General features: G+C 55.7%; 3 protein-coding genes across 3 annotated transcripts in view; all 3 read left to right on the top strand.

Moving 5' to 3' along the window:
• USP11 (ubiquitin specific peptidase 11) overlaps positions 1-11,907 on the top strand; it is a 20,749-nt gene extending 8,842 nt beyond the window's left edge. Inside the window, 21 exon segments of the mRNA XM_038747715.1 lie at positions 3,297-3,406; positions 4,369-4,499; positions 6,449-6,566; positions 6,889-7,034; positions 7,196-7,257; positions 7,489-7,588; positions 7,702-7,875; positions 8,044-8,151; positions 8,153-8,203; positions 8,315-8,539; positions 8,748-8,831; positions 8,923-9,017; positions 9,113-9,313; positions 9,560-9,669; positions 9,899-10,273; positions 10,602-10,672; positions 10,786-10,898; positions 11,011-11,160; positions 11,255-11,370; positions 11,502-11,590; positions 11,746-11,907. Coding sequence (XP_038603643.1) covers positions 3,297-3,406; positions 4,369-4,499; positions 6,449-6,566; positions 6,889-7,034; positions 7,196-7,257; positions 7,489-7,588; positions 7,702-7,875; positions 8,044-8,151; positions 8,153-8,203; positions 8,315-8,539; positions 8,748-8,831; positions 8,923-9,017; positions 9,113-9,313; positions 9,560-9,669; positions 9,899-10,273; positions 10,602-10,672; positions 10,786-10,898; positions 11,011-11,160; positions 11,255-11,370; positions 11,502-11,590; positions 11,746-11,895 — 2,779 coding nt within the window. The 3' untranslated portion in view covers positions 11,896-11,907.
• Positions 11,908-21,540: 9,633 nt separating this feature from the next.
• On the top strand, positions 21,541-29,570 carry UXT (ubiquitously expressed prefoldin like chaperone). Its single transcript, XM_038748217.1, has 7 exons — positions 21,541-21,751; positions 24,539-24,630; positions 26,802-26,883; positions 27,282-27,349; positions 27,941-28,048; positions 29,092-29,155; positions 29,362-29,570. Exons 1-7 carry the CDS (start codon positions 21,638-21,640, stop codon positions 29,425-29,427), a joined length of 594 nt encoding a protein of 197 aa, XP_038604145.1. The 5' UTR covers positions 21,541-21,637; the 3' UTR covers positions 29,428-29,570.
• A 1,289-nt stretch (positions 29,571-30,859) lies between these two features.
• ELK1 (ETS transcription factor ELK1) lies at positions 30,860-39,433 on the top strand. The gene is given in 7 exon segments (XM_038748378.1): positions 30,860-30,935; positions 31,955-32,163; positions 33,437-33,612; positions 33,614-33,803; positions 34,274-34,801; positions 36,271-36,372; positions 36,742-39,433. Coding segments are annotated over 7 exon segments (1,359 nt in total). The 5' UTR covers positions 30,860-30,880; the 3' UTR covers positions 36,841-39,433.
• The last annotated feature ends 11,961 nt before the right edge of the window (positions 39,434-51,394 follow it).

Genomic DNA, 51,394 nt, shown 5'->3' with positions numbered 1-51,394 from the left:
AAAGTTTTAATCCCCATTTTACAGATGGTCTGGGCCTCAGTTCCCTCATCTGGAAAGTGGGGATAATAATAATGATGACGTTGGTGTTTGTTAAGCGCTTACTAGGTGCCCAGCACTGTTCTAGTAAAGTAATCAGGTTGGCCCACGGTGGGGGCTCACACAGTTTTAATCCCCATTTTACAGATGATCTGGGCCTCAGTTCCCTCATCTGGAAAATGAGGATAATAATGATGATGATGTTGGTATTTGTTAATCAGTCAATCGATCAATCATATTTATTGAGCGCACTTGGGAAGTACAAGCTGGCAACATATAGAGACGGTCCCTACCCAACAGTGGGCTCACAGTGTTAAGCACTTACTAGGTGCCCAGCACTGTTCTAAGCGCTTGGGAGGCTACAAGCTTGGCCCACGACGGGGGGGGCTCACACAGTTTTAATCGCCATTTTACAGATGATCTGGGCCTCGGTTCCCTCATCTGGAAAATGGGGATAATAAAAATAATGATGTTGGAATTTGTTAAGGGCTTACTAGGTGACCAGCACTGGTCTAAGCACTGGGGAGGTTACAAGGTGATCAGGTTGGCCCACGGCGGGGGGCTCACACAGTTTTAATCCCCATTTTCCAGATGAGGTCACTGAGAAGTTGTCACTTACCTGAAGGTACCCAGCTGACAGTTGGCAGAGCAGGGATGAAGACTGGGAGCCCCCCGCAATGGGGCAACCTGATCACCTTGTAACGTCCCCGGCGTTTAGAACAGTGCTTTGCACATAGTAAGCGCTTAATAAATGCCATCATTATTATTAGAAGCAGGAAAAGTCCCGGGCTGGGGAGGCAGAAGTCATGGGTTCTAATCCCGGCTCCACCATTTATCAGCTGGGTGATTTTGGGCATGTCTCTTCACTTCTCTGGGCCTCAGTTCCCTCATCTGGAAAATGGGGGTAATAATAATAATGTTGATATTTGTTAAGTGCTTACTATGTGCCCAGCACTGTTGTAAGCGCTGGGGAGGTTACAAGGTGATTAGGTTGTCTAACGAGCGGACTCACGCAGTTTTAATCCCCATTTTACAGATGAGGTAACTGAGGCCCAGAGAAGTTAAGTGACTTGCCCAAAGTCACCCAGCTGACAGTTGGCGGAGCAGGGATGAAGACTGTGAGCTCCCTCTGGGGCAACCTGATCACCCTGTAACCTCCCCGGCGTTGTTTAGAACAGTGCTTTGCACATAGTAAGCGCTTAATAAATGCCATCATTATTATTAGAAGCAGGAAAGAGCCCGGGCTGGGGAGGCAGAAGTCGTGGGTTCTAATCCCGGCTCCACCACTTATCAGCTGGGTGACTTTGGGCAAGTCTCTTCACTTCTCTGGGCCTCAGTTCCCTCATCTGGAAAATGGGGATAATAATAATAATGTTGATATTTGTTAAGTGCTTACTATGTGCCCAGCACTGTTGTAAGCGCTGGGGAGGTTACAAGGTGATTAGGTTGTCTAACGAGCGGACTCACGCAGTTTTAATCCCCATTTTACAGATGAGGTAACTGAGGCCCAGAGAAGTTAAGTGACTTGCCCAAAGTCACCCAGCTGACAGTTGGCGGAGCAGGGATGAAGACTGGGAGCCCCCTCTGGGGCAACCTGATCACCCTGTAACCTCCCCGGCGTTGTTTAGAACAGTGCTTTGCACATAGTAAGCGCTTAATAAATGCCATCATTATTATTAGAAGCAGGAAAGAGCCCAGGCTGGGGAGGCAGAAGTCGTGGGTTCTAATCCCGGCTCCACCACTTATCAGCTGGGTGACTTTGGGCAAGTCACTTCACTTCTCTGGGCCTCAGTTCCCTCATCTGGAAAATGGGGATGAAGACTGTGAGCCCCCCGTGGGACAACCTGATCACCTTGTTAACCTCCCCAGCGCTTAGAACAGTGCTTTGCACATAGTAAGCGCTTAATAAATGTTTTTATTATTATTATTCCCACCTCTGGAAAATGGGGATGAAGACTGGGAGCCCCCCATGGGACAACCTGATCACCTTGGAACCTCCCCAGCGCTTAGAACAATGCTTTGCACATAGTAAGCGCTTAATAAATACCATCATTATTAATATTCTAATCCCGGCTCTGCCACTTAGTTATGTGACTTTGGGCAAGTCACTTAATTTTTCTGGGCCTCAGTTCCCTCGTCTGCACAATGGGGATGAAGACTTTGAGTGCCCCGTGGGACCACCTGATTGCCTTGTATCTCCCCCTGCACTTAGAACAGTGCTTTGTACATAGTAAGCACTTAATAAATGCCATTATTACCCCACCCGAGCTCAGCTTGGCCTCATCCGGACCCAGGAACCCGCCTGCCCATCAAAACCCCTGCATCCCGGTGCTGCCTCCCGTCCATCCTCACACTGTCCCCACTTTCACTTTCGGTCGTTTCGTCCTCGGGACCAGCCCCGAACGACCCCCACCATTCATTTAGTCATTCATTCCGTCCTATTTACTGAGCGCTGACTGTGTGCAGAGCACTGGACTAAGCGCTTGGGAAGTACAGGTTGGCAGCAGATAGAAACGGCCCCTACCCAACAATGGGCTCACAGTCTAGAAGGAGGACACGGATAACAGAACGATCGTATTTATTGAGCGCTGACTGTGTACAGAGCACTGGACTAAGCGCTTGGGAAGCAGAAGTCGGCAACAGATAGAGACGGTCCCTACCCAACAATGGATACCACGAAATCGGGAATTGGGTCGGGGACTGGGAAGTGGACTGCTTTCGGTCAGGGTCCTTAATAATAGTAATAACAGTGATGACAGCATTTAAGCGCTTACTATGTGCAAAGCACTGTTCTAAGCGCTGGGGTGATACAAGGCGATCAGGTTGTCCCATGTGGGGCTCAGTCTTCGTCCCCATTTGACAGATGAGGGAACTGAGGCCCGGAGAAGGTGCCGAAAGTCACACAGGTGACAAGTGGCAGAGCTGGAAGTAGAACCCATGACCTCCGACTCCCAAGCCCGGGCTCTTGCCACTGAGCCACGCTGCCTCTCCTTGGCCCTGCTCTGAGACCCTTCTCCCCGAACCTCAGGTAGCCGGCCAGCTGGAAGGGAGAAAACCCGTATCCCCAGATGGGAAAGCCGATAGGCACTACTCCCCCAGCCAGGGGCCGTCGAGGTCTCCATCCAGAATGGAAAGCCAGGCTTGGTGAGCCGGCACCCCCAGGAACGGCCCGAGCCGGGGAAAGAAGGGAGTCTGACCGGGAATTCTATTTCCTCATCTTCTTCTTCCCCTCCCCTTCCTCCTTTCCCACCTCCCCCCAGGTTTCTCCTGGAGCAGCACTGGTATCAGCAATGGGAGGCTTATGTGCAGTCCGGAGACCAGGAATCCAGCACCTTCCCCGGGAGAATCAGTAACGCTGAGCTCTTTGAAGGTACTGCACCCCACTCCGTCCTACCGTCCGACTACCGACCGGATACACAGTTGGGAAGCCCCCGAGGACTCAGATTCCCTAGTGGTTCGGGTCAGGGTTATTCCAGTTTGGGACAACCCACCAGCTGGTCCTGAGGATCTGCGTCGGCTTTAAACAGACCTCTGGAGTCCTTGGGAGTGAGACTTTTCCGGGGTTTTCTTGGATCCCCCGGGGAGAGGTGGGGTTGGAACGGTCTTGATCCAAAACCGGGGAGTTTGGCTGGCTTCAGCTGTGTAATAATAATAATTACTGTTGTTAGGGGATTTTGCACTTGGATTTGCACGCTTTAGCCGCCCCTGCCTCAGTCCCACATCGCTTATGTACGTATCCGTAATTTATTTGTTTCTACTTATGTCTGTCTGTCTGTCTCTAGACTGGAAGCTCCTCGCGGGCAGGGAATCTGCCTACCACCTCTGTTGTCCTCCCCCAAGCATTTAGTACGGTGCTGTGCACACAGTGAGACTTCACCGATTAGGGTTGAGTGTATCTAAGTGCTCACCATCTGCCAAAGTGGGGTAGATACAAGGTAACCGGGTCAGCCCCAGACCCTGTCCCACATGGGGCTCGCAGTCTCACCAAGTAGGAGGGAGAACCGGCATATGATCCCCATTTTACAGAGGAGGAAAGTGAGGCCCAGAGAAGTGAAGTAAGTTGCCCAAGGTCACCCAGCAGGCGAGTGGCCGAGGTGGAATTAGAATCCAGGTCCTCCGGCTCCCGCGCCCAGGCTCCTTCCATGAGGCCACACTGCTTCTCAGCTCTGATCAGCAGCCTGGGTTTCACAGTTCTGATCTGCTTTTTCCTCTGACAGTGGTGGGGGTCTTTCCTCTATCTTGGGGTCCCAAATTCCCCCCCGGCCCCCACACAGGATTCCTTGTCCTCAGAGGCTCCCCAGCCCCTGGCCCCTTCACCTGTCCCCCCCCCAGATCAGGAGTCGTGGCGGCTGAAGGAGCGTCTAGTGGAGGGTGAGGACTACATCTTGGTTCCTGCGGAAGTTTGGTGCAAGCTGGTGAGCTGGTACGGACTGGAGCACGGACAGCCGCCCATCGAACGCAAGGTGAGGGGATCGGAAAAGTGGGGGGTGGGAAGGGGGTGCTTGGTCGCTCTTTTGAGTCAGAGACCAGGGACTTACGGAGGGGGGTCCTGGGAAACGGAGCTGACCTCCCCGCCTCCCGCCTCTCCCCTTTCCAGTCCGTATTTCGTTCCGCTTCTCGGATCGTTTTCCCCCAGACACCCGTTCGGCCCCTGCCTTCCTCACTCCTCACATTCCTCCAAACACCGCCCGTCCACCGTCCCGTCAGGCGGAAATTTCTCACTGTCGACGTGATTGTGGTATTTGGTCAGCGCTTGCTACACGCCAGGCCGCGTCCTGAGCACCGGGGTGGAGACGAGGCAGTCGGATCGGACCCAGTCCGTGTCCCACGTGGAGCTCACGGTCTTAATCTGCGCTCTGCAGCTGAGGTGACGGAGGCGGAGAGAAGCGAAGTGACTTGTCCGAGGTCACACAACCAACAAGTGGCAGAGCTGGGATTCAGAACCCAGATTCTTTTGACTCCCAAGTCAGTGCTCTATCCTCTGAGCCACATTGCTTCTCTGATGATTTAAGGCAGTCGATCAGCTTCCTCCCTCCTACTTTAACTGGCTGATCTCCTACTAAGGCCCCACACTCCGCTCCCCTGAAACCAACCCATTCACCGCACTTCCATCTCATCTCTCTCACTGCCGACCCCTCGCCCCTATTCGGGCCTGGGGACTGCCTCCCTCTTCGTATCTAAAAATAACAATAGTGACATTTGTTAAGCGTTGACTATGGGCCGGGCGCTGTTCTGAGCACCAGGGTAGATACAAGGTAATCAGGTTGTCCCTTTTGGGGCTCGCAGTCTTCATCCCCATTTTCCAGATGATGTAACCGAGGCACAGAGAGGTGAAGTGACTTGCCCAGAGTCACACAGCTGACAAGTGGCAGAGCTGGGATTAGAACTCACGCCCTCTGACTCCCAAGTCTGTGCTCTTTCATTCATTCACTCAGTCGTATTTATTGAGCGCTTATTGTGTGCAGAGCACTGTACTAAGCACTTGGAAAGTACAATTTAGCAACAAATAGAGACAATCCCTAACCAACAAGGGCTCACAGTCTAGAAGGGGGGAGACAGACATCAAAACAAATTAGGCAACAATAGCATCAATATAAATGAATAGAGTTATAGGTAGATACACATCACTAATAAAATAAATAGAATAATTAATATGTACATATATACAAAAGTGCTGTGGGGCGGGGAGATGGGGAGGGGAGGAGGTTTCCATTAAGCTATGCTGCTTCTCCTAACTCCACCAGTCTGACTCTTCCCCATTTCTCAAAACCCTCCCAAAATCCCATCTCCTCCTGGAGGCCTTCCCAGACTAAGCCCTTTATCCTTCCTCCCTTCTGGGTCAACTCCACCCTTGGCTGTGTGGAGAAGCAGCGTGGCTCAATGGAAGGAGCCCGGGCTTGGGAGCCAGAGATCGTGGGTTCAAATCCTGGCTCTGCCCCTTATCAGCTCTGTGACTTGGGGCAAGTTTACTTCACTTCTCTGTGCCTCAGGGACCTCATCTGGAAAATGGGGATGAAGACTGTGAGCCCCACGTGGGACAGCCTGATCACCTTGTATCCTCCCCAGCGCTTAGAAGAGTGCTTTGCACAAAGGAAGTGCTTAACAAATGCCATCATCATTACCCCTTAAGCGTTTTGATACACACCCCCGCGCCACTCTACTCGCATGAATGTTCTCATACTCCACTAATTCCCCCATCTTCCTAATTTGATGCCTCATCTTCCCCGTAGACCATCAATTCTCTGTGAGCAGGGATCGCGTCTACCAGCCCTGTTGAATAAGTGCTGGGTGCTGGGCACCCAGGGAGCGCTCAGTAAATACCATGGATTGATTGAGGCCATCCAGGCGAGGGCCGCCCGCCCGCCCCCGTTTCTCCCCTGCAGCTGACCCTCCAAACTGCCTCCGTCCCCAGGTGGTGGAGCTGCCCAGCACTCACAAGGTGGAGGTGTATCCCGTGGAGCTGCTCCTTTGCCAGCATAGTGACATGGACAGCCTCAACCCGACGCAGTTCAGCCGCGCAGACTCCATCGGTAACGCTGCCGGGGGCACGGGGAGGCCGCGGGTAGGAGGGAGGCCCCGGCGCTGCTTCCCTCTCTCTTAGTGCCCTGCTCTCGATTATGCCCAGCGGGCACCCGGTACCATTATTACCACCACTCCTCCTCCTCCTCTGAGAATTGAGTCCCACCACCCCCCGTGTAAGATCGGAGGGAGCACCCGGCCGGTTGAGTCACGGTGCCCCTGCCGAGTCTTGGTCCCGGGCCCCTTCCTCTGGTCGGGGATCGGCGGCGGATGACGTCTCGCCCGAGAGCCGCCGTGCCCCCGCCCTGACCCGGGCCTGGCCGATCCCTCCAGAGCTGGTGCTGCGGGTGGCCCGGCAGCAGTTCCAGGTGGGGCCCGAAGAGGAGACGCGACTGTGGGTGAAGAACTCGGACGGGTCCTGCGAACGGCTGCGCAACCCCCACGTGTCGGTCCTGGACGCCTGCCTGAGCCCCGGACAGGTCAGGGGTGCCGCGGGGAGCCGGACCGGGGACGAGGCTGCCGCTCGCCCCGCCGTCGGGTCTGCGGGCCTCCCGCGCCAGAGCGCTGGCCTCGGGAACCTCCCGCCCGGAGCCAACCCCCCTGGGAGCTTAGGCCGGCTTTCCTCTTTTCTCCACTGCAGATCGTTGTCATGGAGACACGCAACAAGGACGGCACCTGGCCCAGCTCCCGGCCCCATATCATGTAAGTGTGGGCAGGCGGGCACGCGTGATGCCAGGGTCCCGTCTCGGGTCAGTCTTCTCCCCTCCGCCCCCGTAGGCCTGGCACCTCTCTCCCTACCATCCTCCTGCCTCCTTGGGGTCGCTCCTTTTTCCCTGTCTCCCCCCCCCCCCCCCGCCTGGTAGATTAGCTGTTAGGGGCCATCATTGGAAGTAATTCCGGGGGAGGGGGTGCTGATGTGTGCCTGGCCCCCAGGAAGAACATGGTGGATGAGGAGGAGGGGTACCGCGGCCAGCCCGGGGTCTGCGGCCTCACGAATCTCGGCAACACTTGCTTCATGAACTCCGCCCTGCAGGTACTGCGCTGGCTTAAGCGGGACGGGGGTTGGGAGGTCCAGGCCAAACCTGGGGGATGCTCCCTCCGCGCGCCCCCTGCAATTCACGCCGGGCCTCCCGCCTTCCCTCGTAGTGTCTCAGCAACGTGCCTCCTTTGACCGAGTATTTCCTGCACAACCGCTATCTGGAGGAACTGAATTTCTGCAACCCGCTAGGCATGAAGGGAGAGATCGCCGAGGCCTACGCCGACCTGGTCAAACAGGCCTGGTCCGGGCACCACCGCTCCGTCGTGCCCCGCATGTTCAAGGTCACCAGCTCTTCTCGCCCCGGGTTGGAATCTGGCCCTGCGGGATTCTGTCTGGTCGTGGTCGGGGGGCGGCAGGGGGAGGAGGGAGGGCCGGCGGGGAGAGTCCGCGGCAGTCGGGGGCCCCCGATCCTCTCTTCCTGATCTCCCTGTTCCCCGTGGATCCTCCAGACCAAGGTGGGCCACTTTGCTTCTCAGTTCCTGGGCTACCAGCAGCATGACTCCCAGGAGCTCCTCTCCTTCCTGCTGGACGGGCTGCACGAGGACCTCAACCGTGTCAAAAAAAAAGGAGTACGTGGAGCTGCGGGACGCCGCCGGCCGGCCGGACCAGGTGGGGCCCGGCGGGGCAGCTGGGAAGGAGGTCGGCCGCTCCCGGGTGGGGCCCGGGGCCCCGGGGCCGCCCGTCCCCCAGCCGACCCCCGGCTCTGTCCCCTCCGGCCAGGAAGTGGCGGAGGAGGCCTGGCGCAACCACAAGCGGCGGAACGACTCCGTCATCGTGGACACCTTCCACGGGCTCTTCAAGTCCACGCTGGTCTGTCCCGAGTGTGGCAAGGTGTCGGTGACGTTTGACCCCTTCTGCTACTTGAGCGTGCCTCTGCCCGTCAGCAAGGAGCGCAGCATGGAGGTCTTCTTCGTCTCCATGGATCCCCGCAAGAAGCCGGAACAGGTGCCGGGGGGGCCCGAGGCCGCGAAGGAAGGGCCGGGGGAGACGGGGCCCTCTCGCCTGAGCCGGCGACGGGAACCCGGCCGGCCGTCCCCCGTCGTCCATCTGGCATCGGGGCCCCGGGGGGTGGGGGTTAAGCGCCCGCCGGGGCCCGAGGCGGGGAGAGGCGGAGAAGGGGGTCGTAGGCCTCACCGACCGTCTCCCCCCTCAGCACCGGTTAGTGGTCCCCAAAGCCGGGAAGGTGTTGGATCTCTGCATCGCGTTGGCCAAACACACGGGCGTCTCTCCTGATCGGGTGAGCGTTGGAGGGGAGCCGGGGCGGCCCCGGGGAGGGAGGGAGCGAGCGAGCGCCGCGGACGGCCCTGACCCGCCTCCCCTCCCCGCAGATGATGGTGGCCGACGTGTTCAGTCACCGGTTCTACAAGATCTACCAGCTGGAGGAGGCCCTGAGCTGCATCCTGGACCGAGATGACATCTTCATGTGAGGACCGGTAGGGAGGGCGAGGGGCGAGGCGCTGGGGGCGGAGGCCGGGTCCCGTCCGGGCCCGCCCCAGCCCGGCCTCCTCTGCCCAACAGCTACGAGGTGTCCGGAGGGTCAGGCGAGGGGCCGGGCGAGGACGTGGTGCTTCCCGTCTACCTGCGGGAGCGGGCGCCCGCCCGGGACTACAGCGACTCCTACTACGGGCTCATGCTGTTCGGCCACCCGCTGCTGGTGTCCGTGCCTCGGGATCGCCTCTCCTGGGATGCCCTCTACCACATCCTGCTGCATCGCCTCTCGTGAGTGCCCCCCCGGACCCCGACTGCGGGCCGACCCCTCGCCCGCTCCGCCCCGGGCGGCTCCCCCCCCAGCCACCCCCCCCCCCGTCCCTTCCGTCCCTTCTTTTAGACTGTGAGCCCACTGTTGGGTAGGGACTGTCTCTATGTGTTGCCAATTTGTACTTCCCAAGCGCTTAGTACAGTGCTCTGCACATAGTAAGCGCTCAATAAATACGATTGATTGATTGATTGATTCCCTCCCTCCAGCCGCTACGTGACTCGGCCGGGCTCGGACGACGAGGAGGAGGAGGAAGAGGAGGAAGAGAATAGCGAAGAGGAGAATCTGTACAACAAGCGGCCTAATGGACTGAGTGAGGGTGAGGGGGCCGAGGTTGGTCGGGGGACGGCCCTCTAGACCGTAAGCTCGTTGTGGGCGGGACTTGGGTCGGTTTGTTGTCATAGTGTGCCCTTCCGAGCGCCTAGTACGGTGCTGTGCACCCAGTAAGCGCTCAGTAACTGCCTGACAGCTGTAGGGAGACCTGGGACCTCAGGGACCCAAAAGGATCCAGCGGCACTAATCCTCCCTCATTCCCGCCCTGGCCCTAGGAGAAGAGGAGGAAGAGGAGGAGGAGGAGGAGGAAGAAGAAGAGGAAGAGGAGGAAGGGGAGGGAAGCTCCCCGGAAGGCTCCGCCCACCCGGTCTCCACTCCGGTGGGTGGAGAGGAGAACCGGGCCGAGGCGGTTGGCAGCGGAGAGGGGGAGACGGAGGGGCGGCCCGGCGGCGGCGGCCCCCCCAGCCCCGGCCCCGCCAACCAGCCCAAGCGGCCCTGCCGACCCCTTCCCCGGCCCCCGCGCCGCCGGCGGCGGAGGCGCCGGCGCCGGCGCCGGCGGAAGCTGCTCTTCAGCCTGCAGACGGTCAACTCCAACGGCACCAGTGACCGAGCCAGCTTCAGCGAAGACGCCAACGGGGTCTCCTTCAACTGTGAGCTGGGGCACGCGGGGGCGAGGCGGGAGGCGGGCGGACGTTTCCCGCGCACCCCTTCCCGGGGAAGCGGCGTGGCCCGATGGAGGGAGCGCGGCCCTGGGCGTCCTAAACCCGGCTCTGCCACTCGCCCGCCGTGGGCAAGTCACCTCACTTCTCTGGGCCTCAGGTTCTTCATCTGGGAAATGGGGATTAAGACCGCGAGGGACCGTGTCCAGTCCGCTTACCTTGTATCTACCCCAGCACCTAGCGAAGTGCCTGGCACGGGGGAAGGGCTTAACGGATACCACAGCCGTTACTGATATTGTGAGTGTTGTTAATCCGTCAGCCCAGCCTTACATTGCCATCGATTGGGATCCGGAGATGAAGAAGCGTTACTACAACGAGGTGGAGGCTGAGGTGAAGTGGGCCGGGGCGGGTGTGGGGGCATCCCGGGGGTGGACCTTGGGGTGGAAGCGTTGGGGCCGAGAGAGCCCTGCCCCCAGCCCCGCCATCCGCCTTCCCCCCCGCAGGGCTACGTGAAGCACGACTGTATGGGTTACTTGCTGAAGAAGACCCCAGTGCGGCTTCAGGAGTGCGTCGACCTCTTCACCACAGTGGAGACGCTGGAGGAGGAGAACCCCTGGTAGGGTGGGGGGGACCTGAGGATGGGGCCGGGGGCCCGGGGGCCCGGGAGAAGGGGCTCCTCACCTCACCTGCTTCCCCTCTTCCCCCTCCTCCGCGCCCCTCCCCGGCAGGTACTGCCCGACCTGCAAGCGGCACCAGCTGGCCACCAAGAAGTTAGACCTGTGGGCGCTGCCCGAGGCTCTCATCATCCACCTCAAGCGCTTTTCCTACACCAAGTTTTCTCGCGAGAAGCTGGACACCCTCGTCGAGTTCCCCATCCGGTCAGAGGGGTCCCGGAGCCGGGCTGGGTGGGGGGAGCGGGCCCCGGGTCCCCTCCCTGTGCCGACCCCCCCGTCCCGCCGCCTCTCCGCACAGGGACCTGGACTTCTCCGAGTTCATCATCAAGCCACGGACAGAGACCGAGGCCCCCCCCTGCAAATACGACCTCATCGCCGTCTCCAACCACTACGGGGGCCTGCGGGACGGCCACTGTACGGAGAAGGCGAAACCGGGGCGTTGGGGTGGGGTGGGGTGCGTGTTCGGGGGTGGGGGTGGGGGGGGGCGACCCGGCAGCGGTTGGTCCCCGCTTCGGTGTGGACCGCTGTGGCCTCTGCCGTGACAGACACGACGTTTGCCCGGAACAAGGACAGCGGGCAGTGGCACTATTTTGACGACAGCAGTGTCTCCCCGGTGTCGGAAAGCCAGATCGAGGTAGGGCGTCCTGAGCTGGAGGAGGCAGGGGCATCTGAGCGGTGGGCCGGGGCGGGGGCGGAGAGACGGGGCCACCGCCACCCGACGTCGCCCTCGATCTCAGCGTGTCCCCCGTCTGTCTGTCCGTCCGTCCGTCCGTCGTTCCCTCCCTCCAGTCCAAGGCGGCCTACGTTCTCTTCTACCAGCGGCAGGACAAGGTGCGGCGGCCCCCGGCCCGGCCCGGCCCCCCCAGCTCCCTGGCCGCCCCTCTGGCCCAGCTCTCCGACGGCCCCGCGCCCCGCGCCGAGTCAATGGATGTGGACTGAAAGCGCTGCGGCGGGGGGGCACGGAGGGAGGGAGGGAGGGAGGGAGGGGTCTGTGGGCCCTCCCCCCTCGAATCTGCGCCCTCCTCCCACCCCGCCCCGCTGACACCAGCACCCCCTCCCTGGGCCTTCTCAGGTACCGCTCCCGGGGGCTCCCCGGGGCTCCCCCTGCTCAGGACTCCGACCCCTGGCCGCCTCCCCATCCCACCCCCTGGGGACCCACAGCCATAGACTCTGCCGCCGCCACCGCCGCCTCTTCCCTGTTGGAGGGAGGGAGGGAGGGGCCCAGCATGGCAAGACGCTGCCCACCCCTCCCTCCCCACAGCTCCTCTCTCCCTGGGAGAAGCACAATCTCACCCCCGTCCCGTCTGTCCGCCCGCCCGCCCGTGGCAGCGAGCCAAGTGCCTGCCCTTCCCCCCCGATCGAAGCAATAAGGTTACCCCTCCTTCCGGATCGTCCTCCCGGCCCCCTTTCACCTGAGCCTGTTTCTTTTTTTTTTAACTTATGTATTTTCTCCTCTGTTCCTTGGGGTGGCTGAAGTGCGGCGGCAGGGCTGCGCCGTGAGCACAGATTGTATTTTCTTACTGACACCCGCCCGGACCCGTGTACATAAAGCCCTGACCGGTCCTGGCGCCCGCCTGGCCTCCTCCTTCCCCGCCACCTGACGCGCGCACGTGTCCCGTCCTAGCCGAGCGGCTTAGGGGACAGAGCACGGGCCCGGCTCCTGATCCCGGCCTTGCCACGTGTCCGTCGCGTCCCCTTGGGCAGGTGGCTTCCCTTGAGAAGCAGCGCGGCTCGGTGGCAAGAGCCCGGGCTTCCGAGTCGGAGGTCATGGGTTCTAATCCCGCTCCGCCACTTGTCGGCTGGGTGACTTTGGGCAGGTCACTTCTCTGGGCCTCAGTTCCCTCATCTGGAAAACGGGGATGAAGACTGGGAGCCCCACGGGGGACAACTTGATCACTTTCTATCCCCCCCAGCGCTTAGAACGGTGCTTTGCGCATAGTAAGCGCTTAACAAATACCATTATTCTTCTTCTCTGGGCCTCAGTACCGCATCTGGAAAATGGGGATTAAGAGCGGGAGCCCTGTGTGGGACATTCATTCAATCGCATTTATTGAGCGCTTACTGTGTGCAGAGCACCGTACTAAGCGCTTGGGAAGTCCAAGTCGGCAGCATATAGAGACGGTCCCTACCCAACAATGGGCTCAGTCTGGAAGGGGGAGACAGACAACAAGCTCCGTGCTTAGTACAGTGCTTGGCACATAGTGCTTAAGAAATATCACTCATCATCCTGGAGTCACATTTTGAGTCGAAGTGCCAAGTGACACTTGATTGGGCTTTGGAGTCAGAGGTCATGGGTTCAAATCCTGGGTCTGCCACTTGTCAGCTGTGTGAATTCGGGCAAGTCGCTTAGCTTCTCTGTGCCTCAGTTCCCAGGAGGTGGTGTGGACGCAGGTCTACGCCCTAATCATGAGTTCCTCCGTGCCCTCTGGGGCCAACGCGTGTCCCTTCCCTCTTAGTCCCGCTCACCCGGCGGAGGGGCCGATGAGCCGGCGGCACGGTGCCAGGGAAGGGGGCCGATCCTGGCCATTTGCCGCCAGCCGCTTTCCACCACAGTCCTGAGGGCAGGAACTGACCGCCTTCGGCAGGACCTCAAAAGCCTGCCTGGGGTTGGGCTTCCCATTCCATAACTCAGGAAAGAGAGGGATAAGGATGTTATCTGATGAGGGTGAGGACCGGGACCTGAAGATACGGACGCTAACCTTGCTGAACAAAAGAGCCAACACTTGATTGTTCGGTAGTGGAAGCGGCGGAGGTGGTTAGCACAGAGTTGCTGAGGGACAGAACGCGTCGCTCAAGAGGTGGTGTGTAGTGTACCCCACCGCCTCACCAGCTTGGAATTTGAGGTGGAGGGAAGACGCCTCCGCCTTGGGCTTCTTCAGTCTCCAGCCGTGGCTCCCTCCCGGCAACCCCTCGGGCTACCTCCGGCTTCTCCATCGGGACCCCCGCTCACGGGGCGCTGGACCGGGAATCCAGGACCCCCGTAACTCCGCGATGCCTTGGAAAGCGATCGTCCCAGGGTGGCCCAGGGGAACGGACACCGAACCTGGGGAGTTTGCAGACCTACACAGATGGACCGCCATGCGATCTGGGGAAAATCACGAGAAGCAGCGTGGCTCAGGGGAAACGGCCCCGGCTTGGGAGTCAGAGGTCATGGGTTCTGATTCTGGCTCTGCCCCGTCTGCTGTGCGACCTTAGGCAAGTCACTTAACTTCTCTGGGCCCCAGTTACCTCATGGGGTTAAAAAACGTGAGCCCCACGTGGGACAACCTGATTACCTTGTACCCGCCCCCTGTGCTTAGAACTTTCATTCATTCATTTAATCATATTTATTGAGCACTTACTGTGTGCAGAGCACTGTACTAAGCACTTGGGAAGTACAAATCGGCAACACATAGAGACCGTCCCTACCGGACAACGGGCTCACGGTCTAGAAGGGGGAGACAGACGACAAAACAAAATAAGCAGACAGGCGTCGGTACCATCAGAATAAATAGAATTATAGCTATATACACATAATAATAATAATGGCATTTATTAAGTGCTTACTATATGCAAAGCACTGTTCTAAGTGCTGAGGCGGTTACAAGGTGATCAAATTGTCCCACATGGGGCTTACAGTCTTCACCCCCATTTTACAGATGAGGGAACTGAGGCACAGAGAAGCTAAGTGACTTGCCCACAGTCACACAGCCAAGTGGCGGAGCCAGGATTTGAACCCCTGACCTCTGACTCCAAAGCCCAGGCTCCTTCCACTGAGCCACACTGCTTCTCAATCATTGATAAAATAGAGTAGTAAATATGTGCACATCACGGCTTAGTGGAAATTGCCTGGGCTTGGGAGTCAGAGGTCGTGGGTTCTAATCCTGGCTCCGCCACTTGTCAGCTGGGTGACTTTGGGCAAGTCACTTCACTTCTCTGGGCCTCAGTTCCCTCATCTGTAAAATGGGGATTGTGACTGTGAACCCCATGTGGGACAACCTGATCACTTTGTAACCTCCCCAACGCTTAGAACAGTGCTTGGCACATAGGAAGCGCTTTACAAATGCCACTATTATTATTATTATAAATATACACAAGTGCTGTGGGGAGGGGAAGGGGGTAGGGCGGGGGGGGAGGAGAGGAAAAAGGTGGGGGCTCAGTCTGGGAATAGTGTTTGGCACATAGTAAGTGTTTAACAAATACCATCATCATCATCAAGCAGCGTGGCTCAGGGGAAAGAGCCCAGGCTTGGGAGTCAGAGGTCATGAGTTCTAATCCCGGCTCTGCCACATATCGACTGTGAGACCTTGGTCCAGTCACTTCTCTGTGCCTCAGTGACCTCATCCGTAAAACGGGGATGAAGACTGTGAGCCCCATGTGGGACCGCCCGATTACCCTGTATCTACCCCAGTGCTTAGAACAGTGCTTGGCACATAGTAAGCGCCTAATAAATACCATCATTATCATTTCACTTTTCCGGGGCTGAGTTTCCTCGTCTGAAAGATGGGGAGTAAATTAGAGAAGCAGCATGGCTCAGTGGCAAGACCCTGGGCTTGGGAGTCAGAGGTCGTGGGTTCCAATCCCAGCTCCGCCGCTTGTCAGCTGTGTGACTCTGGGCAAGTCACTTCACTTCTCTGGGCCTCAGTTCCCTCGTCTGGAAAATGGGGATGAAGACTGGGAGCCCCCCGTGGAACAACCTGATCACCTTGTATCCCTCCAGCGCTTAGAACACGGTTTGGCACATAGTAAGCGCTCAACAAATGCCATCCCCCCCGCGCTTAGAACAGTGCTTGGCACATAGTAAGCGCTTAACAAATGCCAGCCGCCAAGCTCGCTCTCTTCCTCCCTTCAAAGCCCTACTGAGAGCTCACCTCCTCCAGGAGGCCTTCCCACACTGAGCCCCCTCCATTCATTCATTCAATCGTATTGATTGAGCGCTTACTGTGTGCAGAGCACTGTCTAAGCACTTGGGGAGTCCAAGTTGGCAACATATAGAGACGGTCCCTACCCAACAACGGGCTCACAGTCTTAGAAGGGGGACACAGACAACAAAAGAAAACACGTAGACAGGTGTCAAAACCATCTGAATAAATAGAATTACAGCTATAATACATGTATCTAGTACACAATAGAGTGAACAAACCTCACTCCTTATGTTTAAACTCCTTACAAACATAAAACAAATCCAATTTGGACTGGACTCTTCATCCTGGCTCTTGGCTGAAGAACTTGTTGGCCAGGTATCAATTACAGCGTTGTTTAGTATCCATTTCAGGATTATTTGCTGAGTCTCTGTAACGGATTATATCATTTGCACTGCTTTAACTTTGAGCAACAGATGTACTCTACTGTACTATACCATTCTCCATCCTCTCCCCCTCCCCATCCCGCCCGCCTTACCTCCTTCCCCTCCCCACAGCACCTGCATATAGGTTTGTACAGATTTATTACTCTATTTTACTTGTACATATTTATTTTATTAATATGTTTTGTTGTTTGTCTCCCCCCTCTAGACTGTGAGCCCGCTATTGGGTAGGGACCATCTCTCGAGCCTGGGCTTTGGAGTCAGAGGTCATCGGTTCTAATCCCGGCTCCGCCACTTGTCAGCTGTGTGCCTTTGGGCAAGCCACTTCCCTTCTCTGTGCCTCAGTTCCCTCATCTGTAAAATGGGGATGAAGACTGTGAGCCCCCCGTGGGACAACCTCATCGCCTTGTAACCTCCCCAGCGCTTAGAACAGTGCTTTCCACATAGTAAGCGCTTAATAAATGCCATAATTATTATCACTATTATTATGAGAAGCAGCGTGGCTCAGTGGAAAGAGCCTGGGCTTTGGAGTCAGAGGTCATGGGTTCAAACCCCAACTCTGCCAACTGTCACCTGGGTGGCTTTGGGCCAGTCACTTCACTTCTCTGGGCCTCAGTTCCCTCATCTGGAAAATGGGGAGGAAGGACTGTGAGCCCCCGTGGGACAACCTGATCACTTTGTAACCTCCCCAGCGCTTAGAGCAGTGCTTTGCACATAGTAAGCGCTTAATAAACGCCATCATTATTATTATGAGAAGCAGCGTGGCTCAGTGGAAAGAGCCTGGGCTTTGGAGTCAGAGGTCAGGGGTTCAAACCCCAGCTCCGCCAATTGTCCACTGGGTGACTTTGGGCAAGTCACTTCACTTCTCTGGGCCTCAGTTCCCTCATCTGTAAAATGGGGAGGAAGACTGTGAGCCCCCTGTGGGACAACCTGATTACTTTGGAACCTCCCCAGTGCTTAGAACGGTGCTTTGTGCATAGTAAGCGATTTATTTATTTATTTTATTTGTACATATTTATTTTTTTTTGTTAATATGTTTTGTTTTGTTCTCTGTCTCCCCCTTCTAGACTATGAGCCCACTGTTGGGTAGGGACCGTCTCTAGATGTTGCCGACTTGTCCTTCCCAAGCGCTTAGTCCAGTGCTCCGCGCACAGTAAGTGCTCAATAAATACAATTGAATGAATGAATGAATAAATGCCATCATTATTACGTTGCCGACTTGTCCTTCCTAAGTGCTTAGTCCAGTGCTCTGCACACAGTAAGCGCTCAATAAATACAATTGAATGAATGAATGCCATTATTATTATTATGTTGCCGACTTGTCCTTCCCAAGCGCTTAGTCCAGTCCTCCACGCACAGTAAATGCTCAATACGATTGAATGAATGAATGAAAAAATGCCATCATCATTATTATGTTGCCGACTTGTCCTTCCCAAGCGCTTATTCCAGTGCTCTGCACACAGTAATTGCTCAATAAAGACGACTGAATGAATGAATAAATGCCATTATTATTATTATGTTGCCGACTTGTCCTTCCCAAGCACTTAGTCCAGTGCTCTGCACACAGTAAGCGCTCAATAAATATGATTGACTGAATGAATGCCATCATCATTATTATTATGTTGCCAACTTGTCAATCAATCAATCGTATTTACTGAGCGCTTACTGTGTGCAGAGCACTGGACTAAGTGCTTGGGAAGTCCAAATTGGCAATATCTAGAGACGGTCCCGACCCAACAGTGGGCTCACAGTCTAAAAGGGGGAGACAGAGAACAAAACCAAACATACTAACAAAATAAAATAAATGGAATAGATATGTACAAGTAAAATAGAGTAATAACTATGTACAAACAAATAAACATATATACAGGTGCTGTGGGGAAGGGAAGGAGGTAAGATGGGGGAGATGGAGAGGGGGACGAGGGGGAGAGGAAGGAAGGGGCTCAGTCTGGGAAGGCCTCCTGGAGGAGGTGAGCTCTCAGCAGGGCCTTGAAGGGCCAGTGCTCTGCACACAGTAAGCGCTCAATAAAGACGATTGATTGATTGAATGAATGAATGAATGAATGCCATCATCATTACGTTGCCGACTTGTCCTTCCCAAGCGCTTAGTTCAGTGCTCCGCACACAGTAAGCGCTCTATAAATACGATTGAATGAATGAATGCCATCATTATTATTATGTTGCCGACTTGTCCTTCCCAAGCGCTTAGCCCAGCGCTCCGCACAGTAAGCGCTCAATAAAGACGATTGAATGAATGCCATTGTTATTATTATTATTATTATGTTCCCGACTTGTCCTTCCCAAGCGCTTAGTCCAGCGCAATGCACACAGTAAGCGCTCAATAAAGATGATTGAATGAATGAATGAATGCCATTATTATTATTATGTTGCCGACTTGTCCTTCCCAAGCGCTTAGTCTAGCGCTCCGCACACAGTGAGCGCTCAATAAAGACGACTGAATGAATGAATGCCATTATTATTATTATGTTGCCGACTTGTCCTTCCCAAGCGCTTAGGCCAGCGCTCCGCACACAGTAAGCGCTCAATAAAGACAATTGAATGAATGAATGCCGTCATTATTATTATGTTGCCAACTTGTCCTTCCCAAGCGCTTAGTCCAGTGCTCCGCACAAAATAAGCGCTCAATAAATACGATTGAATGTCATCATTGTTATTACGTTCCCGACTTGCCCTTCCCAAGTGCTTAGTCCAGTGCTCCGCACACAGTGAGCGCTCAATAAATACTATTGAATGAATGAATGCCATCATTATTATTATCATGTTGCCGACTTGTCCTTCCCAAGCGCTTAGTCCAGCGCTCCGCACACAGTAAGCGCTCAATAAAGACAAATGAATACCATCATTATTATTATCATGTTGCCGACTTGTCCTTCCCAAGCACTTAGTCCAGCGCTCCGCACACAGTAAGCGCTCAATAAAGACAAATGAATACCATCATTATTATTATTATGTTGCCGACTTGTCCTTCCCAAGCACTTAGTCCAGCGCTCTGCACACAGTAAGCGCTCAATAAAGACATATGAATGAATGAATACCATCATCATTATTATCATGTTGCCGACTTGTCCTTCCCAAGCGCTTAGTCCAGCGCTCCGCACACAGTAAGAGCTCAATAAAGACAAATGAATGAATGAATGAATACCATCATTATTATCATGTTGCCGACTTGTCCTTCCCAAGCGCTTAGTCCAGCGCTCCGCGCCCAGTAAGCGCTCAATAAATACTATTGAATGAATGAATGTATAAATGCCATCATTATTATTATCACGTTGCCGACTTGTCCTTCCCAAGCGCTTAGGCCAGCGCTCCGCACACAGTAAGCGCTCAATAAATACGACTGAATGAATGAATGCCATCATTATTATTACGTTGCCGACTTGTCCTTCCCAAGCGCTTAGTCCAGCGCTCCGCACACAGTAAGCGCTCAATAAAGACGACTGAATGAATGCCATCATTATTATCACGTTGCCGACTTGTCCTTCCCAAGCGCTTAGTCCAGCGCTCCGCGCCCAGTAAGCGCTCAATAAATACTATTGAATGAATGAATGTATAAATGCCATCATTATTATTATCACGTTGCCCACTTGTCCTTCCCAAGCGCTTAGGCCAGCGCTCCGCACACAGTAAGCGCTCAATAAATACGACTGAATGAATGAATGCCATCATTATTATTATGTTGCCGACTTGTCCTTCCCAAGCGCTTAGTCCAGCGCTCCGCACACAGTAAGCGCTCAATAAAGATGACTGAATGAATGCCATCATTATTATTACGTTGCCGACTTGTCCTTCCCAAGCGCTTAGTCCAGCGCTCCGCGCCCAGTGAGCGCTCAATAAAGACGATTGAATGAATGAATAAATGCCATCATCATCATTATGATGATGTTGCCGACTTGTCCTTCCCAAGCGCTTAGTCCAGCGCTCCGCACACAGTAAGCGCTCAATAAAGACAAATGAATGAATGAATGAATACCATCATTATTATTATTATGTTGCCGACTTGTCCTTCCCAAGCGCTTAGGCCAGTGCTCCGCACACAGTAAGCGCTCAATAAAGACAAATGAATGAATGAATACCATCATTATTATTATTATGTTGCCGACTTGTCCTTCCCAAGCGCTTAGTCCAGCGCTCCGCACACAGTAAGCGCTCAATAAAGACAAATGAATGAATGAATGAATACCATCATTATTATTATTATGTTGCCGACTTGTCCTTCCCAAGCGCTTAGGCCAGCGCTCTGCACACAGTAAGCGCTCAATAAAGACAAATGAATGAATGAATGAATACCATCATTATTATTATTATGTTGCCGACTTGTCCTTCCCAAGCGCTTAGGCCAGCGCTCTGCACACAGTAAGCGCTCAATAAAGACAAATGAATGAATGAATGAATACCATCATTATTATTATTATGTTGCCGACTTGTCCTTCCCAAGCGCTTAGTCCAGCGCTCCGCACACAGTAAGCGCTCAATAAAGACAAATGAATGAATGAATACCATCATTATTATTATTATGTTGCCGACTTGTCCTTCCCAAGCGCTTAGTCCAGCGCTCCGCACACAGTAAGCGCTCAATAAAGACAAATGAATGAATGAATGAATACCATCATTATTATTATTATGTTGCCGACTTGTCCTTCCCAAGCGCTTAGGCCAGCGCTCCGCGCACAGTGAGCGCTCAATAAAGACAAATGAATGAATGAATACCATCATTATTATTATTATGTTGCCGACTTGTCCTTCCCAAGCGCTTAGTCCAGCGCTCTGCACACAGTAAGCGCTCAATAAAGACAAATGAATGAATGAATACCATCATTATTATTATCACGTTGCCGACTTGTCCTTCCCAAGCGCTTAGTCCAGCGCTCCGCACACAGTGAGCGCTCAATAAAGACAAATGAATGAATGAATGAATACCATCATTATTATTATTATGTTGCCGACTTGTCCTTCCCAAGCGCTTAGGCCAGCGCTCCGCGCCCAGTAAGCGCTCAATAAATACGATTGAATGAATGAATGAATAAATGCCATCATTATTATTATTATTATGTTGCCAACTTGTCCTTCCCAAGCGCTTAGTCCAGCGCTCCGCACACAGTCAGCGCTCAATAAAGACGACTGACTGACTGACTGACTGACTGACTGACTGACAGAAATCGCTGAGGGGCCCGTCGTCCATCTTGTCGGCCTTCGCCCCCCTCAGCGGTGGGCGGGGCGGGTTTGACCCGCCCCCTTCCCGTCAGGTGGGACGGAAGCGCCCCTTCTTCGTTCCCGTCGTTCCTTCCCGTCGTTCGTTCCCGTTTGAGTTCCCGGCCTTCCCGTTCGAGTTCCCGGGCCCCGCTCCGTTCCCTCAGCCGCCGCCGCCTCAGCCGCCCGATGCCCGGCCCCGCCCCCCCTCCGCCGGAAGTCGCCCCCGCGCCGCCCGGAAGTGCGAGAGCGCCGCAGGCCCAACAGGGCGAGCGAGGGGGGGAGGACCCAACCACGTGCCAGGTGCGGGGGGGGGGGGGGAGGAAACGGGGCCGAACCACGTGCCGGATACGGGGGGGGGGCGGGACCGAACCACGTGCCGGATACGGGGGGGCGGGAACGAACACGTGCCAGGTTTGGGAGGGACCGGACCACGTGCCGGGTGCTGGGGCGGGGGGGGGGGGGACAGAACCACGTGCCGGATACGGGGGGGGGTGGGACCGAACCATGTGCCGGGGGCGCGGGGGGGGGGAGGAAACCGAACCACGTGCCCGGTGCTAGGGTGGGCCGAACCACGTGCCGGATGCGGGGGGGGGGGGACCGAACACGTGCCAGGTTTGGGAGGGACCGGACCACGTGCCGGGTGCTGGGGCGGGAGGGGGGAACCGAACCACGTGCCGGATACGGGGGGGGGGGGCGGGACCGAACCATGTGCCGGGGGCGCGGGGGGTGGGTGCGAGGAAACCGAACCACGTGCCGGGTGCTGGGCGGGGGGGGGGGGGGACAGAACCACGTGCCGGATACGGGGGGAGCGGGACCGAACCATGTGCCGGGTGCGCGGGGGGGACCGAACTACGTGCGGGACGCAGGGCGCTGGGGGGGGGGGAGGACAGTGCGTGCCAGTTTTGGGCGGGACCGTGCCACGTGCCACGTGCGTGGGGGGGGGAGGGGACCGAACCACGTGCCGGGTGCTGGGGCGGGGGGGGGGGACCGAACCACGTGCCGGGTATGGGGGGGCGGGACCGAACCATGCGATGAGTGCGCGGGGGGGGGGGGGGGACCGAACTACGTGCCGATGCAGGGCGCTGGGGCGGGGGGGGGGGGGGGGGTGACGGGGACCGAACACGTGCCAGTTTTGGGAGGGACCGAACCACGTGCCGGGTGCTGGGGCGGGAGGGGGGAACCGAACCACGTGCCGGATACGTGGGGGGGGGGGGTCGGGACCGAACCATGTGCAGGGTGCGCGTGGGGGTCCTTCCCTTCAAAGCCCCACTGAGAGCTCACCTCCTCCAGGAGGCCTTCCCACGCTGAGTCCCCTCCCCCCTACTCCCTCTCCCCCCGCCTTACCTCCTTCCCCTCCCCACAGCACCTGCATATATGTTTGTGCATATTTATTGCTCTATTTGTACATATTTATTTATTTTACTTGGCTTATATGTTTCGTTTTGTCGCCTGTCTCCCCCTTCTAGACTGTGAGCCCGCTGTTGGGTAGGGACCGTCTCTATATGTTGCAAACTTGGACTTCCCAAGCGCTTAGTACAGTGTCCTGCACACAGTAAGCGCTCAATCAATACAATTGAATGAATGAATGAATGAATGAATGAATGAACCACGTGCTGGGTGCTGGGGCGGGGGGGACCGAACCACGTGCTGGATACGGGGGTGGGGGGGTGGGGAGCAAACCACGTGCCGGGTGTTGGGGCGGGGGACCGAACCACGTGCCGGGTGGGGGGGGGGGCTGAACCACGTGCTGGATGTGTGATGGGGGAGGACCGAACACGGGTCAGGTTTGGGAGGGACCGGACCACGTGCCACGTGCGGGGGGAGGGGGGGCAGGACCGAACCATGTGCGGGGTGCACGCGGGGGGGGGCTTCCCTGCAAATTCCTACTGAGAGCTCACCTCCTCCAGGAGGCCCTCCCACACTGAGCCCCCTCCTATCCCCCCCACCTTACCTCCTTCCCCTCCCCACAGCAGCTGTATATATGTATATGTTTGTACGTATTTATTACTCTATTAGTACACATTCTATTTATTTTATTTGGTTTGTATGTTTTGTTTTGTTGTCTGTCTCCCCCTTCGAGACTTTGAGCCCGCTTTTGGGCAGGGACCGTCTCTATGTGTGGCCAACTTGTACTTACCAAGCGCTTAGTACAGTGAGAGCCCCTGCCCGCCCTGCCCACGGTGCCCACGGTGCCCGCCCTGACCTTCAGCCACTCCCCATCCCGCGGGCAGCAGCGTGGATCATTCATTCATTCAATCGTATGTATGATTGAATCGTATGATTGAATCGTATGATTGAATGAATTCATTCATTCAATCGTATTTATTGGGCGCTTGCTGTGTGCAGAGCACTGGACTAAGCGCTTGCCAAGTCCAAGTCGGCAACATCTAGAGACAGTCCCTACCCCACAACGGGCTCCCCATCTCCCCCGCCTTACCTCCTTCCCCTCCCCACTGCACCTGTATATATGTTTGTACGGATTTATTACTCTATTTATTTTACTTGTACACATCACCTCCTCCAGGAGTCCTTCCCAGACTGAGCCCACTCCTCCCCCTCTCCATCCCCCCGCCTTATCTCCTTCCCTTCCCCACAGCACCTGTATATATGTATATGTTTGTACGTATTTATTACTCTATTTATTTTAATTGTCCATATTTATCCTATTTATTTTATTTTGTTAATATGTTTTGTGTTTTCTGTCTCCCCCTTCTAGACCGTGAGCCCACTGCTGGGGAGGGACTGTCCCTATATGTTGCCAACTTGTACTTCCCAAGCGCTTAGTACAGTGCTCTGCACACAGTAAGCGCTCAATCAGTACGATTGGATGAATGAATAAATGCTCTGCACACAGTAAGCGCTCAACCAATCCGATTGAATGAATGAATGAATGAATGAGCCACGTGCAGGGTGCTGGGGCGGGGGGGACCGAACCACGTGCCGGATGCGGGGGGGCGGACCGAACCACGTGCCACGTGCGGCGGGGGAGGGGACCAAACCACGTGCCGGAGCGAGGGGGGGAGAGGAGAGTGGCCTGCCCCGCCTACTCCTCCATCATCATCACCCTCCTCCTCCCTCCCGTATTAGGTCGTTGCCATGGCGACCGCGGCGCGGCGCGTGGAAGAGAAGGTGCTGCAGTACGAGGCTTTCGTCAGCGACGTGCTGCAGAGGGACCTGCGGTGAGGGGAGGCCCCAGGGAGCAGGGATTAGCTAGCTCAGCTGCCAGGCCCCTCCTCCTCCTCCAATAATCATCATCTTAACAAATAATGAGGGCATTTGTTAAGCGCTTACTATGTGCCAAGCACTGTTGTAAGCGCTGAGGGGGATACAAGGAGGATGCGACCTTGGGCAAATCAGTTCACTTCTCTGGGCCTCAGTTCCCTCATCTGTGAAGCGGCGTGGCTCAGTGGCAACAGCACAGGCTTGGGAGTCAGAGGTCGTGGGTTCCAATCCCGTCTCCGCCAATTGTCAGCTGTGTGACTCTGGGCAAGTCACTTCTCTGGGCCTCAGTTCCCTCATCTGGAAAACAGGGATCAATCAATCAGTCAGTCGTGTTGATTGAGCGCTTACCGTGTGCAGAGCACTGTACGAAGCGCTTGGGAAGTACAAGTTGGCAACATATATAGACGGTCCCTACCCAACAGTGGGCTCACGGTCTAGAAGGGATGAAGGCTGGGAGCCCCACGGGGGACAACCCGATCACCTTGTATCCACCCCAGCGCTTAAAACAGTGCTCGGCACACAGTAAGCGCTTAACAGATGCCAACATTATTATTATTATTCATTCATTCAATCGTATTTATTGAGCGCCTACTGTGTGCCGAGCACTGTACTAAGCGCTTACTACAAGGTCATCAGGTTGTCCCATGTGGGGCTCCCAGTCTTCATCCCCATTTTCCAGATGAGGGAACTGAGGCCCAGAGAAGTGAAGTGACTTGCCCAAAGTCGCACAGCTGACAAGCAGCGGAGCCGGGATTGGAATCCACGACCTCCGACTCCCAAGCCTGGGCTCTTCCCACTGAACCGAATGTGCGGGAGAGAAGAACCCTGAACACCCCCGAGCCCCAGTCCCACCCAGTCTGGGTTTTGCAGTGGGAAGCAGCCTGCCCCAGTGGAAAGATTGATTGATTGATTAATAGTATTTATTAAGTGCTTACTGTATGCACAGCACTGTACTAAGAGTACCCGGGCCTGCGAGACAGAAGAACCCGGCTTCTAATCCCCGCTCCACCACTCTGCTGCGTGACCTGGGACAAGTCACTTCACTTCTCTGGGCCTCAGCTACCTCATCCGGAAAATGGGGATTAAGACTGGAAGCCTCATGTGGGACATGGACTGTGTCCAACCTGATTAGCTCATATCCACCTCAGTGCTTAGTACAGTGGCTGGCACATAGTAAGCGCTTAAGAAATACCAAAAACCTCCCCCAAACCCGGTAGTCCAAGCACAGAATGGGTCCCCAAGTGATTCCGGGCCAAACGGCAACGAGATTTGGTCCCACTCCCCAGGGGCCTACCTGCCGTACCTGTACTGCCGTGCTTGGGAGTTGGCGTTTTTGCTGTCCAAGTTCCACCTGTACTTGGGGATCTATTATGCGTGTGTGGTAGTGGCTGTTTTCCTTCATCTTGAACCCCCCCGAAACAGTGGGATCCACAGCCAGGGAAGGAACCTGAACCTTCAGTTTGGGACATTCACAGACAGAGTCCCACATTGAGCTGGCTGATTTGGGGCAGCCCCTGGGGTATCCAGATTGGGTGCCGTCAGAATTAGGCCAGGCCACAGAGTGTTGTAAGTGGTATTTGTTAAGCACATACTACGTGTCAGGCACTGTACTAAGCACTGGGGTAGATATGAGATCATCAGGTTGGACCTGGCCTTTGTCCTGCATAGCACTTACAGTCTTCATCTCCATTTTCCAGATGAGGTAACTGAGGCACAGAGAAGCCAAGGACTAGCCTAAAGTCGCCCAGCAGACGAGTGGCAGAGCCAGGATTAGAAGCCACGTCCTTTAACTCCCAGGCCTGTGCCCTTTCCACTAGACCACACTGCTTCTCCGAGAAGCGTCTGCTCAGAGTGCTGGCCCGTGAAAACCTCTGTTCACAAGATCCATTGAACCTGAACAGGACCGTAGAGCGAGAGAGAGAGAGATCCCTGTCTGGTGATTTTGTACCCTGGTGGATCCCTATGAGGCAGAAGTAAGACAGATTTATGATGTAGGGGACAGTTCCACGGTGGGAAGGGACCAGGGTAGAGAGAGACACCCGAGGGGAGCTAGAGATGGAAAAAGAGGACGGGCCAGGGTCAAGCCAGGATGGCCTAGGGTCGGATGGGACAACTGTACTGATTCCAGGCAGGTGCTGATGCAACGGGAAGAGGTCTACGAACAGCTGGCTCACTATCTTCAGCTCAAGAACATCATTGAGAGGCTGCAGGTGACTTCAGGGTGGGGCTGGGGGGGCTGGGAGGGTCCCCGGGGGAGGGGGAGATGGAGAGATGAGGCAGTGGTGAGAGTGGAGGAAGCGGAAAGCAGGGATTGGGGAGGGGAGGCTGGCTGGGGGCAGAGCTGGAAGGCTGATGGGGTGGGAACAGAGCGCTCCAAGGGGGAGGCATTCCCATAGTGGCAGAGGAGGTTTCCATCGTAGTGTTTTGGAGGGGGGCCTGGGAAAATCTTTCACAGCAGCTGGAGAGGACAAGGAAATGAGTGCCGATACGGGACGGACCGGGGGGAGGGCGGGAGGGCAAACCCTAGTGTTCGGACCAGGGAGCTAGCCGCGGCCCTGCCGAACCTACTAGCTGCGAAGAAGGCTCTCACCTTCCCATCGCCGTCTAGGAATCGGCTGATCCGGAACTCCATACCCAAGTGGATTTGGGCTGCAACTTCTACGTAAGCGCAGAAGTGTAAGTATCTAGGGCCTAATCAGCCTCTCAAAAGCTCCTCCTCCTCCCCCTCACAGGACACTTGCTTCCAAAATCCTCTTTTGGGGACCCCCCCACCCCCACCCCCACCCCCGCCCCAGGCTCTGGTTGTCATTATTGGCTCCTTTAAGGCCGTTTACGGTTTTGACTGATGAGAACTAAAGGGGCACTGTTCCCTAATAAGAACTGTGGTATTGGTTAAGAGCTTTCTGTCAGTCAGTCATATTTATTGAGCGCTTACTGTGTACTTGGGAGTTTGAGAGAACAGTTATACTAAGTGTCAAGCACTGTGTTAAGCACTGGGGCACACACACTACAATCAGTCCCTGGCCCACATGGGGCTCACAGTCTAAGCAGGAGGGAGAACGGGCACTGACTCCCCATTTTGTATGTGAGGAAACTGCGGCACAGAGAAGTTCGGTGACCTGAAGTTCAGGCAGGTGGCTGAGGCTGGATTAGAACCCGGGCCTCCTGACTCTTAGGTCTGTGCTGTTCCCATTAGGGACCCACTCACTGCTTCTGCTCCCTCTGACCTCAGCCATACTTACTCACCCAGCTGCCCCTCTTATACAGGCAAGACCCCTCTCGGATCTGCGTGGCATTGGGGTATGGCTTCTTTTTGGAGCTGACGTTGCCCGAGGCGCTGCGCTTCATTGAACGCAAGAGCCGCCTCCTGACCAGGTGAATGACCTCTGAACCAGTGTGCCAGGGGTCCTGGGTGGGGTGGGGCCGGTTGAGAGGAAGGGTCGAGTGGGGCCCCGGAGTAACAGGGCCAGCGTCCCGAGTCGGACGGGCTCCAGTAGTGAAGAACCTGGGTTAGATCAATCCAGTCAAGGAATCTCCCTGGTCAGAGGATGCTCAGAAGAGTGACGGAAGGGCTGCCCCCCGGGACAGCCGTCCTAATGTGAGATGGAGCCTTTTCCATCCACATCCCTAACTGACTCTTTAGGGATCCGTTCCGAAGCTCTCCTTCCTGAGTTCCTCCAATCCCCTTGAAACTCCTCATATGCCCCCTCCAGCAATCGAGCTGCCTCTGAGCTGAATAATAATAATAATAATGGCATTTGTTAAGCGCTTACTAGGTGCAAAGCACTGTTCTAAGCGCTGGGGAGGTTACAGGGTGATCAGGTTGTCCCACGGGGGGCTCACAGTCTTAATCCCCATTTTACAGATGAGGTCACTGAGGCCCAGAGAATAATAATGGCATTTGTTAAGCGCTTACTATGTGCAAAGCACTGTTCTAAGCGCTGGGGAGGTTACAAGGTGATCAGGTTGTCCCACGGGGGGCTCACAGTCTTAATCCCCACTTTACAGATGAGGTCACTGAGGCCCAGAGAATACTAACAATAATGGCATCTGTTAAGCGCTTACTATGTGCAAAGCACTGTTCTAAGCGCTGGACTGAACTTTGGGGAGCGGACGAGAGAAGTGAGAGAGGCAGTCTTTGCCCTTGAGAAGTTTGCAGCCTGTTGGGGTGCCCCCACTCCCGCAGCCTTTTACTTTGGGCCCATTTTGGGCTGAGAAGCCGCAGATGAGCAGCGGTCCTCCCCCAGCTCAGTTCCGAAAGACTCCAATGCTAGATGAGTTGGCCCGAGTGGGGTGGCACTAGAACTGGGGATAATGCCGTTTGAGCCGTGAAAATCCGATCCGGGCAGGGGTATAGCCCCCAAATCTGCGTGGCCCTCACCTCCCTGCCTTCCTGCTCCTCCTCTCCACCCCCTCAGCCTCAGCGATAGCCTCACTAAGGATTCAGCCAAGATCAAAGCCAACATCCGCCTGGTGTTAGAGGTGAGTCGGGGGGAGGAGGGAAGACGGGGTGCCCTCCCTGTCCTGTTCCCCACAGGGCCCCAGAATCACCTGGGCAGAAGTGGAGTGGGAACGGGATTTGAGGGTGTGCCGGCCAAGGGCAGAGGTGAGCCGGGGGGCGGCTCCTTCAGGTTTCACCGGCTTACTCCCCTTCTACCTTTCCAGCCTGACTTTCTTTCTGTCCTTAGGGGTTGCGGGAACTTCAGGGGCTTCGGGATTTGGTCGAGGAGCCGCGGCGCGCACCTCCTTTGTGAACCCCGAGTCCCGGCCCCACTGCAGCTGCTGCTACGGCCCCCTGAGGAGGAGGAGGAGGAAGAACGTGGGGGTGGGTGGGAGGAGAGATGTAGGCTCCAGAGTCCCACTTTTGTGACTGTAAATAAAGTACGATGATGATGAAGAAGGGGTCTGGCTGTCACCTGACCCCCTGGGCGGCGGCCCCCCTGTTGAAGGGCACAGCCTCCTGGGGTCCATGGTGGGGGGAGAAAGGCTGTCTCTCTTTGCATTTATTCAGTCGTATTTACTGAGTGCTTACTGTGTGCAGAGCACTGTACCAAGCGCTTGGGAAGTACACATAGAGACGGTCCCTACCCAACAACGGGCTCACCTTCGATGGAAATCCCGGCTCCGCCAAATGTCAGCTATGTGACTCTGGGCATGTCACTTAACTTCTCTGTGCTTCAGTTCCCTCATCTGTAAAATGGGGATGAAGACTGTGAGCCCCCCGTGGGTCAACCTGCTCACCTCGTAACCTCCCCAGCGCTTTGAACAGTGCTCTGCCCATAGTAAGCGCTTAATAAAGGCCATCATTAAATCAGACTGCCTCGGTGGTGAGAGGGGAGAAGTGGGGAGGGGGAGGCAGGGCTTGCCCCGTGCCCCGTGCCCCCTGTCCGCCCCCGCCTGCGGTTACCCGCCCCCCCCCCCCCCCGGTTGCCAAGCAGCGTTTGTCCCGAGCTGCCCCCGGGCGCCTCTGTGACGTCCCCCTCGTCGCCATGGCAACGGGCGGCGCCCCCTCGGCTTGTGAGGGCCCGCCAGCCCCCGCACCCTTCGATGCCCAAAAGCGAATCCCCTCCATCCCCCTTGCCTTCCCCTCTTGGGTTGCCATGGAGACGGGCTCCCCGGGCCCGCCCGCCCGCCCGCCCGCCGGCGCGCTCCTCCGTTGCCATGGGGACGGGGCCCCGATGATGCTCCCGGCCTTCGGGGCCCCCCCCCGGAGGACCGGGAGGCCGGCGGGGAGGAGGGGCTCCTATCCCCGGGGCTGGCCGGGGCCGGGGGGCGTCTGAGCCTCCTGCTCCCCCTCCTCCTCCTGGTCCTGGTCCTCGGGGGGCGGGCCCGGGGGCTGCGGGGCGGTGCAGTCCCCGCCCCCTGGCCGCGCTCCCGCTGGGTCCCGAGGCCGGGGGCCCCCCCCGGACCCGCCCCCCGGCTCCGCCCCCCGGCCCCGCCCCCGCCGCTGTCGGGGCTCCGCGCTCCGGGCCCCGGGTTGGAGCGGGGCGGCGGCGGCGGCGCAGGAAGTGTCCCCGGGCCCGCGGGAGGAGCGGGAGGAGGAGGAGGAGGAGGAGGAGGAGGAGGAGGAGGGGCTCCGCTCCGCTCCAGGAAGGGGCCACTGAGAGGAGCCGCCGCCGCCGCCCACCGGAGCGGGCCTCAGGCCGGAGCCGGCGGAGGCTGGGAGCCCACCACCGGGCTGGGAGGGGGCGGCGGGGCCCGGGGCCCATGGAGCCCCCGCCCCCGGGGGCTGCTGCCGCCGCGGCTGCCGCCCTCCTCACAGGTGAGACCCGGGCCCCACGGACCCGGACCGGACCGGACCGGACCGGACCTCCCCTGCCTTCCCCTGCCCTCCCCTGCCTTCCCCGGCCCGGGCCCGGCTGAGAGAAGGATGGCGGGGCCTCTCCCCTCCAACCATTTCAGAACCATCGGTAAAGGAGTCTGGATCCAATCCTCCTCTTCCTCGGTCCTCCCTGCCCGGCTGAGAGAAGGACGGCAGGGCCTCTCCCCTCCACCAATTTCAGAACCATCGGTAGAGGAGTTTGGGTCCAATCCTCCTTTCCCTTAGTCCTCCCTGCCCTGCCCGGCCCAGCTGAGAGAAGGACGGCAGGGCCTCTCCCCTCCAACCATTTCAGAACCATCGGTAAAGGAGTCTCTACCAATCCTCCTCTCCCTTAGTCCTCCCTGCCCTGCCCGGCCCGGCTTAGAGAAGGATGGCAGGGCCTCACCCCTCCAACCATTTCAGAACCATCGGTAAAGGAGTCTGTACCAATCCTCCTCTCCCTTAGTCCTCCCGGCCCGGCCCGGCTGAGAGAAGGATGGCAGGGCCTCTCCCCTCCAACCATTTCAGAACCATCGGTAAAGGAGTCTGTACCAATCCTCCTCTCCCTTAGTCCTCCCTGCCTGGCCCGGCTGAGAGAAGGATGGCAGGGCCTCTCCCCTCCAACCATTTCAGAACCATCGGCACAGGAGTCTGGATCCAATCCTCCTCTCCCTTAATCCTCCCCGCCCCCCGCCTCAGGCCTGGACACCCGTACAAGTTGTGGGGAGGGGATACCGAAGGGGCAGGGTTGCTGGACAGGGACAGCAATAAGACAGGATCCCCTCTTCCTCATTTCTTCCCCCTCAGGACTGCTCCGGCCCCAACACACACACAGCCCCGCCAAAGCTAGAGGAAGGGAGGAGGGTTGGTGTGTAAATGGTAGGAGCCGAGCGAAAGAAGGGGGACATCGGAAAAGCCCTCTCTGTCCGAAGGAGCCTCGACCCCACGGCCCCCTTCTCCCCACCGATGTCCCCCCGCAGTTATGGACCCTTCAGTGACCCTGTGGCAGTTCCTGCTGCAGCTGCTGGAGGAACAGAGCAATGGGCACCTCATTGCCTGGACGTCCAGCGATGGCGAATTCAAGCTGGTGGATGCCGAGGAAGTGGCACGGCTCTGGGGCCTAAGGAAGAATAAGACCAACATGAACTATGACAAGCTCAGCCGGGCCCTGCGCTACTACTATGACAAGGTTGGCTCTGATCTCCTCCCCGCATCTCCGAGTACTTGTCGGGGTTAGGGGGAGGGGGGGCTCCACCTTTCATGGGCCTAGGGACCAGGCCGCTGGTCCTCTAACCTCAACGCCAGCCCCTACAACTCCTCCTCCCCGGCTGGCTCCTCCCCACCCGACCGCAGGCTCCACACACCATACCTTTCCCCTTTCTCCACAGTGCCAGAGCTTCTGCTTGAGTTTCAAATTTCAACCCTGCCTGGACCCCAGACTCAATCCCCAGCTCCACGCTTGGCCCCCCAGAGTCTGTCTTTGCACTCGAAGCTCGCCTCCCAACTGCATCCCCGCTCAACCCTTTTCCTTCAAGTACCGCCTCCGTCCCCTTGGCCCCCTTGGTCCCCTGCTTGCCCCTCACGGTTCACCACCGTCCTTCTTGTTGGCTTCGAGCCTCCTCTCAGGTCCACCTATCCCCCCCCCCCGGTTCTCTCACTGGCCTAGCCGGACAAGCCGAAAGTCTAAGCCCCTGGGTGTCCGTGAACTGGGGAGGTGGGAAGGTCCCCTGCTCTCTGCGGGCAGAATTGGAAATACTTACCGGACCGGTGGGTCGGGGGTGAGCGGGTTAAACCATCAGTGATAGTCCAGGTAGGTCTGGGGAACTCTTTGGACTGAACTGCCGTGATGGGGGGGTGAGGTATAACCGCCTGGTGGGATGGAGGGGAGAAGAGAAGAGGAGCAGGCCGGCGTGACAGTCGGCACCTTAAGCTCACCCTCAAACCCAGCCTCAGGCTCCCTGGACTCCGAATGAAGACTCCAGGCAGGAGACTGGGTTTCTGCTCTGAGAAGCAGCGTGGCGTAGCGGATAGAGCACGGGCCCGAGAGCCAGAAGGACCTGGGTTCTAATCCCCGGCTCCGCCACTCGTCTGCTGTGTGACCTTGGGCAAGTCACTTTTTACTTCTCTGTGCCTCGGTTACCTCGTCTGTAAAATGGGAATTGAGGCTGCGTCCAACCTGATAACCTGGTATCGACCCTAGCGCTTAGACCAGCGCTCGGCCCGTAGTAAGCGCTTAACAAATGCCTGTCATTTGTCCCCGGACCGTCCCCCGGTACCTGGTGCTGGAGGTTGAGAGGAGAAGAGACCCGGCTCCACTAAGGTCCCACTGGCACCGGGAACCCAATCTGATCCATGGGAACTGGACGGACTGGAAGGGGGCAGAGAGGAAGTGGACCCAATTCCCGCCCCTCCCTGCAAAGGTGGGCGCTCCTGACCCCCCACCTCTCCGCCTCCTCTTGCAGAACATCATACGCAAGGTCAGCGGCCAGAAGTTCATGTACAAGTTTGTCTCGTACCCAGAGGGGGCGGGCAGTGGGGAGGAAGGGCGCCGGCCCGAGGCCCCCGCTGAGCCCCCCAAGCTGCCCCCCGCCCCGGGGCTGCTGCCTAAGACCCCGCGGGGGGCCGGGGCCGGCGCCCCCCCCCCGCAGCAGCCGCAACGAGTACATGCGCTCCGGACTCTACTCCACCTTCACCATCCAGTCCCTGCAGGCTCCGGCCCTGCGCCCGGCCCGCCTCGAGGCCCCGCTCCCCGGTGACTTCCCCGGGTCCGAGCCGCCTCCGCCGCTGGACATTAGCCTGGAAACGGATGAGGCGGCTGTCCCGCTGCAGGTGAGTAGGGCCGCCCGGGCCCCGACGATGATCCGACTCCAAAACGCGGAGGCTCTCACGCCCGGGAACCGAAGGGAAGGGAAGCCATGCCCACGCTAAGCTGGCGTGGAGGAGAGAGGGGATTGGGGAGAGAGAGTGGGGGATAGGGAAGAGGTCGGTGGAGGGGGAAAGAGAGAGATCCTTTCAGATCATTAAATCCCAGAGTCCTTTTTGACCAGGGCGGGGAGGCGTGCGTTTCGGTGATGGGATGTTACCTCAGGCTGGAGACCGGTATTAGTCCAGGCGGGCAACAGGATGCCCGGGGGAACAACCGGGTGACATCTGCCCCCCTTCAACCACAGTATCATCTAACGTTCCCAACTTTTTCCTCCACAGCCCTCACTTTCTCCACCGGCCTTCACCCAGAGGCGGCCGCTTGGGTGTTGGCTGGGCCGTGCCCCTCACGGGCCTCTTATCTCGCCCCCTCACAGGTCATCCTGGCCCCCACGGAGGTCAAAGTTCAAGGATCGGAAGAAGAGGTGGGGGCTGAGCGGCTGCCCTTCCTGCCCGAAGTGAAGGTGGAGTTCCCGGAGGAAGAAGAGGAGGAGGAGGAGGAGGATGGGGACCGGGACAGAGGCGGGGGTAGGGAAGCACCCAGCGATGAGGCCAACCCCGAGCCAGACGGGCCCCCTGCTAAGCCGGATGTCCCGCCTAGTGAGAAGGAGCTGCTGGAGATGGTTGCTATGGAGACGGTGGAGGCGGAGCTGGCTCTGGGCCTGACCGGAGCCGGAGCTGGGACTGTGGCCGGGGTGGGGGCCCAGGAGAAGGAGCAGGTCCGGGCTGCTGAGGGGCCGCAGCCCCAAAAGAGCCGCAAGCCCAAGGACCTTGAGCTGCCCTTCACGCCCAGCCTCCTGGCCAGCCCCGCTCCTGACCGGACCCCGGGCCCCCCCAGTGGCCTCTTGGCCCCCGGAGGCACCAGCGCCTCTCTCACTCCATCTGTCATCACCTCTCATGCCCTGGTGAGTGGCCGGAGACCATGGAGGGAAGGGTGGCCTAGCTGGGTCCTACCCGGTTTACGATGTGTTCATTCATTCAGTCGTATTTATTGAGCACCTACTGTGTGCAGAGCACTGGACTAAGCGCTTGGGAAGGACAAGTTGGCAACATATAGAGACGGTCCCTACCCAACAGTGGGCTCACAGTCTAGAAGGGGGAGACAGAGAACAAAACAAAACGTATTGACAAAATAAAATAAGTAGAATAAATATGTACAAGTAAAATAAATAAATAGGGTAATAAATACATACAAACACGTATACATGTATACAGGTGCTGTGGGGAAGGGAAGGAGGTAAGGAGGGAGGGATGTAGAGGGGGAGGAGGGGGAGAGGAAGGAGGGGGCTCAGTCTGGGAAGGCCTCCTGGAGGAGGTGAGCTCTCAGTAGGGCCTTGAAGGGAGGAAGCGAGCTAGTTTGGCGGATGTGGGGTGGGAGGGCATTCAAGGCCAGGGGGATGACGTGGGCCGGGGGTCGACGGCGGGACAGGCGAGAACGAGGCCTAACGGTGAGGAGATTAGCGGCAGAGGAGCGGAGGGTGCGGGCTGCGATGGAGAAGGAGAGAAGGGAGGTGAGGTAGGAGGGGGTGAGGTGATGGACAGCCTTGAAGCCCAGGGTGAGGAGTTTCTGCGTGTGTTGGGGCGGGAAGATGTTGAGAAGCAGCATGGCCTAATGATGATGATGGCATTTATTAAGCGCTTACTACGTGCAAAGCACCGTTCTAAGCGCTGGGGAGGTTACAAGGTGATCAGGTTGTCCCACGGGGGGCTCACGGTCTTCATCCTCACTTTACAGATGAGGTAACTGAGGCACAGAGAAGTGAAGTGACTTGCCCAAAGTCACACAGCTGACAATTGGAGGAGCCGGGATTTGAACCCATGACCTCTGACTCCAAAGCCCATGCTCTTTCCACTGAGCCACACTGCTTCTCTAATGGATAGACAACTGACGCGCTTAGCACAGTGCTCTGCACACAGTAAGCGCTCAATAAATACGATTGATTGATTGATTGACCTGGGAGTCAGAAGGACCTGGCTTCTGATTCCGGCTCCGCCTCTCATGTGCTGGGTGACCTTGGGCAAGAAACTTCTCTGGGCCTCGGTTACCTCAACTGTAAAATGGGGATTAAGAGTATGACCCCCATGGGGAACCGGGACTACGTCCCACCTGATTTGTTTGTATCCATCCCGGCACTTAGTACAGTGCCTGGCACATGGTAAGCACTTAACACGTACTGTAATTATTGTTACTATTATTGATTATTATCAATGACCGGTGCTGAGGAGACAGCCAGAAGCTCAAAGGGATGGGTAGGGGGTGAAGACAGAGCATAAAACTGGGTTTCGTGCGGAGGGATTCTGAAGGGTCGGGGGGCTCGGGTGAGCCACTCAGTCACCCAGGGCCACCCCTCAACCCCTCTCCTGCACCTTGCAGACGCCAGTGCTTCTGACACCGAGCTCCCTGCCGCCGACTATCCACTTCTGGAGCACGCTCAGCCCCATCGCCCCCCGCAGCCCGGCCAAACTCTCCTTCCAGGTACGCCCGGCCCACCACCTCATGGGTCTGTCGGCGGGCGGCGGGCTCCCGGCCTGGGCCAGGCCCTCTCCCCGCACGGTTTGCACTGCTCGGCCTCGGGCGGGGAGGAGGCGGAAAGAGATTTGAGGTCCTGGCGGAGCTCGACCGAGTCCCTGCCCTCGTTCTGAGGGAGCAGGTCGGTGCTAAGGCAGGCCCGGGGTGATGCCGGGGATCCCCTGAAAGCAGAACCCACCCAATCTCGGTGGAATCCACCGCCATGTCCAACTTCTCCACCACACCCCCTTCTCCCTTGCCTTTCTCTGGGTCTCTTTCTCTCCCCGTTGGCCTCTCTCTTTGACTCCATCTCTGTGTCTTTCTCTCTCTCCCCAGTTCCCAACCAGCAGCAGCTCCCAGGTTCACATTCCCTCGCTCAGCGTGGATGGACTCTCCACCCCCGTGGTGCTCTCTCCTGGGCCCCAGAAGCCATGACTTCTTTTTCCTTTTCCTTCCTTACTCCCCCGCTCCCCTTCTCCAAATGAGGGGAGGGGCCCTTCGGGTTTTCAGAGGAGGGTGTAAGGTGTAAGCCATGGGAGTGGAGGGGCTCGGGGTCTTCTGGAAGCTGCATGGTGTCAGGGGAGACCCTAAGGGCTGGAGGCTGTTTTGAGTCAGCTTCAGGTTGAGAAGGATGCCGTCTCCCTCCCCAAACGACCTCTGGGCCCTGGGGCTTGGCCTCTAGACCCTCTCCGTTGGGGTGGGAGGATCCCTGGGGCTTGACCAAAGCCTCCCCGGAAGCTGGAGTTTCCCGTTGTAGTCTGGAGGAGATACGAAGCCCGGCCCAGGTCCAGATCCCTGGTCTCTTTCTTGGCTCCCCGGGCGGGAACTGTTGGCTTATGTCCTCTTGAGAGTGTGTGTGTGTGTGTGTGTGTGTGTGCGTGTGCGCACGTGTACGCAAGTGTGTACAGATAAAGGTAACTCCTTGTCGTCACAAACGTGGCCCAGAAGGCCGCCCTGCCTTGCCCTGGCCTCACACTGTTTCTCCCGCAGTTGCAGGAGGACAATTTATTTATTTCCTGAGGACCCTAGGGCACTGGCTCTTTGCCAGGGAAAAGGCAGGTGAGGAAGTCCCACCTCCCTCCTTACCTTCCCTCTCCCCCCACCCCACCCCATTTCCTTCCCACACTCCTTGCTGTCGCTGCCATTTCTGTTCCAGAGTAAGCACTTGAGCCGACTTGGGCGAGGGACTTTCTTTCTTTAGGACCCGGTGGGCAGGTCTCTGGCCCGGAAATGGGGTGTATCACGAGAACGGCAGCAGGGGAGGAGGCCCTCCCTACCCGTACGTGGCCCTTTCTTGCTCTTTCTTCTCTCGCAGAGACATTTCTTGCCCAGCAGAGTTAGTGTGGGGAGCCAGGCCGCCGTGTCGGCTCTGAGCGGCCTGAGCGGTTGTCCGCGCCCCGTCGTGTCTCGGGGCTGAGGGTGTTGGGGGAGAGGCACCCGTCTGGGGAGCCCTCCCGGCTGGAGCCTGGGTTGGTTTGTGCATGGGGCCCTGCCCCACTTTTTGATATCATATTCTATTTTTTAACAGGGAATGACATAAGGGCTTTTTCACTTGGAAGAGGGTTCTGACTGCATCTGAGATGCACAGAGGGGTTGGGGGCTGCCGACCTAGAAGGAGCTGGGAGGATGGTGGGCGAGGAGGGGGAGGCTGCATCCCCAAGACTGGGGCCCTCCCCCTGCCTTCCTTTCGCCCCCGGCCCGGGGCTGCCCCAGGGCTCGGACCTGAGCCTTTATTTTTGATACCAAACCAGTATTTTAGAGATTTGCCAACCCTCCGCAGCCACCGTTGGCATCCTGGGGACAGGGATCCCCATCCTCCCGCCCGCAGGATGGGCGTGGTGAGGGGTCAGTTGGTCTCAGGGAGTCCCGGGGGCATGGCTGGGGGTGGGAGGGTTGGGGAGTGCGACTGGGATCACCTCCCCGGCTTCGGGGCCACAGTCCGATATCTGCCCCCTCTTTACAAGGTGGCCGCAGGGACTGGACTAGGGTGTGGGGAGCAAGAGGGGCAGCGTGCAATTCAGGAAATCCGGGAGCGACGTCCAAAGGGTCGCAGAGGAGATTGGGAGGGGCCCTGGAAGAGCGGGGGAGTAAAGGGACAGGCGCTTGTTGGTCCAGGCGGGTACCCGTCACTCCAAGCCTCCGGGCATTGGCCGGATGCAACAGCCGGGGCCCTGGCTGCCCTTCCTTTGGGGCCTCCAGAGCGTCCGGATGGGAAGGACATCTGGAGAGGACTATTTGCGGCAGCCCTCTGGAACGACCAGGGAGGGATGCCAGGCGCCCGGCGCCAAATCATTTGCCTCATGCCCCTGGGGCTGTGCTGCGATGGGTAGCAGGGTGAGAGACGGTCCTCTCTGCCTTTATTGAGCATGCCCAGCAGCCACTGGTCTCCCTTCCCCATCCCTCCATCCCCCAGCCCAGGGTCTCTCTCTGGGGATTTCTTTCTCTGGGGGAAAAGCGAGGCACATTGGCACTTTTCTTGGGTCCCATTCTGGGGCCCCGCATAGCCATAGGGAGGGGCACAGGGTCTTTGGGGATCGGGAAGGAACAGCCCCTTTTGGGCTCACTCACTCATCAAAGGGAAAACTGCTCACCCTTGGGCCGACTTGGGACCTGACGTGGACTCTCTGAGGGGGACAGGGTGGGTCCCTTCAGAGCCACCCTGGGCCGGGAAAGCAAGAGCAGCAGCAGCCCAGGGAGTCCAGACCCTTGCCTCCGGGTGAGTAGAGACTCAGGTAGTTGGCATGGGCAGGGTCATCGGAGGTGAAGGGGTGGGCTAGGATGGGCCAGTCAAGTGGCCATGCTATTGAGAGGGGGGAGTGGTGTTTGTGGCCTCCTGGCCCAATTCTGGGGTCACCCCGCTGTCTGGGATCAAGAGCGAGGACCTGGGCTGGGTCGAATGGGTGAGACCCCCCCAGGGGCTGAAGGGGGTGGTCCTGTGCCATTTGTCTCAGTTGTTTCATTTCCCCAAAATGATGTTTTTTAAGAGTTCCAGAGACGGGGAACTCTGGCTTGTAAATATATATTTTTAAAGGAGATGCCTTGTGTTGTCGGCTTCCTTCCCGATGTTGGGGTGTTTGGCCCGACGGGTGTGGGCGAGGGGGGCAGAAGGGTGGTGACTGTGCCTATCTATGCGAACAGCTCGATGACATTACTTCTGGGTCTGGAACTGTTCACTTTCTGTACCAACGAGAGGTACAGGAAGACTCCCCCCTTCCGTAGGGGCCCTCCTATGGACCAGTAGTGACTTAAACTCATTCACCAGAGGATATGCTGCTGCAGGAACACTTCGGGGGTGGGCACACACCATCATCATCATCATCATCAATCGTATTTATTGAGCGCTTACTGTGTGCAGAGCACTGGACTAAGCACTTGGGAAGTACAAGTTGGCAACATATAGAGACAGTCCCTACCCAACAGTGGGCTCACAGTCTAAAACGGGGAGACAGAGAACAAAACCAAACATACTAACAAAATAAAATAAATAGAATAGATATGTAATAAATAGAATAGATATGTAATCAATATATAATCAAACTCTGGCCTGGTTGGGAAGAGAGTACAGATGAGGAGCCAGGAGTTAAATTCAATCAGAAGCTGAACCCACGGTGAAGTTGTGAATTTGTACCAAATTTCCTCGGGGCGGGGGGAGCGTTCAGAGAAAAAGAAGAGAGTTGTTTCTTAAGATTTGGGAGTTCCGCTGAATTTTCTTAGATCACTTAACATCTATCATGACCCAGATGTAATTTCTGGCAGACCTCAAGAGAGTGGACGGGGAACATATCTACCAACTCTGTTATGGTACGCTCCCCAAGCGCTCGGCATCAAACGCTGCACACACAAAGTGCTCCAAAAATACTACTGATTGATTAATTCTGGTAGATGGCAGTCAACATGGAAAAAAGTCAGGGCTCCTGGGTCTGTTCACCTTCCTCAGGCAGAAACCCTCTAAACTGTCAGAAAACAGAAACGGGCAACCAGAGCATAACATCACGGTCAGTCACCCAGCTGGGCAGTGGGAGTGGCCAGTTGATGAGGCTCTTCTCTCAGCTTCATCAGTGGTGAAGGTGGGGGACTGTGGGGGTGACACCAGATCTCATCGGCCGCATTTACTTGCCCAACTAGTGAGGAGCCGGGCCACCCTCCAACAAACTTTCCGGCCAGCCCGCAATCAACTGAAGGTCATTTTTCTGAATTCAGTTGAAGGGGAAGAGCAAGGGGCGGCCTTTCTGCTCCTGATTGCCGGCCCCCAACTCCTTTCCTCCGTTCTCCTGCCCTGGGCAGCTGGAGAAATGGGTTCATTCATTCATTCATTCATTCAATCGAATTTATTGAGCTCCTACTGTGTGCAGAGCCCTGTACTAAGCGCTTGGGAAGTACAAGTCGGCAACATGTAGAGACGGTTCCTACCCAACAACGGGCTCACAGTCTAGACAGACAACAAAACAAAACATGTAGACAGGTGTCAAAATCGTCAGAACGAATAGAATTAAAGCTAGATGCACATCACTAACAAAATAGAAAGAATAGTGGATATGTACTAAACGTTTTCCAATGGCTGTTAACTCTGTCCAAATATTTCCTAACACAGTGTTGTGATGACCCAGCCAAGAGGAAAAAGTCTCAACTGTATGTTCAACACAGTCTTATAGATGTCTCTTAAATATCTGATGCAGAAAGAAATATTTGATACCACCAGCATCTGAATCTTCCTCGTCCCATAGCAGGGCATTGGAGAATTTCATTGTTTGGAGAAAGATGGGTGAAATGGAAAAATGGGTGGGGAGCCAAGGGCAAACCAGAGCCCGGGGAACTCCGGAGCTGGTTCTGTTTATCTAGCTTGACCCTCACCTGAGCTCTGCCCTTGGCCAGATTCATTCATTCTTTCATTCAGTCATTCAACTGTATTTATTATTATTAATAATAATAATAATGATGGCATTTATTAAGCACTTACTATGTGCAAAGCACTGTTCTAAGCACTGGGGAGGTTACAAGGTGATCAGGTGTCCCACGTGGGGCTCACAATCTTAATCCCCATTTTACAGATGAGGTAACTGAGGCACAGAGAAGTGAAGTGACTTGCCCAAAGTCACACAGCTGACAATTGGTGGAGCGGTTACTGTGTGCAAAGCACTGTACTAAGCACTTGGGAGACTGTACCACAACAACAAACAGACACATTCCCTGCCCACAACGAACTCACAGTCTAGAGGAGGAGACAGACTTTAATATACATAAATAAATTACAATAAATAAAGAAATGACCGACGCAGAGGGTTGGAGAAGGGTCAGGTGGCGGGCTGGAGGCACTCGGGGAAAGGACAACTAGATCCCACTCCCTCTGCCTCTGTCTCCACTAAGCTGTCCTCGCTCTTGGAGTCAGAGGAATGGGAATCAGGTCTGGGAAGGTGGGGGATGTAGGGGGAATGATCTATCCAATTCCTTCGCCATCTTCTGCACCCAGTCCGGCCCAACCCGTCTCTGTCGCCCACTCTGCTGGGCTCGATCTTGGTCTGGGGAGTCGGGAGATGGGGGAGCATGAATGGGCCGGGCACGGTGGACCCAGGGGGTTGGTTGGGAGCTGGATGAGGTGGCGGCCCGGACTGGGGGAAAGGAGTGGGGTCTGCAGTGACTGGGTTTGGTCCCCTCAACTCACTGCACCTGCCCTACTCGGACTCCCAAACCGCCGGCCCAGACCGGATCCCACAGGCTGCAAGCACCATCTGGGGTTGAAGGGGCCGGCAGGCCCAGCCCCCTTGCCCCTGCCCTGCCTCAACTGCAGCTTCTGCCCTCCGAGTCCCCGAGCGGGATCAGAGGCCGGGCCTGCAGGTGGGGCAGGGGATTGGTCTGTTCCCAAGCACTTAATAGAGTGCTCTGCACACAGTAAGCGCTCAATAAATACGACTGATTGATTGATTGATTGATTCTCAACCCTGGCCCCCTCCAGCAATCCCTCAGTCCCGGCGGTCCGGCCCTGACCTCCTCACCGGGAACGGGGGATGCAGAAGGGGCGGGAACATCGCAGATTGGTGGACAAGCCTAGTTCCCTGTTTGAGGTGGCCCCTGACAGCTGGTTTGCATGCATTCAGATCCTGAGACAACTCTGGTAGCAGGCCCGCTGTCTAAAATAGCCATGTCATTGACATAACACGCCACCTAATTTACCGATGTCATTCGCAACATGCCGCCTAGCTTACGGACATCACTCACAACACGCTGCCCAACATATTGTCTCATGCAACATTTCGTGGAGATCCGTCGGATTCCATCGGAGCAGGGAACGTCCCCTGACATTCCCCACTCGTTCCAGAGCCGTCCCGGTCCCTCGGAACACGGGCTCCGTGAAACTCAGCACCCGGAGCTGAGGTGGAGGGAGACTGAGACTTTAAAATGCCAGACGTCAAAGTACCCAAAGCCCCAGCCAAGCCGTGCAGCCCATCGGGTAATGGCATTTATTGAACACCTATTCTGGGCAGACCATTGTATTCAAGAGCTTGGGTGGGTACATTGGAGTTAGTAGAGATGATCCCTGCCCTTAAGAAGCTTATAGTCCAATAGATCAGTCAATCAGTCGTATTTATTGAGTGCTCACTACATGCAGAGTGTACTAAGCCTTTGGGAGAGCACGATACAGCCGTGGGACAGACCAACTGAAAACCTGACTCGGGGGTGGGAAAGCTGACCCGGTCGACACTTCTCTGTCCTTATTTATTCTTTCAGAAGCAGCGTGGCATAGTGGAAAGAGCACGGGCTTGGGAGTCAAAGGTCGTGGGTTCTAATCCCGCCTCCTCCACTTGTCAGCTGTGTGACTTTGGGCAAGTCACAACTTCTCTGGGCCTTAGTTACCTCATCTGTAAAATGGGGATTAAGACTGTGAGCCCCATGTGGGACAACCTGATGACCCTGTATCTACCCCAGCGCTTAGAATAGTGCTTGGCACATAGTAAGTGCTTAACAAATACCATTATTATTATTATTCATTCGATTATATATGTTTGTACATATTTATTACTCTATTTTACTTGTACCTATCTATTCTATTTATTTTATTTTGTTAGTATGTTTGTTTTTGTTCTCTGTCTCCCCCTTCTAGACTGTGAGCCCACTTTTGGGTAGGGACTGTCTCTATATGTTGCCAGCTTGTACTTCCCAAGCGCTTAGTCCAGTGCTCTGCACACAGTAAGCGCTCAATCAATCAATCAATCAATCAATCGTATTTATTGAGCACTTACTATGTGCAGAGCACTGTACTAAGCGCTTGGGAAGTACAAGCTGGCAACACATAGAGACAGTCCCTACCCAACAGTGGGCTCACAGTCTAAAAGACTATAAATACAATTGATTGATTGATTATATTTGTTGAACACTTAACTGTGTGCAGAGGACTGTACTAAGCGCTTGGAAAGTACAATACAGCAATAAAGAGAGACAATCCCTGCCCACAATGGGCTTACAGCCTACAGCGGGGGACCAGGGGTGAGACAGGCGAGAATGGAGGCCCGGTGAGGAGGTTAGCACCAGAGAAGCAGAGTGTGTGGGCCGGGATGGAGAAGGAGAGAAGGGAGGGGAGGTAAGAAGGGGCAAGATGATGGAGAGCTTTGAAGGCAGTAGTCATTTTGATACTGGCTCTGTGCCAGAGGCTAAAGGACTGGCAACTAAGTGGGGAGTTGGGGGGTCCCCGGGGAAGGCCGGATCCGCGCGGGGCCGGCCCAGAAAGTCTTAAAATGGTGTCTCTCCCGGCAGTGTCCCCAAGCAGCCCCAAGAGAGCAGCATCAGCCCGTTCCTCATTCGGGCCTCGTCCCCTCCCTCCGCACTACATTTCCTTGGGGGGCAGAGAGGGAGGGAGGAGGAGGAGGAGGAGGAAGAGGCCAACCAAGTCTTGTCAAGTGCCACCGGAAACCACAGCTGGGCGGCCTGCAGCAGCCCGAGATGGGGAGGAGGGGAGGAAAGTTCACGCAGAAGAACCCGGAGCCTCTGACTACTGCTGCTTAACCCAGTCAATCAGTTGTAATAATTATAATAATAATAATGGTATTTGTTAAGTGCTCACTATGTGCAGGGCACTGTACTGGGCACTGGGGTGGATCAATCAATCAATCAATCAATCAATTGTATTTATTGAGCGCTTACTGTGTGCAGAGCACTGTACTAAGCACTTGAGAAATACAAGTTGGCAACATATAGAGACAGTCCCTACCCAACAGTGGGCTCACAGTCTAGAAGGGGGAGACAGAGAACAAAACCAGACATACTAACGAAATAAAATAAATAGAATAGATATGGACAAGTAAAATAAATAAATAAATAGAGAAATATGTACAAACACATATACATATATGCAGGTGCTGTGGGGAAGGGAAGGAGGTAAGATGGGGGGATGGAGAGGGAGATGAGGGGGAGAGGAAGGAAGGGGCTCAGTCTGGGAAGGCCTCCTGGAGGAGGTGAGCTCTCAGTAGGGCCTCGAAGGGAGGAAGAGAGCGAGCTTGGCGGATGGGCAGAGGGAGGGCATTCCAGGCCCGGGGATGACGTGGGCCGGGGGTCGATGGCGGGACAGGCGAGAACGAGGTACGGTGAGGAGATTAGCGGCAGAGGAGCAGAGGGTGCGGGCTGGGCTGGAGAAGGACAGAAGGGAGGTGAGGTAGGAGGGGGCCAGGGGATGGACAGCCTTGAAGCCCAGGGGGAGGAGTTTCTGCCTGATGCGCAGATTGATTGGTAGCCACTGGAGATTTTTGAGGAGGGGAGTAGCATGCCCAGAGCGTTTCTGGACAAAGACAATCCGGGCAGCAGCATGAAGTATGGATTGAAGTGGGGAGAGACATGAGGATGGGAGATCAGAGAGAAGGCTGATACAGTAGTCCAGACGGGATCGGATACAAGCCAGTCGGGCTGGAAACAGTCCCCGTCCCATGTGGGGCTCACAGTTTCAATCCCCATTTTACAGATGAGGCGCGGAGAAGTGAAGTGAGAAGCAGTGTGGCTTAGTGGAAAGAGCCCGGGCTTGGGTGTCAGAGATCGTGGGTTCTAAATCCCGCTCTGCCACTTGTCAGCTCTGTGACTCTGGGCAAGTCACTTCACTTCTCTGTGCCTCAGTTACCTCATCTGTAAAATGGGGATAAAGACTGGGAGCCCCACGTGGGACAACCTGATTACCTTGCATCTACCTCAGCACTTAGAACAGCGCTTGGTACATAATAAGCACTTAACAAATGCCATTATTATTATTATGACTGTTATTATGTGACTTGCCCAAGGTCACACAACAAACAAGTGGCAGAGCTGGGATTAGAACACATGACCTTCAGACTCCCAAGCCCAAACTCTGTCCACTACGCCATGCTGCTTCATATCATGGGCAGAGCACACTGCACTAATCCCGATAGACATATTCCTTGCCCACAGGGAGCTTACAGTCTAGAGGGGGTCAGACAGACATGACGATAAACAGAAAGAGAAGCAGCATGGCCTAGTGGAAAGAGCACGGGCTTGGGAGTTAGAGGTTGCGAGTTCTAATCCCGGCTCCACCACATATCAGCTGTGTGACTTTGGGTAAGTCACTTAACTTCTCTTTGCCTCAGTTCCCTCATCTATAAAATGGGGATTAAGAATGTGAGCCCCATGTGGGACAACCTGATTACCTTGTATCTACCCCAGCGCTTGGAACAGTGCTTGGCACATAGTAAGCGCTTAACAAATGCTATTATTATTATTTCAGCGCTTAGAGCAGTGCTTTGCACATAGTAAGCGCTGAACAAATGCCATTATTGTTATAAAGTATGGAAAGGGTGCAAATCCAAATACAAGGGGATCCAGAAGGGAGTGGGAAATGAGGAAATGAGGGCTTGGGCAGGGAAGGCCTCTTAGAGGAGATGTGGTTTTGATAAGTCTCTGAAGGTGGGGAGAGTGATCGTCTGATATAAAGAGGGAGGGCGTTCCGGGGCAGAGGCAGGATGTGGGCGAGAGCTCAGTGGTGAGAGAGATGAGATTCAGGTACAGTGAGAAGATAGGCATAAAAGGAGCAAATTGTGCTGCTGGCTTGTAAGGTAGGTAGGGAGGTAAGGTAGGAGGGGGCAAGGTGATTGCTTTAAAGCTGAGATTAATAATAATAATAATAATAATAATAATGGTATTTGTTAAGCTCTGACCATGTGCCAGGCACTGTTCTAAGTAGTGGGGTAGGTACAAGATAATCAGGTTGGACACAGTCCCTGTCCCACCTAGAGCTCACAGTCTTAACCCCATTTCACAGATGAGGGAACTGAGGCGCAGAGAAGTTAAGTGACTCAACCCGAGTTCACTCGGCAGACAAGTGACGGAGCTGAAATTAGAAACTGTGACCTTCTGGCTCCTAGGCCCATCCTTTACCCGTGAGTGGGCAACTTCGGAGTTTCTTGAGGAGTGGGGAAATGTGGACTGAATGGTTTTATAGAAAAATGATCTGGGCAAGCAAAGTGAAGTGTGGATTGGCGTAGATGGAGACAGGAGGCAGGGAGGTCAGCAAGGAGGCTGATGCAGTAATCAAAGTGAGACAGAAGAAGTGCTTGGATTAACATGGTAGTAGTTTGGATGGAAAGGAAAGGACAGATTTTAGTGCTGTTTACTTGTTTTGATGTCTGTCTCCCTCCTTTTAGACTGTGAGCCAGTTGTGGGCAGGGATTATCTCTATTTGTCGCCAAACTGTATTTTCCAAGCATTTAGTACAGTGCTCTGCACACAGTAAGGACTCAATAAATGCAATTGAATGAATGAATGAATGAATGAAAGTTGAACCAACGGAATTTGGTGACAAATTGAATATGGGGGGTTGAATGAGTGAGCAACATGGCTCAGTGGAAAAAGCCCGGGCTTTGGAGTCAGAGGTCATGGGTTCAAATCCAGGCTCCTCCAATTGTCAGCTATGTGACTTTGGGCAACTCACTTCACTTCTCTGTGCCTCAGTGACCTCATCTGTAAAATGGGGATGAGGACCGTGAGCCCCCTGTGGGACAATCTGATCACCTTGTAACCTCCCCAGCGCTTAGAACGGTGCTTTGCACATAGTAAGTGCTTAATACATGCCATCATTATTATTACTGAGTCAAGGATAATGCCAAGGTTGTGGGCTTGTGAGACAGAGAATGGTGGTGCTGTCTACAGTGATGGGAAAATCTTGGGGAGGGCAGGGTTTGGGTGGGAAGATAAGGAGTCCTATTTTGGACATGTTAAGTCTGAGGTGTCAGCAGGGCATCCAAGTAAAGATGTCTTGAAGGCAGGAGGAAATGCGATACTGCAGAGAAGGGGAGAGATCAGGGCGGGAGATGTAGATTTGGGAATCACCCACATAGAAATGATAGTTGAAGCCACGGGAGGGAATGAGGTCTCCAAAGGAGTGGGTATAGATGGAGAATAGAAGGGGACCCGGAATTGAGCCTTGAGGAACCCCCACAGTTGGGGGTGGGAGGCAGAGGAGGAGCCCATGAAAGCGACTGAAAATGAGCAGGCAGAGAGGTGGGAGAATCAAGAAAGGACAGTGTCAGCAAAGCCAAGTTTGGATAATGTTTCCAGGAGAAGGGGGTGATCCATGGTGTCAAAGGCAGCTTAGAGGTTGAGGAGGATTAGGATGGAGTAGAGGCCACTGGATTTGACAAGGTACCTCCCTTCCCTGGCTCCCACCCCCAGGCCCGTGGCCCTGGCCGTGGCCGTGGCCCATCCGCCAAGCTAGCTCTCTTCCTCCCTTCAAGGCCCTATTGAGAGCTCACCTCCTCCAGGAGGCCTTCCCAGACTGAGCCCCTTCCTTCCTCTCCCCCTCGTCCCCCTCTCCATCCCCCACTTCTTACCTCCTTCCCTTCCCCACAGCACCTGTATATATGTATATATGTTTGTACATATTTATTACTCTATTTATTTTACTTGTACATATCTATTCTATTTATTTTATTTTGTTAGTATGTTTGGTTTTGTTCTCTGTCTTCCCCTTTTAGACTGTGAGCCCACTGTTGGGTAGCAACTGTCTCTATATATTGCCAATTTGTACTTCCCAAGCGCTTAGTACAGTGCTCTGCACATAGTAAGCGCTCAATAAATACGATTGATGATGGAAGAGTGGGAACCCGCACTGAAGCTCAGAAGACCCGAGTCAACTCAGGAGACGAGGGGATCCTCCTCACCCCCGCTTTCATTTCCTCGCCTCTCCCTTTCCGAGGGTCTGATGATCAAGAACCACCACCGTCATGTATTGAGAGCGTCCAGTCTAGGTGATCTGGAACTGGGCCCTGGAGGTTAGGCAGAGAAAGATGGATTCAATCCGATCAATCAGTGGTATTTATGGAATGCATACTTTGTGCTGAGCACTGTGCTAAGCCTTTGGGAGAGTATAGTACAGTAGAGGAGGTTGACATGTTCCCTTCCCACAAGGAGCTCCAGATCTAGTAGTGGATAGAGCACAGGCCTACGAGTCAGAAAGGCGTGGGTTCTAATCCCGTCTCTGCCACTTGCCTGCTGGTGGCCTTGGGCAAGTCACTTCACTTCTCTGTGCTTCAGTTACCTCATCTGTAAAATGGGGATGAAGACTGTGAGCCCTGCACAGGACGGGGACTGTGTCCGACCCGATTTGCTCACATCCACCGTAGGCCTGGCTCGTAGTAAGCACTTAACAAATACCATAATTATTATTATTATCTAGAGGGGAAACAGACGTGAACATCCATTACTATACGAGAGAGTTTAGGGAAATGTACTTCGGTGCTGTGGGGCTGGGGGAGGGGACAATAGCACGTTCTTCAGGGGTGAGTCAAGGCAGAGTCAAGGCAGTCCTCACAGCTACGGAGCTCACGTTCTGGGGAAAACAACACACTAGCCATTAGCAGTGAAGTAATATTGATTCCATTCCAACAGCTAAGTGTTGCCTGGAGAGATCCCTCCGAGCAGCACAGGACACCGTCTCTCCTTACCTTTCCCCTCCTTTTCCCAAAACCTGATGTGGGTCAGTGAACAATAATTACTAGAACTATCCCATGCCCCTCAGCTCTCAGACCCTCTGGGAAGAGCACAGGATTGGGAATCAGGAGTCTTATTTTCCCCATATCTTTACGGTATCTGTTAAGCGTTTACTCTGGGCCAGGCGCTGTACCAAAAGCTGGGTAGGTACCAGCTAATCGGGTTGGGCACAGTCCATGTCCCACATGGGGCTCACATTTTTCATCCCCATTTTACAGATGAGATAACTGAGACGCGGGGAAATTAAGTGATTTGCTCGAGGTCACACAGCGGACGAGGGGTGGAGCTGGGGTTAGAACCCAGGTCCTTCTGACTCCCAGGCTCGAGCTCTAACCACTAGGACTGATCCCAGCTCTGCTCCTTGCCCGCTGGGTGACCGTGGGCAAATGACTTAATTTCTCGGTGCCTCAGTGTCCTCATCTCTAAAATGAATACCCGTGGTCTCTCTCCCTCAGATTCTGAACCCCATGTGAAGTAGGGATGGTGTCTGAACTGATGGTATTGTATCTACCCCAGTGCTTGGCACAGTGCTCAGCACAGAGTAAATGCTGAACAAGCACCACGATCGTTATCATTCAGATAGCAGGGTCTGAGCCGCACGGTGGTGGGCAGTGCCCTCTTTTGCAGGTGGAGGATAGGGGCCAAAACCTGAGTCTTCAGGTAGGTCAGGAGAGCATCTTCCCAGTGTTTTGTGGTGGTGATGCCAACTTCAACCTCTCGCTGACCTATCGGGTCCCCTGGAAAGGACCCCAGGACCCATAGTGAGTGACGGGAGGATGAGGAGGAGACCCCAAAGGAGCCAGGAGAGGAGGGGGCCACAGCTGCTCTGCTCCATCTCGGAATCAGAACACATGGCCCGCAGCTCTGGATGTTCTGGCTGCGTTTCTCCACTGCTGCCATCCCGGTCCCGGATCTCAGCAGGGATCATCATCAATCGTATTTATTGAGCGCTTACTGTGTGCAGAGCACTGTACTAAGCGCTTGGGAAGTACAAGTTGGTAACATATGGAGACAGTCCCTACCCAGCAGTGGGCTCACAGTCTAAAAGGGGAAGACAGAGAACAAAACCAAACATACTTTACCGATTCCTCCTCAGCACTTTTCCACCGCGCTTGCTCCCAGCCAGTTCTCTCCCATTCTGTATTTTCCTGCCTGGGTTCACCACCCTGCCTCTGTTCCCGTTGGTCTCTTTTAGTTGCCTGCGACCTCTCTGAACTCTGATCCCCCCTTCCTAGATAATAATAATAACTGTGGTATTCGTTAAGCGCTTACTATGTGCCAGGCACTCTACTAAGCGCTGGGGCGGATACAAGCAAATCCGGTTGGACACAGTCCCTGGACCACTTGGGGCTCACGGTCTTAACCCGCATTTTACAGATGAGGGAACTGAGGCCCAGAGAAGTAAAGTGACTTGCCCAAGGTCACACAGGAGAGAAGTGGTGGGGCCAGGACTGGAACCCACGACCTTCTGACTCCCAGGTTCTCGCTGTATCCACTGCATCACGCTGCTTCTCTAGTTGCTTCTGGTCCTCCCTTTCCATCCTTGCATCTCTCTCTCCCTCCCTCCCCACACCTGCATCGCCTGCTTGACTGAAGCTGCTTCCTCTTCCACCACAACCTCCCCTGGGTGGCCCCTTCCTAGACCCCAGACTAACCCAAAGTCATCGATCTGTGGTGGGGCTCTCCCAGTCCCCCCAGTTTGGCCCCTTGTAGGTCACCACGTGTCAGGAAGGGGAAGCCAGACCCCTCCCTATTTCTATCTGGGGCTCTCTGAATCACTTGGACTCCCATCCTCACCCTAGCTGGGGGCTCCAAGGTGGTGGTCTGCCCTGACCTCTGACCTCCCCCAACCTAAGTTCCTCAATTTCCAGTGCCTTGACTCGTTCCCTATTTTCACTTCCTTTCTCGTCCACTCCCTGGGCTGACCACACTAAATGGTTTGGGGAGGACTGGGCCGGCCAGCCTGGAGGAGTGACCGCCAGGTGTTGGAGGGGGCCAGCCTGGACCCGGGCCT

Source organism: Tachyglossus aculeatus, chromosome 6, assembly GCF_015852505.1.
Source record: "Tachyglossus aculeatus isolate mTacAcu1 chromosome 6, mTacAcu1.pri, whole genome shotgun sequence".
Lineage (NCBI taxonomy): Eukaryota > Metazoa > Chordata > Mammalia > Monotremata > Tachyglossidae > Tachyglossus > Tachyglossus aculeatus.
This window is presented reverse-complemented; position numbering and strand designations above follow the sequence as displayed.

Excerpts from the sequence above, each read along its gene's own strand:
- UXT (XM_038748217.1), top strand. The coding sequence starts at position 21,638 with ATGCCCGGCCCCGCCCCCCCTCCGCCGGAAGTCGCCCCCGCGCCGCCC. Across the intron at positions 26,884-27,281 it reads ACATCATTGAGAGGCTGCAG|GAATCGGCTGATCCGGAACT; the intron begins GTGACTTCAGGG and ends ATCGCCGTCTAG. Across the intron at positions 29,156-29,361 it reads ACATCCGCCTGGTGTTAGAG|GGGTTGCGGGAACTTCAGGG; the intron begins GTGAGTCGGGGG and ends TTCTGTCCTTAG.